General features: G+C 40.0%; 1 protein-coding gene across 1 annotated transcript; it reads right to left on the reverse strand.

The window, feature by feature from the left end:
* Positions 1–807: 807 nt before the first annotated feature.
* HGFAC (HGF activator) lies at positions 808–42,500 on the reverse strand. The gene is made up of 14 exons (XM_009963793.2): positions 42,432–42,500; positions 40,826–40,880; positions 38,914–39,010; positions 33,109–33,182; positions 28,089–28,202; positions 26,814–26,945; positions 25,319–25,429; positions 13,257–13,431; positions 10,845–10,930; positions 9,666–9,906; positions 6,943–7,082; positions 4,679–4,819; positions 3,473–3,621; positions 808–978 (listed from the first exon to the last, which is right to left on the reverse strand). Exons 1-14 carry the CDS (start codon positions 42,495–42,497, stop codon positions 808–810), a joined length of 1,752 nt encoding a protein of 583 aa, XP_009962095.2. The 5' UTR covers positions 42,498–42,500.
* Between the last annotated feature and the right edge of the window lie 16,201 nt (positions 42,501–58,701).

Here is a 58,701-nt window from a genome sequence, read left to right on the forward strand (position 1 = left end):
ATCATCAAGGTGGAGTATTTCCACTGCTATCCTCAGGGTGAGGAGCAACACATGATCTGCAAAAGGTCCTAACTGCATCCCCCTGAAACCAGGTCCTCTGACTTCCAACATTTTTCAGCAAGAAACATTGTGCTCAGGAAGTGTTGCATTAGCCTTGCTGGAAAACTGTGCACCAGATTCAGCAGCGCTCCGAAGCATGTTCCTGGTTTTATGTCAGTAGAGCATAAAAATATGCTTACATGTTTGGTTGAATCAAAACCTAAACCCTCTGGTTTTTCCCCAGAACTGGTTTATTGCAGTTAGATGAGAAGCAGCTTCACCTGCATTGCTTTATTGGTGCCTCTCAACCTGAACTTCAAGACATCACTTCTGAGAGGGAGGGAATCTCATTTTCGGTGTTCCTCCTGTTAATTTTTTTATCTCATCTGAGAATACAAGGACAATGTTGTTATAGGTTGGTTTGGGGAATGACAGCTCCACCAGAAACTGCACAAACATATTCAAATCACTTTTTATGTAATCCACCAAGCAGACAAACAGTTGTAGATTTTGGTTCACTGTCTTGATGTGTTTGTTTTATTAAGCCAAATAAAGACAGTCTCATAGACTGAACAATCCACAGCCCTAAAATTCTAGATCAGAGATGCTGATGTCAGATGGAGTAGGCCTACTTTTGGTAGTCTGATTTGGAATTGCTAAGAATTACCATGACATTTTTTATACAAGCTTATAATAAAATATTTATGCCACTTAAATGAAACCAAAAGACTCCTGCACCCTGCTTCAAATGTTAGCATATTTAACTGTTCAACTAGGTTTTCGGGGGGCTATTTTCTCATTAATCCAGTTTATATAGTTCATCACTCGTGTATATACTCCAGGTTTGTTGACTCTGCCACAGCCATCTCCCCAGCTGATAACTCCATAGAGGTAAGAAATCTCATTTTTCTCACAGGCCAGAGGTCCACCAGAATCTCCCTGTGTTAAAAGCAAGCAAAGATTATGTAATTTGATAGAAAGCAGTCAGAAAAAGGTCAGTTTGGGAAAGTCCTAAATTAAAAATATTTGCAAGTGAAATTAAAAAAAAAATAAATAAATGGAAGCAGTGGTCTACTGAAGTTTCACTATAAAAAGTGGTTTTGGTCATACTCACCTCTAAAATAATGGGGGGGGGGAGTTAATTCCACATTGAACAGAAGTATCAAAATATCAGATTTTTTAAAAAAATTTGAAATTTCCTTAGATAATAATAATGAAGAGCACAGTTGATTTGGGTCACTTTCAATGGGTGTAAGCAAGTCTTTGAGGCATAAGGTATGTTGTAATATGGGCACTGCATGGATGGATTACATAAGGCAGAGAATATTTCAAGAGTTTCTTAACACAGTTTATTGCAACTGTCAGAGATCATGAAAGTTTTCAAAGAAAGGTGTTGCATACATACACGCTTTTCCATGTGACTGTGGGATGCTATAATTTTATGTGGCATATGGGGTTTTTTGCATCTGTTGAATTTGATGTTACTGTGCATTTACCTTGTCATTAAAACCATAAACCGAAAATAAGACCAAAATAATGTTTGATGACACATTGCAGCAAGGATGAATTTGGAAACCTTCCACTTATTCAAAAGCTTGCAAGCATTCAGGAAAGAGAATTGTATTATTATTACTCTTAGATTGACTTTCTACAGAAAAGAAAATGTTAGAAATTTGAAATGTGACTTAGTAAACAGTACTGGTCAAAGGAGCTACCACTCTAGTTATTTAAGACTAAGGAGAAATATATTTTTTCCTATTTAAAAAGAAAATCTCTTGAGAGCAAAGTAGGTAGGAAAATTGTGTTGCCTTTATACTAAGAGATTTCTGTGATAAATGAGGGGTATCAAATGAAGTCTTGCATCTGAGATCATTTTACTTCTTAGAACCTTGCTTATTTCTCCACAACTCATCTCACTGATTGCAGTTTTGATATCAGTGCATTGATTTAAAAAAAATGAGTTTCCAATAAAATCTTTAAAAAATAATCCAACAGAACACATTATCTGCTTGGCATTTCTTGGTCCTGAAATATTTTTACGCATAACAGATGGTTTATAGTTTAATTTCCTAAGCATACATTAAGAAAACTCTGAGGTCAGCTACATTTGTTGTGACATTAAGAGGTCTACATTTTTTCTCCTTAGACCACATGACAAGTCTGCCAACAGGAAAAAAATAAATTATTGATTCAGTAATAATGATTTCATGTCATGAGCACTGTTCTTCAGCAACATTTGTGACTCTAAATCACTGTTTCTCAGACTTTGCAACTCTCTCCAGACCACTTGTTTTTCTGCAGCTCCTCTCTCCTTCCCTCTGCTTTCTTCTTTCCCCTTCTCATTCCTGATCAATGCTGTTTTTCTAGGTCATGGAGCGAGAACCAGGTATAATGCTGCATCTTGTGTTTGTACTTCCTGGGTAAGGCAAGGAAAACCGAGCAAGAAAGGTAGTTTCTAGTTGTCCGGCTAGTACAAACACTCACAGCCAATAACTACAATCAGTTCTCAGACCTGGCCTGGAAACCTTGAGCCACTGTTGGCTTCTGCCATCTCACTCTTGACACTTTTCTTTAAACACTTTTATGATCTATGTAAGAGCTCCAACACACAGTATACATGATATTCTTTGCTTTACTTAATTTCACTGCCAACTATTAACTATGTGCTGCCTGCTCCCATATTTATGCTAATAGAACATAACCCTCCTCCTTCAAAATGAACCAAAGACAAAATCTGAAGATTTATGTAAGGAATAATCTGATTCTTCATTTAAAAAAGAGTGTCATATATCACTACAGCAATTCTGCATCCTTATTCAGAGCCAAGGTGTGGCATAATTCAAAAAGAGATGCGAAGTAGTAAGAGCATGAGATCATTCCATGAAGGACTGAAGTCATCCAACACAGTTTCCAACTGAGTGATGTTCTACACCACTAAATCCCATCCGCTATAGTAACCTCAGCTCCTTCCTCCTCCATACCTCACCGCTGCTCCCCACCTCCCACCCAGGTATCTATTTTTGCATTCAGGCAAGAGACAGCAGCTCGGGGATTTGGCTCCGCACAGGTACATGCTGGCCCGCCTGCCAGCGCATCACCGCCAGCTGGCCAGCAAACCCTTGCCATCACACTGCAAGCTCAGCCAGGAACCAATGTGACTCAGCCTCCGCTGCACAGCCACTGCCTTTCATGAAGGTAGGAGCAATATAACATCCAGGAGGTTTTTTGCCCTTTTGTAGAACTTAATTGACATTGATCAGGTTAAAAAATGCAGGTGGAAGCAAACAGTACAGTCACATAAGTTTCTTTTCTTTGGGAACGTTTCTTTTCTTTAGGAACATTGCAATGTCAAAAGTAAGCACTGTAACACTGCAACATTTCTGAAAATAATGTACATTTATATTCTCTGCCTAGAGATGACTCACAACGTTACCTGACAAGCATCAGATTTGCTATCGAAGTAGCCAGCACAGAACATATTTTCAGTGATTTCCGTTCCATAAATTTCAGGGCTTCTGCACTTCTCTTCAGGAATAATTGGAATCAGTGTTTCTTGCAGGACATTTGAATAACCAGATATATCTAAAAAAAAAAAATTCCCAGAGAGGAAAAGAAAGTAATTTTTATAGAATATGAAGACTGTAACATGGAAACACAATGCACAATATGACATATAAACACACTTAACACCTCTCAGTCATGTTCGTGTTGGATGTCTTTAAAAGGTAATAATATTTCTAGTGATCACATCACATTCTGCTCCTCCATCCAGACTCCATGCCCTTTGAAATAGCAGTATGCCATGTCTAGACATTAATCCACTTCAGGTTCTCTCATTTCCTGGAGACTCAGGAACAGTTCCCCATCACTCCTGTCCTCTCCTTTTTCCAGATTTGATATTAAATCATCAATTTATCAAAGGCTTCATTACCTCTTTTTGCCTTTAGACCACACATTTAGATCAGGACAACATTTACTTATACTAAATCTCTTACCAAAATGAGGCAGCCAGCTCCCCCATCCCTCTCATCTACTTACATAGGTCTCTGCTGTCTCCACATCAAAGCAGCACCACCAAGCCTCATAATCCTTAATTTTCTCACCTGAAAGGATGGAATGGATTTTTCTACCTTTCTCAAGCTGGATGTAAGCACTTCTTAGCCCAAAGTCTATCTGGCCCTCTCCTGTAGATGTTTCCAAAGCTTCTTGCTGGTGAAGGTAAAGATCTCCTCCATCACAGACTAGTAAATTGATTGTCTTTGGTTTGTAGTCTTTGATATATACCTTGAGAAACCAGGAGTAGGATTCACTCAACTAAGGTGTCAAGTTGTCAGCACCCATAACGAAGCTATTTGCTCCCTTCCCAGACCACAAAGACCTAGCTAGCTCATAGCTCATTTCATTCTAAACTAGACGCAAACATTTGGTCAAGGGAATCACACTCCAAATTCCAAGGACTATAAAGGAAGTTCAGGATGTCTATTTCGGGTGTAAATGTTGTAAATATCTAAAAGAATCCCACCAGAAGTCCCTTGGAAAATATTTTACCAAACTACCACTTGTATAACATATACTTGAGCATTATGTTTTAATTACCATCAGGTTTTTTTCTACAGACACGAACTCTCATTTTACTCACTCTCATGCCTGTGTCCCCATCCAGAAATATGACATTTGAACTGATCAGGGAAAACAGTGTTACTGTCCGGCAGGCAGATGGGCTGAACAAACTGGGACTTGACAGCACAACGCTGGCCATTCTTCTTCAGCTTAATCAAAGCTGCAGAACAGAAAATATAGGAGGAATAAAGTGACTGTTCCCTTTATTTAATGGGATTGGCAGTAATGGGTCTCAGATAAAACTTTAATTATCCCCTAAGCCTCTCTTAATTAAGATATTTCAATCAAAGACAGACAGACTCATCTCAACAGCACCTGATTTCACAGCAAATTGAAGGCTGAAACATTCAGCTACTCCCCTTGTGGGAATATTTATTCTATATGCTGCATTCACTGAGCAGATTTTGCTTCACTGCCTTTGTAGAGAAGGGGAAAGATAGAAAATACATATGTCTCCTCCCACCTTAAAGTTAAATAACATATCCACAACTTTCAGCTGAAATAAGTGGGATGTGCAAGTGTTCACTGCTTCTGAAAGTCTGGCCACTTGCCGAATTCCAATTTGATTTAAAAAATTAATTACTGCAAGAGCTGATGTATTTCATGCTCCGTTATCACTGAATTCAGCAAAATTCAAGATCTTGAAAGCTAAGGAATAAAGAAATCAGGGTATTTCAAAACCAAACTTCCGAAAGCTACAAAGAATTACACAACCTACAAAACATTTACCATCCCCTCATGGGGCTGGAAATAGTGTAAATACAGACACACGTAGCATCATTAGGTTGATACTGAAAGAAGATGTCAAAAGTAGCAGAAATGTTGGTTGCCCCGTAGCAAATCCCCTGTGACCGGCTGTAGAGCAGCAGAGGGGGCTTTGTGCTTGGTGTAACAAGGGCAGGCAGTCTGGGCACACTGCCCAAAGAGGACAGAGCTGAGGTAACGTGGACACACCTACTAACGCTTCACTTCACGCCTTCTGGAAGCTCCAGGTTTTCTGAGCACAGCTGTGTGGAAAGCAAGAGATCCCACTGAGGAGTCTTATTTCTCTACTGACTACATTTTTTTTTTTACGTTTGTGGAACGTATAAAGAGTATCTCACAGGCTGAGAAGCCCACACAAACCATGCTGCAACACAGCAGCTTGCTCTTCCTCACCTTCCTCCTCTTCCCCACCGACTCTGACTGTTTCTGAATCCCCCAAACTTCCCAGCAAACACTCATGTGGTAGTTCGTTTATTTTAGAAAAGTGTTTTCAGCAGGAAATAATTCTTCTGCTGCATCAGTAGAAATCACTGCTAGGGCAGAACCTGCCCCCACATCTTTCCCCCTCCAGTTTCTGTCTGTTTGTTTGGTTTTGCAATTTGGCTCGTCTTAGGCACTTCATGTACAGCAGACCGTAGATGTGGACACAGCACATCCGTGAGGCATGTTAAATTTCAGTGTAATTCAAAAAGTTAGATCTCACAATGCTGATGGTGGTTTACACCAGGATGTATCAGAGCGGAGTAATAGCCTAAATCCAGTTAGCCTCCTGGTACTCTCGGACAGAGTTCTCACCAACACAGAATCGGAATGCTTTTTGCTACACAGTGGAAAATATTCACCATCTGGGAGCAAAAAAGCCAGTACATGACCTAAAATATCCCCAATGCCAGGGTGTTAGATGGTCTCATAGACAAAGTGCTCACACAGCTTGATACCCCAGGGTGATGTGCCACCTTCCACAAGAGCAGTTCAGAAAATAAGAAGTGAGTTGCCATTCCACTGTCATTTTAACTAATATTATAAGGGCAGCCAGAAGGGCATTTAACTTTTGACTGATAAAACAGCTGATTTTTAAATCTATCTCAGTGTAAAAAATGATTCTTAGTAACACAGATTTTCAGAGCAGATGGGGCTATTATATTCATCTAGTCAGATCCTCTATACAATACAGACAATAGAATTTTACCAAGTAATTCCTGCATCAAGCCCACAGTTTCTGGTTCAGTTGAAAAAATACCTAATTCCACAAAGACTTGAAGTGATGATGAATCTGCCATACATCTAGGTAAATTGCTCCAAAGGCTAATTATCATAATTATTTAAAATTTGCAATTTATTTCTCATCTGAATTTGTCTAGCTTTCAGATGCTGTTATAACTCTGGTAGAACTAAGAACCTCTGTGCTTGAAAGCCTCTCTTAATATCTGTGATTTTTCCACTATGAAGGCAGAACAACTAAACTTGAAACTAAGTTGGGTAAACAGAAAATAGAACTATAAGAACAAAAATACTCACCAATGTCATGTTCAGTAGGGTTGAATACAGAATACTGAGGATGCAAGATGTATTTCTCTATTTCAAATGTTTGTGTTACATCAGTCGTTTTATTAAATATATGCTGACCCAGAACTACTGTTATAGTGGATTTTAGTGGACTGTAATACAAAAGAGAAAACAAACAATTCTGTGATTAGCAGGACAAATGAAGCCTAATTTCTAATGGCTGTGTATCCCATGAACTGTTACAACCTCAACACCCCATCATGTCCATTATTTACCCTTTCATAATTCCTTGTCCTGTTTCCCAGGCTTCCTACTACTAGGAAAAAGATGACTAATGTTATAGTGAGCCTCTTTGGGTCCTGATTAGCCTAATTAAAGGCTGCAGCTCCTTGACAGAAGGAAAAGGCAAGCACAGGCACTGCTGCCCTGCTGCTGTTTGGCTAACAAGCGTGTTCAGGGGCTCTAAGCACTTCTTGTTTTAGAAACTTAACTGAGTCAACTTTGACCAGACTTTGACAATGAGTACAAAAATTACTGAGGAAGAAATGAGGGACTGGAAGATGAGTCAGTGGTGGATATCTCATTTCTCTGGGAAACTAGGTTCACAAAAATATTACAGGCATGGGTCAAGATTTTAAAAGTGATGCCAAACTGACAACTCAGAAACATCTGGATGGCTTCCACCTAAGAGCTACCACCACTTCTGCTCTGAGATTAGGTTGATCTGTGTTAATTCTGTTGTCTAGAATCAAAAGCAGCTTTGTGGAAGAAGGTCCCAACAGCACACTGATCTAATGGGAAAAACCACACTCAGAGGAGAACAGTTTTTGTAATTCACACTATCGTTTTCAGCCATTGTATGCTTACTTTGAAAAGACCACAGTCCTCTCATATCCAGTGTGTTAGGACAGACAACTAATAAAACCCAGCATAACAGCTGGGAAGAAAGAAACATTTGGGAATAATCAGGAAGTGTTTGGGCAGTAAATTCTCTAGCTTTGAAAGCAACAGAATTAAAATTTCACCCTTGCTTTAAAACCAATTCAACCTGCATGTGCCTAAGTCTACAATGAATATAGTTAGCAAGTGTCTTCAACATTGGAACACTCATATGTTTTGTTATGCAATGCAGGAGTAGAAAATATCTGCTGTCATGTGTCATGAACAGATGAAGAGTAGTTAACATCATTGCAGTTTCCCTAGTTGTGTTTCTGTGCATCACTAGTGTCCATCAGATAGAAAAGCATTGTGGAGTCTCCCCCATTACTGAGCATGAAGCAGTGATCAACAGTAATGTACTTAGAGGAAAGAGATTCCAAGTAATTGTAGTGCAAAGACTTGGCAGCTACCCTTCAACAATAACTATGCTTATAACTAGCAAAGGAAAGGGCAAAGTTTATTTTTTTCTGACTAGAAAACAAGAAGAAAATAAAATATTCTCTGATCAATATGTAAGGCCAGGATTTTCTCAGTGTTCTTGAAGTGGTAAACCAACCCCCCTTGAAAATCAGATTTTGGGCCTGTAAACCAGAGGGGAAGTTTGTTTTCCAGAATAGTTTTTAGAATAGATTTTAAAGACACTGAATGGCTCTGCTATGACTTACAGGTGGTTCATTCAGGAAAAGAAATAAAATATGAGGGAATATGGTAAAGGGAAAAAAAAAAAAAGTTAGCTGCACAGGTATCTATTGTCGCCTAGCGGAAAACAGTTGAAATTGTGGTTAACAGAGGTACTAAACATATGGAAGAGTGCAAATTACAATGCAGCAATTATGGAAAATCTGTATGTACCAAACCACCAGCTGGAAGTGGGTGGAAATGTCCTGAATAGCTGCCAAAGTTAGTAGCTATTTCACAACATTTGAAAAACAAATGCGTTGTGGCTTGAGCTCCAAGTGCTTCAGTACAGCATTCACAATGGTATTATTAGCTCTACGAGCTATCAGTGTATGCATTCTGGCATGAGGTTTTCTGTTTCTCTTGGCTTCTTTACTATGTAAAAGAACAATGGGTACGAAATGATGTAATATTTTTCCCATCAATGTGATCAAACTGAAATCAGGGAAAGTGTTCAGCATTTGTAGAAAATGAAATATTTAGAATAAAGTAAGAGCATCCTATAGTCAATATTTTCACCAGTGTTCCAGCTGGAGGGCAAAAAAAACTTAAAGAAACCCAAGCCACCTCTCAAGGAAATCAGCCTCAAATATTTAACAGTTCAGTTCTTCCCTTTGGCTTTTTGTAAAGCTCAGCTCACCCTACTTGTGTCAACCAGCAGTAATCTATTGTCTCTGATATATCATTGCTTGTATCTCTCAGCCTTTTTTGAACAAAACACAGAAGTGAGCATAGCCATCTCTGTTATATCTCAAAGCAGGCATAAATGTTCAAAAAGGTAACTGAGAGGAAGATAAATACTTATATTCCCCTGCAGATGACTGCACAAGCCAGCTCCATTCTATGTCCTGCTCCACCCTACCTTATTCCTTCAGGTCACTTAGCTTCTTTGAGACTCCTTAAGGAGCAAGATAAGGGCTTATGAGATAAATAAGACTCCAAGCTATTTGTTAGCCTATGAACAGCATTCAAACTGCCACAAGCTCCTTTTGAAACATTGGTCTTTTACAATCTCACATTCTTTCTTACTTGTTTCAGTTCGGGTTTGTTGTGAGTCACAAGCAGATGGTAACTATGAGGAGGAGAGGATCTACTGTCATACTAACAGGTGAGTTTACCTGTTAGCAAAGCAGTGTGCTGCTGACACAACCCAGCAAGTCTGAATAAGGCTTCCACCGCAGAAACTCTCTCCAATATATATAGCTGCTGTCCAGGGATGAGATCCAGGCAGAGATGAAGATCCCCCAACAATCCTAGGTCTCACAAAGCTTCTTTTTTTGTGTCTTCTCCCACATGGTCTTCTGGTAACTGCAAAACTATCTACATTGTCTGGAACTGGTGGCCTCCTTTCCCTGCTTGCTGAGATATAAAGGGGTATGGCATCAGACTATAAATCCTTGTCATTTCTAAGGACTGTAACTTTTATAGCAGTCTTTAAAAGAAAGGTTTGTTAAATTATCATTAAACATTCACATACAACTGAATCTCATTCAGTTCCTCGGTAGGCTTGCAAGACTGAAAGCTATGCCTATTCCGAACACTGGCTACACATGTACAAGTGTAAATTAAATGCACCTGTGAACATTCTGACACTGTTTCATTTACCACTACAAATATAACCTTCACTACTGGAGGAGGCACAACAGAATGCAGGACACATCACATCTTCATTTTTGGATTCTGGACTGAGCTTTGCCATTGCAATAGCAAAGACTAGGATGGTTGTGTTAATATCATCTATCATATGCAATAGAACCATAAACGTGAAATGAAAGGACCACTTTATAAACTGACTTTTCAGATTACAACTCCATTCCAAAGGTGAGCTTTGACATTAACAACAGTTAAATATTAATTTAGGGGAAGAGCAGAATCTTCAGATTTTGGAATTAAATACTGTGTCTCATACATTGTCAGGATCCAGTCCTCTCTCTGCTCACAGAGGTCCATTCACTTCTCTGGGCCCGTAATTCCCTGAGTGATGACAATTTGAACAAAAGCATCAATTATTTCTGATGTCTTGCATGTTCTAGCAGAAAATCTGGTGATATTGGTATGATTATGACTGAAAGCATTAGTGTGACTCCACTGTTATTTCATGACAAAAATCACAGATTGTATCACAACTCCAAAAAATGCATAAGAAGCCTGTTGTTGTCATTTGATTTACTGCAAACAGTAACAGCACTCATGGGAAGAGTAGAACATTCAAAATTATACAGTGAAAACTTGTTCTAGTATCAATAAATCTTTCTTCATTCATTCATAACATGGTTTTTAAGAAAGCCTTTACCTACCACAAGATGGAATGTCACAATACTCCCAAGACAGACTGTTGTCCTTCATGATGTAACACCATGGCTTATCATCATCATCTGGATTTCTAATTAATTCAGGGGGAGAATGAATTGCAAACATTAACTACATTGTTGCTCCAAGCTTCCCAGAGGTTTTCTGCTTCTTCCTCTTGCACCATGCAGAGGACTGACTGACAGGACTCTCACATTTCAAGCCATCTGACAAAGTGCTGAAGCACCTGCTAACCCCTAAATGGGTGAGCAGCCTTTCAGTGCAATTCTTCATGCTTAAAGCTAACCAAGTGTAAGGTTTTCTAGGACCTGGAATACAGACACATGACTAAACGCCTGTAAAATTTGCCTAGAAGTATTTGGATGCATATTCACATGGTTTAAATACAGCCCACACTGAAGTGCTTTAACAGACAGCAGTTCAGCTATAGTGAGGACTAAATCCCATGGGAGAGATTCCTTTTTTAGATTATTTTTTTAAGCAAGGAAATTCCAACACAGGTAGATTCATAGAAAATCCGTAACATGAATAGCTAGCAAAAACGAATTTGAGAAGCTCAGATTCACATTACCCTGGAGAGTCTGAGGAAATGAAAGACTGCTTGAAGAAAATATTGTATTCCTCAAAATGAGGGGGAAGGAATATCAGAAACAGTTTAGCCCTTTGTTACCTTGGTGTCAAACAGGTTTTTGTTTGATTCCATTAGAGTTTCTCCATGGTACAGCCCAATTGTCTTTATCAATGCCTTATAAGTAACCAGAAATTTGCCCAGTTTACTCCTCCAAGAATATAGAGAAACTCTGAAGACCTGGAAAGATCTTTAGTAGGCCAAGAAAAATAGACAAGGTAACTCAGGGCTCCAAATAAACAGTCTTTCTAATTTCAGCTGGATTTATCAGAAGCACTATCTATTATTATATGGTTCCTCAATATTTTTTTTTTTAATCTGACTGCTCTTCAGAAAAAGATTTAAGCACTTTCAAGTTCTCAGAACTGAAGAAGCAACGCAGGTTGAGTCATCTTCCGCCAACAATGTTTCTAAATTAGACTGTTTGAAGAATAAGATATCTGCAGGATTATATAGTGTAGCAGAGATATTCCCAAAAATTGTAACAAGCTGACAAAAAAGTGAAAAGCTTTTTTCTGAGCTCTACAGAACATGAACACATCAGCTCCTACACCATTTTGTTCTTTGCATTTCAAATCTGCAAGTGAGTATTGTGCTTAGATGATGCAAATCGAAGGGATCAGATTCTATAAAAGCATAAAATATGTGCCTGATAAATTCCCATATTGTGTTGGGACACCATAAATCTCATAGTTAAGTGCTTGAATCAGGACCAAGACTTGGAAAGCAAGCCAATCTGGGTTATGGGAGGGTGTAGGAACTGCTTGTTATTAGTTTGTGTTAGATAAAGAAGAAGAGCTGCTTTCAAGATGCATGCATGTTTTTTATCATCAAACAAATTAGGAAGTGTGGTACATTCTGATTTTCCTGAAATACTAGTCTAACTTCCATATAAAAAAAAAAAAAAAAAAAAAAAAAAAAAAAAAAAAGAAAAGAAAAAAGCACCAAAACCTATGCATCAACCAGTAATTCATAGAGAATCATCTAAAGTTTGTGATTTCTAGCATTTGCTCATCTCCAGGATTCTCTCTAAATGGAAACATTTGCTTTATTTGTAGATATCCATTGATCTCATTGAGACCTCAGAGACAGGGGAACATAAAGTGACTGAGGAAAAAGCACAAACCGATATGCCACAAGCTATTTTCATTACAGCTGAACAGAAAACTTCAGCAGAAATGTAGTTTATCAATATGTGGTTCAGTCAAAATTGAAACACTGTGAAATTTTATTTGGCAATAATTTTGTTTTGGAAGAAATCCAGGAAAGAAATTTGACATCCCATTTCAATATTATTGAAATATAGTGCTTTGATTTTTCATTTTCAAATAACTTGTTGCTTCTGAAAATATTTTTCTTTTTGTTGCATATTTAACAATTTAAGAATTAGAAATACAAAGTTAACCATTTCAATTTAGCTACTGCAATTTTTTCTCCTTTTGGATAGTCACTTATGAACAATTTCAAATGTTTTGCACTATGCTCTCATTTGAAAAAGAAAAATACCAGTTAAAAAAAACAAACAAAAAAAAGACCCAGAATTTCCAACATTATTTTGTGTCTGAGCTTCTCTTGGAAGACCTAGCTATTGATTTGCCCTATTTACCAGATCTTGTCTTTTGGACACTCACATCCCTTATGTCAGGCTGTTAAGTCAGTCCAGCTTTTCTGACAGGGATAACACTTACTTTAAGAGTCCTGGCCCTTCGCCCTTCCATAATACTTCCACCTCTTGATTTACAAATATGGGGCAAACAAGAACTTTTCTCACCTGCAGTAAGAGAATGGCCCCAACCCAAGCTGTACTGCTTTCTCAACACTGTCAACATGAAGCTCTTGGTAAAGCCAGTCTGAATTCCAAGGCAAGCAGCTGTGTCCAGAAATGGTTGTCTTTGCCGTACCTCTGTACTCTGTGCCATTGCCAACATAGCACCGATGGCTAGGAACTGGCAAATCATAAGACATAAGACAAGAATCAATGCTAATTACATGTCAAATACTTCACAGCTGAAGTCCCAAATGAGACCCAGTGGGCCCAATTCTGTCTAGTGCCTTTCACTTTTCACAGGAATTGAATGCCTCAAATGAGGATTTTTTTTTTTTTTTAACAAAAAAAGAACCCAAGCAGTTAAAACTTCTGTTTAAAATTAGTGGTGAGTTAGCCTCATTTTACACATGCACAGATAACTATTCAACAGACAGTATGGAAGAAAATCAGACCTGAAATTTGTACTGTGTATGGAATATTTTAGTCAGCAATCTGCAGCAAAGTCAGCAATATGGCTGGGATTCCTACTGTCTAATTTTAGACACAACTGAGATCATCTCTGGAGACTCCCTTTTTAGTCAATTAAGAGAAACAGACATTTCCCTTTTTAGTCAATTAAGAGAAACAGACATTTCTAGAGCCAAACTGATCCAGCCTGCTTGAGGTGAATTTTTCAAGATGAGATGAATCTTGCCATACACTTTTGACTACATTGACTGAATCTCCATTGACAATAAAGAGAGCTTAAGTCAACCAGGTCAGATAGAGATATTTGTGTTGTAAAATAGTGAAGACAATCCTGCCCTGCCAGCAAGCGTTTAAAAGGTCTGATTTTGGAAAAGACTTATTTTTATGGCCTCATACATACCCATATATATATACACGCTGTACGCATATATATTATATATATGTAGCTACAAATTGCAAATATATCCATTTTGTAAAAATGTAACTACCATGTTGAACTTTCTTATTCAAAATCCATTCTTTGTCACCTGCACATGAGTTATTTCTTCAGATAGGTCTGACACATGCATAGTCTATGACCTGTATATTCAGCTGCCAAGATCTATCAACAGCACACACCAGCATTATGGCTGAAAAACATATGGAGATGCATTTGTATACAAATAACTACACTGAGCAGAAAGTCTACACCTCAAAACACAGCTCAGAGTATCCCAAAGGAAACACAAAACCATCTAATGTACAAAGAGGATTAATTGTGACCGAGCCTCAGAGGGTTTCTTATCCCAGCCATGTCAGTGTGACTTATCTTTGACATCTGCAAGACTGGTGGAATTGTCTTCTAAACTTATAAACATATTTAAATATAAAACATCATGGTATTGCCTGACTGTTGAAAAACACTGTGAGATGATCTATCTCACCACACAGTGTGGACAGTTATTGCCAAAGATCTGTTTATTTTGACAGAATAAGGTGATACATGAACTGGGGCATATAACGAGCACTGAAATAGTGAATCACAGCACTGAACTACTGATGTCGATTATCCTTCCAAGTCATCAGTGTAGCAACAGACCTCAAAACCACAAGCAAGCATATGGCATAAATTTTGGAGCTGGAGGTCAAGATGTTTGGTGAAAGAATTTCAGTGTGAGTTAGCATAAAAATACTTAACAAAATTAGATTTCTATCTTGACCTGGTAGACACTTCTGAGATGATAAGACATTTTCTCCCACCCATACCCTAAATTAAATTTACTTTATTTCAATAACTATGAGTATAACATTAAATCGAATTCACTCATATTTTAACAACCATAATCTAGGAGCTCAAAGAAAACAATTTGTCTATCATTTATATTGCTAGCAATAGTAACAATTTCTTGGCAACCCTGCCATTTATTTTCTGGGCAAGTTGCAAGTTATGCTGCTTTGTTTGCCTCAAACAGTGTCATGAAAATACCACATTCATGCTGTATGCTAAATTCTTTCATTTATTCAGGGAAGTGCCAGGTGCTATTTTTATTTGCACTGTATTTATTACATTCAGAAAAGATTTAGAGTTGATTGCTTTTATGAGGATGAAACAAGAGATTCTGTTTCAGTGCAGAACCAGGGCCATATTCTGCAATATCAGTGGTTTGGACATCTTGCAGATGGTGTTTACAAGTTGTGCTCATCCTTGACAGGCTTAAAATCTGATGTATTTTGGTTTCATCAGGTCTTCAGTCATTGCTAAAGCTGCCAGAAGTTTATAACTAAAAGAATCTGGCCCCTTTCTAAATCATCTCTCATGTTCTCCTCCTGTAACTAAAAAGTTTAGATTACATATTGCACTTGTTGAGAGGAACAGTAATATCTCTCAGACAGTTTTTTGCTTCTTTCTGGTTCTACAAAGAGTATTTGGGGCACAGGAATAAACTGACAATCTTGTATCTTCTGGAGAAGCATCTAGGTTAACACAGTTGTTTTCCATCGATCTATTCTCCACTCCAGCAAGCTTTATTTGGCTGGCTTGCAGCAGCAGCAGGGTACCCACATCACCACTCATTAAAGGGCAATTCATTATGGATCTAAGTCCATTAAGAAGTATATGCAAAGCCTAATATATTTTATCACCTATAATTCAGGACAAACAGTTTTCAAAAAAAATCTCTGCAATTATTGCAGTTGTATAAATCTTTTGCTTCTAATACTGTTATTTGAACTGTTACAACACTGAGAAAATCTTTTTCCCTCTTTGTCAGAACCGGTGTGTAGGTGGTCTGCTTTCAGCAGTCCTTAATGGATTGCTCTGACTGGGAATTGTTCGTTCTCAATTCTTTATAGCTTCTGCAACTTCTCATAACTCTGAAACATGTTTATTTTCTTATGTGGAAGAAAGTAATGGAAGACATAATATGTTTCTTGTTCATTCACTTCCCTGCAGTACTGCCAATCACTATGTTAAGAGTGGAAATGCTCTAAACTTTCACATGATGCAAATGCAGATTCAAGTTACTCTGCAGACCTATGCCACTATCAGCAGTTTGCATCTTTTCAGAAAAATAAAATCATTAAAATTTAAAAATAGAAATAATTTCCTGTTATGTTTTATTTTTAAAACCCTAGAGGTTTAAATAGCTCAGATAAAACATTCTAGTTGTGTTAGGATGGCATATTTTATCAGCTTGTCACACCAATTCTTTGCCTTTTAATTTTTCAGTAAAAAATAATTTCAGGTCTTAAAATTAAAAGCAACCTGAAATAGCAGTTGTCCAATCAGTTCTAATTGCTAACTTCCCGAAAACATTTCACAAGACTTTTTGTCACCAGATCTTGTTTCTGGTTCTGTAGTTACATACCTGAACGTTTTCTTTTGAAAGTCTTTCTGTAGAACACAATGTATCTTTTAGATTTTCTTTTCCCCAAAAACATCTCATCAGCAATTTTCCTGATATTTTTGTGCTTTGACAGATATGCATGAGTTTTTTCATTACGTTAATAAAAACACATGATGATCCTAATCCTGGGGCAGGATAGATTTAAGTAACCCTTTCATTCAGTAATGCTTTGTTTTATCCCTAACCAAACTGTAATGTTTTTATCAATTCTAGATTATTAATGTTAGATTAATTTCTTTTTGTGTATTGCTCTATATCAACAGGAGGGGAGATGGGGGAAGAGGAGAAAGACATAAGTCCCCTCTCTGCTGACAATTGCCTTTACAAGAGGTCCTCTCCAGTGTCTTAATTAACAATTATCCTGGTGAAAGTGTTCTTTAGAAAATCATAAACTGAAGCAAAACCTTGGTGGAATTAGGAGAACATCCTTCATCCAGAGCTTCCCTGGAGCACATGTCCGCTCCTGTTGCAACGCCTCAGGAATCTCCACAGCCAAAGGCTTGAGTGCTTCGTTCTCTGCACTGCTCAGAGAGCCCTTCAGCACTCACTAGATACCAGCTGGTTTGCAATACAGGGCATTCATGTTTCTCTGAAGTCTCTCTAACATGTCTATTAATGTATATTTCCACCTGATCCTGTTTCATCTATTAACAATGAAGACAAATAGCAATGAACAATTAAATTTTATGCCTCTGCATAACCTTATTTCTTACACTGCCTCAGCACTGCAGGATATGTTGCTCTCCAAGGCATCCTTTACAAGGGTGTAAGTCAAGTTTCCTTCCCACATCAGCTCAGACTGATCGAATGCCTGCAGAAGGGTGCATCTTCTCTCTAATTCACCTAGAGGTTCCCTGACCTCCTCTCCTAGGAAGCTGTGAGAACCCCGCAGAGATGAAAGGTGTGAAAGTCTTTGATTTCAGGGAGCTGCGCTTCCCCCGCTGCAAGTGCAGCTAACCACTAGTCTAAACTGGTAATAAATGTGTGACAGAAAGGAGGCTCCAGTATTTGTACATATTGCTCTTACAGGCATCACACTTCATTGGATAAATCACTGAAAAACCCCCCAGTATTCTGAAAGCTGTAAGGCAGATATTCCTGTGCAAAATGAAATAAACAGCACACAGAGAGCTTTGAAGGACATCCACATTAACAGCCTTGCTACCAAATGAATATTTGGTTTATCTTCCAGTGGCTCCCTGTGGCTTATGATTTAATACAACAGTAGATAATGCATGTCACTAATTTATAACAAATAGTTGGTTGTGCTTCTTTCTGGTTTGTTGAATATCAATAAAACCTCTGGACTGACAGCACCTAACACTGAAGTAAATCTCCGCTGAAACTGCAGCCTTATTATGAAACACTCAAACAATCTGTCTGAGCCAAAAACTAGGCAGAAATGTGGAATACTTGACATCCTTTTGTAATGAATTAAATCTAATAGAAACTTACCATGTAAAATAAGGATGGATTTAGGACTCGGAAAACAAAGTGATTTATATAGCACAAAAGGTCTCTTTAAGTTGCATCTTAACATAAGGATGACACACTTGATTCACTGAAGCTAGACTTATTAATATATTTTATATTTCTTCTTCAAAGTATCTTTGTACCTTCACATTTGCAAGTACTTAGATCAACTGAGCTAAAATTAAAGATAATTATGTTTGTTATAAAAACTAATGTACAGTTCTAATTTAATTCTTTAATATCGAGGTTTAAATCCAGACATTTATAAACTCTACCAGTATCTTCTTATAGCTTAGAAAAGTAATATCCTACATAACAGGAAAGACTGGCTCTTTTTCCATTTCATTTTGCTATTGATAATCTTAAATTCTAGCACAACAGTTACAGAGTCATAAATGCAATCAAATAGGTAGGTATATAGAGTTAAAAGGAGCAATGTATTTAGGAACTTGATTGACAATAGGTAGAGGAAAGACATTCCAGCAGCAACAAGTAAATCTCAGTGCTATATTACTTTGACAGAGAAACTACCTGCTGCATGGACTACCTTATGGGTAGTGTGCTAATTCATGGTCAAAGCTTTCTTTTTTTTTTTTTTTTTTTTTTTTTTTTAATATGCCTGTAGGTCCTTATGTGTGAAGAGTATGACCCAAGGTAAGTCTCTGGACAGAAAAAGAAACAGACTGCCTAGCAATTAATGATGGTCAGCAGAGAAGCAGTTGCTCTGTAGAGCCAGTAACGAGAGGGGGGCCTTCCTGAAGCACATGAAGCACCCGAAGCACCCTGAGTGGGCTGGTGGGGGAGACAAACAATGCAATGGAGATTTCTGCAGTAATCCAACGGGTGAGCTGAAAGCCTGTAAGCTGCTGTGCCATAGATCTACCACATCTTCCCTTCAACCACCTCCCTAATTGACAATTAGAAGGCAAAACAGATTGCATGGATTAAGAGATGTCAGTCCCTTCACATTTCAAGAGATGTGCTCTCTATAAAACATAATTAACTGATACCACTGTCATGTATCAAATAAATCAAAAACAGGATTAAAAACACCTTTACAGCCTTGAATTAACAAGCACCCAACAGTTAACAGTGCTGCCAAGTCAGGTATCCTATCATAAGAGTAAGGTCTAAGCAGCTACTTCATATTAGCAGATGCTAATACTAATCATATTAGTTTATACTAGGATTACAGCAAAGACTTGTCATATAAAAAGGCACCACTGTAGGAACACAGAAGGCACCACAGAGACCTTAGTGCCAACCAACATCTGGAAAAAGCATTTCTTTGTAAAAATAAAGAAGTCCTCTGTTGATCTTGAACCTACTCCTGTCTCTGACTGGAGAAATTTTTGCCTATTCCTTGGTATTTACCTTAACATTCAATCCTTATAGAGTTAATCCTTGCTATAGGCTATACTGCTGACAGTATAGCTTGTTGGTTTTCTCCTCTCTAGCCCACATTTACCAACATGTCAAGTGTAAATGACTAATCCATAACCTCCATGCAAATGGTGCTCCCTTCTTCATTCACATTTTTCTCTATATCAGTCAAAATCTTTATTATGATTCCTAACTCTATAAAGAAACCTGGGAGATCAGAGTAGCTTCTCTAATATTGCTCACATCTATCACCTCCATGAATGACACCTTATAACTATTATTTTGCAAAGCTGCAGTCAGCGCTACTTTCTTGTCCACCACCTCCTATATTGGCACTGTCTTAGTGCAATGAATCAGAGGTGGGTTCTTAGTTGATAATGCCATTTTCACTCATTTCTTCATCTTCACTTTCCTCCTGCCATTTTTCATTGCAGGTGATAATCTACTAGACCTAGTTTTCTCCATGTAACTCCAGCATTATTTGAATTATCCTGAAATAATGAAAAATCTGATAAAAATCCAACCTGCCTTTACAATTTCGGCAACAGTGCCCTAGGTTTTTCTTCATTAAACTTGCCTTATTAAGACTTGCCCTGCCCTTGTGCAACCTCCCAGGGGATCCATAAAACTTTACCCCTGCAAACCATGTAGTCACCTCTCCAAGCCACATCAAACATTTGATGCTTTATTATTTGCTATTCCATCCATTCTTCCATAGAGGAATATTATTCTTTTCCATCCTAGTTTTATTACTAATTCCAGTGCTTCATACATGCAAACAACAAGCAACATCCCAGCCCCACTTACAAATCCTCTTCAACTCTAAATAGCAGAGCTACTTATCCAAGCTCAATGGGGGACTGACTAGTTGAATGTTCACTTATCTTTGTCAGCCAACTGACCTTGTTATTATAGTTCACCTTATTTCTTTTTATCTTTTCTGGGATCCTAGAAAATAAAAAACTAAACACTAATCCAAAAGCATTCTATTAGATTATAGAATAACATTGGTAAACATAAACCAGAAATTTATGACTCATCTTCTCAATGTCTTCTTCAGAAGAAAATGATTTAAAACTTTCCCTCCAGCCTCCAGAGCTGACTTGCCTTTTTTTAGTAGAAAACTGCAAGCACCCTATTTCAGTAAAACAACCGCTAAAAAGGTGGGTTTGCTGTCTTTTTAACTTCTTTTATTACCTTAAACTCCCCCGCTTTAGCCCCCAAAGATGAGGCCAACAGGTTGTTTTCCTGTATGTAATTATATATTCAGCTGTTCTGTCATCTTCCTTTTCTAAAAATCTTCAACCTACTTCTGACATACAACAACACATCTTCTTATATAACCATAAACCCTCCACAATTAGCATTCCAACTCATACTTTCTTTAAAGTTATGGTACTCATCTAATTCCATTATCTATAGCCTAAATAGTAAAAAAAAAAAAAAAAAAACAAAAAAAAAAAAAAAACAAAACCAACCACACTAGAAAACATAAAGGGTTTTCAAAATACCTTCAACAACTTCATACTTCATCATGACCAAAATACTAGCAAAAACATTATTGCTGCCGAAACCTTAATCCAAAGAAAATTCAAAACATAATCCTCTGTGCAGTCCTCCCAACTCTTAAACCTAACATTTACTAACCCACAACCACAGTGACACAAATCCAAACAGGCTTTCCAAGTGCCACTTCCTACCTCTTTGTTAGTTTAATCATGAAAAGCACCAAAACCTGCCACAACTCATCCATCCCACTGATTTACTTTATTACACTGCTACCTTATTCTCATAAATAGTTCCACAAGAACACACACTGAGCTGTTGCTGAGTCCTGATACAACAAATGAGCCAGAAACAAACCCCAGGTAGCCATCAAGAACAATGTACCACCCAATGATTAAGGTGATTCTAAACCCTAAAAAAAACAGTTAAATGCTGACAGACCATTGAAATACATAGTTTTAAACCCCACCTCAGTTATCCACATATGACTACCAGCTATTCCTCTGATCAAAAGTAACACAACAAAACCACCTATATAGACTAAATGTTTCAGGAAAAGGCAACTAATTAAACAGAATAGAGATACGCCCTTAACATACCCTCCCATAAATTAAGAATAAACCTAAATACAGAAATTACACCCCCAAATTAACTATCAGCCCACACCCCAAAACAATATCAAAGCAAGAACTCCATGATAGGAAGGAAGTGCTTGTACCCAGGAAATGGGGCAAAATATGTATTAGTTTCTACTTGCACCTCAACTAAGGATTATAGTGTGATCTCTTCAAAGAAACAGAAAATATCGGAGTAATTTTACAATTAAAATGTTTATAACCATTTGTCATGTTATCACCTCCAATGAAGTTAACCATTTCTGAAATGAAACTTTTAGAAAAAAAACTTTACAATTCCCTCTCTGCTCTATAACAACTTGGTCCAGAGATAAAATATCATACTCACAGCCTTCTTGGGTTTCACTTCTTCATCACATTTATCACTGCCAAAATGGCTGGCTCTCAGTCTTTTTGTAACTTTCTCTGTACAATAAGACAACTATTGCTACTCATGGTTGCACAATTAATTCTGAATTTTCACCTAAAGCCTGGATTCAGATCTCTCTCAGCAAAACCTCTGTCTCCAGAATGAATGCATTTACTCTCTTAATACAAAATCCTTATTTCTAAAAATAAGCGCATATTTAAAGGCAATTATTATGAATTAAACTTAATTAAAAATGCATCCTTGAATAATTTTAAACAGCATCTGATTTAGGGTGGATTTGTTGGTGATGTGTCTAATTTCCTTTGGAGTTAAGCATCATTGAAATCTTAATGCATAAACTGTTTTAGACATTATTTTAAAATGGCACTTCTTTCTTTAGTACTGAAGGTTTCTTCTTTAAGGGCTAGAAAATAATGTATTACAAAGAATAAAAATCTATATTAGAAACTGTCTTTTGTATATCCATCTCCTCTGTTATAGACATCTCCTATGTTACATTTATCCCTTCCCATATTTTTTTTAAGTCAGCCCATAATTTGCTAGTAACTGCCTGGCCATTATGATAATGGCTTGGCAATATATATATTCATATATATAATGATTGTTTGTGAGAGAATTTTAAGAACAGTAACAAGACGATTTTTGAGTCCTGACAGAGAACTTGTAATCAAAAAAAAAAAAAAAAAGAAACAACTAATGGACAGCTAAATAGGTATCTGTAAATCACAATAGTTTTTATTATTCTCTGTTACTCACTGTTCAAAAGGGGGAAATGAAATTATCAGGCAGTAGATTTTAAACTAACAATAAAAAATACTGTTTCTCATCACATCTATTTAAATTCTGGAAATTCTTGACATGGCATGCTGTGAAAGGGAGAAGCATAAATGAGTTCTAAATAGCTTAGACAAATTCCTGGAAAACAGGTAAAGGTCTACCAAATATGATGGTCCAGCCATCTGCTAAGAAAATCCACAACTAGGAGAAGTATTTCTCAGTATTTTCCTGCTACTTACATTACTCCTCAGTCATCCTCTACTTTGCCAGTGCTCGAGTCACAGTAGTACTTAGATTTGTGACCTGACCTAAGATGATACTTAGTTTATTAAGATTTGTGAGTGTGACGTCAAGATAAATTATCTGGTTTTCCATTAGAAACATATGAAGACTGGTTGTTCCTTGTAGAAGTCAAGGGCAGAGGACATCAGAGACACCTAACATTTTGGGGCACTTACCATTTATGAAATTGATTGTTTTCTTTAAAAAAAAAAAAAAAAAGAAATTTTTTTGCATCACAACATGGGTTTAAGGTTACCTCTATAAATGAGCAATTTAGAATAAAGTATATTTTGGAAACACTGTAACTTTCTCTGAATCAAGCATTATAACCATAAACTATTCAGACTAAAGTGTAGCCTTACAATTCAGTCCTGCTAGACAAGGGAAACTATACAAGACAGTAAAAAAGAAAACAAAATTAAAAAATCCAGCTGTGCTCACAGCATCAGATTGAAGGGTTGAAGAAAAAATTAATCCAACATATGTTTAAAAATCATCTCTGAAAGAACAAGCTGCCCATGCTTTCACCAGAATGCCGTTGCCCTCGTGTGATGATACTACCAGGTCTATAGACCCCAGCACTAATTTTTTTGCATTGATTTAGAATGACAAAATCCTGGCAAGGAGTTTTTTTCATTTTTAAACTTGTTTACAAGGCCCTGACACATAAACACAATCCTTCAGTTCCTGTTTTGTGTGGGGGTGTTAGGCAGCTGAACGCAGATGGATTGTAAGCATCTAAAGCCATTTGTTTAGCAAACCAAATGTTTGCTTTATTATTTTCAAGTAATCAAAGAGCACCTGCTTATTTCTTGTTCTAAGCAAGTCAGACAGAAACCAGTATTACAGATATAACACTGTCATCCTGATATTTATAATCCAGGCCGTGCTGGGTGGATGTTTATGCACAGTGTTGCCGCTTTGGGCAGGGGAAGCTGGTAACGAAATAGGAATTTGAAAAGCAGTTTCATGTGAAGATGAGCAGCACGCAGCCCTCCCCAGGACTCCGGGTCACACGTGCACCGTGCACACACAGGCCCTCACCCAGATCCGTCTAGCAGCACTCACAAAGCCTGGGACAACCCCCCCCCAGGGCAACTAACGGACAAAAAACAGAGCTACAATATTGCTCCTTATGAAGACCTTAAGAGTCACAAGCCCATTTTGCATGAATCATTGGATGCCTGGGGAGTGAAGGTTCAGGACCAGTTCATATGCCATTCAATTTGCCAATTCACTCCTGCTAGTTGCTATTCCAGCCATACTCTCCCAAATGGATTGCGCTTTTTTCCTGCTTAAATAGATGGCTACACCATTTGTCAACCATGAGAATAACAAAAAAGAATACCAGATAACAATTCCAGTGGTCATTACTACAGTGGGGTTTTTTACCTCACCACCTATTTGAACCAACTAAGTGCCCACCACAGCTACTGGGAGTCTCATCTTCAATTTTGATGAGCCCTGGGATTTATGTACTCAGAAAGACATAGTGAGTTGATGGGATCACAGGCTGATATGACTGAAGGCCTAGTATAATTTATGCCTAAAACCTGCTGCATTTGAAAAGTAGCCACTGATATAAATAAATTGAGGATTTAGCATGCAGATAAGCTTTACAAGCAGCTTTCACTCTTGCAGTGAGAAATGTTAAGTCTTCTGGAGGCAAACTATATCAATAACTATGTAGCATCTAATAGGAAGCAACATAAAACTAACATGTAGGCACCAAAAAGCAGACTTCTCTGCCCTGACCCACTGGTAAAGTAAGGATTTTTAGGTAAGATATACTGGGCTAAATGTGCTATTAAAGTACAAGGTAACCCAAAGGGTGTACATTTTATCTTCGTCTACTTCTCACAACAAGCTAGTGCTACCAAATACAATCAGCTGCCAAATCTTGTCAGAGCATAAATCCCTACTTTATGAGGGGATGCATGGATCTGTGGGGAAGAATTTGCACTAGAGTACAACTGTGAGACTGATCCTGCAAAATGGAAGCATGTGGTCTTTTTATGGGCATGAGTAATTGGATTAAAATTTCTGTGCTTAATTTTCCATAGAGTTAAGGACTTGAACAAATATTTTTAGAATTAAGGTCTCGGTGGAGAAGAGTGTGTTTTGCTTTACACTGAAGGAATACATTAAACACTTGCTCTGTGCAACTCTTCAGTTATTACAAGGAATGCCTGCAAAGGCAGAATTCAACAGAGAGGCAAAAACACCAGCTTCACACCCAGAAGAAAACTCCAAATTCCCTGCCCACTGGTAGGTTTTTATACTTACCAATATTGCAGTACTTTCCTGCATAATTTCCTTTGCAATCACATACTATTTTCCCATTGAAGGTAACCATTTTACATTCTCCACCATTCATGCAAGGATTATGAACACAACCTATAAGCAGGAACAAAAGATCAAACCAAAGGTACAAACTATTCAATAGAATCAGTCCATTTTAACTCACTTTAGTATACCTTCTCTGTGCATATGCCTTTTGGGGAAGTTTTTCCTTTTTTAGTCATCTCAGACCTATACTTGATATAAATTAAAGAAAAGGCAATTCTGCTGATTTCTGCCCACTGAGGTCTGTCTCACTGTTTTCGCTTTTATTGGATGATGTCAATCTAGCTATTGAAAAATATTATCAATGAACAATAGGTGAAATGGGGGTGGTGATTATTATTACTAGTGATGATGGTGATGGAATTAGCACTTCTTTCTGTACAGAGGGTTCTTCCAGTTCCAAGTTTGACACCGAGCTGCATTAAAATTTATAATAACGTATCTAACAGGGAGTTCAGTTAAATATTTAGGATCTGTGTCTGGAAAGTATTAAGTCTATCATATTTCCAAACTCTTCCATGGGTCCCCAGTGGCCTAGAAAACCACCTACTCTCTATACTTTAATTTCCAGTTCTGTAAGGTGGGAATAAAAGCCCCTACCTATTTCAAAGGGCTTTCATGAGGCTTATTCAGTACTATAAGTTACTTGGAAGTCTGGGCAGGGTAAAAGTCAAACAGGCTGAGTAACAGCATAGCCATTTCAAAGGACATATATAGGTGAGGCATATGGTTTGCTTCCCACTATCTCTCCTGCCGAAAGGGAGGTGTCGTGCTGGCTTCATCAGGTAAGTGACAACCCAAAGCTCATGCCCTGCAGCTAGTTGGCCAGCTGTGATGAGCACCTGGCAGCCCCAAAACAACAAGGAGGCTTCATGACATAAGCATCATCCCAGTCAGGAATGGGTATGTTGGGCCAAAAATCATGGGGACTCTGGGGTCAGTGCATATTAGGATCCTGGAGGTGAGTTGAGTTTACATGCTGGCAACTCATGAGCGAGAGAGGCTTGGGAAGAGAACCCAGAGGTGAAACAGCAATATGAAACAATTGTAGATGTGCAGAGGAAGAGTAGATGAGAGTGTTACAGGTTTGGAGGGGAAATTTTACCTCTTCTACTATATAATCTGTTGTATATTTTTACAGGCTGCAGTTCAGGATTGCATCCCTCTGAAAAAAAAACACTGAGACATGTCCCTAAACTTCAACTTAATACATATAATTACTTCCTCAAATATGGATGAATACATTGCAGTGTTTTCCTGGGTCATCATTCCTGCTCACACATGAAAAGGAAAGCTAAAATGTTCTTTTGGGAAGGGTACATGAGCTGCAAGAGCAGCATTACTCCGTATAATACCAATCTGGCTTTTATATCTTCACTGTCCTTTATTCCCACTCCATGCAAGCCAATAGCTGTAACACAAAATACTGCCTTACTTTTGTGTTCGACACTCCTGCACTCGATCTGGCTGTTCACACACTCGCACTGTTCCACAGCTCCTTGCTGGACTCTTGACCAGCTCATGCCCATATCAAAGAACTCATAGAGACTGTTGTCAAAACATTTCTCTGAAACACAGTTCAAAAAACAACACAAGCTTTCTAAGGTTATTTCTTGCAAGGAATGACACCACAACCTCATTCTTTTTCCTGTTGAGCAGATACATGTTTGTTGACAGTGCTTCTCAAGCAAGCCACCCTCCATAGTGTGGAGGCACTAAGCCACTATAGCAGCAGCTCCAAGGACTTCGAGGCAGAGGTGACTTTCTCCTAAAGCCCTGTGAGAATGACAGCATCACCATTACTTAAGCCCTTCCAAAAGTCAAACACAAAAAATCAAATCAGTGATATATACTTGTGTCTGTCCCATGTTCCTGCATGATCCACAGATGATGGGCTGTGCTAGAGACAGTGGAGCACCAGGACTGAAAAAGGCTTCTTTGCTTATTGTCGGGAGAGAAGTCTAGAGCTGCAGGGAATGTGGTTTAGTGATGGTCTTGGTAGTTTTAGGTTAATGATTGGACTCAGAGATCTTAAGGGTCCTTTCCAACATAGAAGATTCTATGATTCTGTGAAAAGCCTTCACTAAACAACAGCAAACACAACTGGAAAACCTTGGTGTAAAAGCCTAATTCCTTGCCTGATGTGCAGTAAATTTGAAATCACACTACCATAAAAACTGGAAAAATAACCCAAGCAAGGCCTTTTGGCCTGACTCTCCTCCTTTGAAAATGACTACACTGAAGTGCAGTAGCTGCCCAGGTGCAAAGCTGACATCACAGGAAAAGTTGTAATAGACCCATATGTACATATCCATAAGGGATAAGGCGTCACCTGAAATTCATTTGCTTTTTCATGTCTCTCTGCCCTACCTACTAGATGACATTATTAGTAATTTCCAAACATGCAAGGGATATTTAAATCATAAAACCAGCAAAGGGAGGGGAAGAGGCTCTTTGTGCTTCCCATAGCTTAATACCTCACTGTCTGAGAGCATGCTTGGATTTATATCTGTATAATCAAGCTATTTTCAGCTGTCCTCTCAGTAATGGTTTGTCTGTCATAACCATTTGGAAATCCGCCTACAGAAACATTCATGCTGCAGTGGTCTCTCCCATCACAGCAGCACTACCTTTTCATTAAGGAAACGTTAATGAGCTCTTCTTACTGCTCGTATTTCATGTTGCAACACTCATGGAAGAAGATACTTACTCATCTGACAGTCCTCACCCATGAATTCCTCAGGACAGGTACAGTGGTACATCCTACGGCCATGAGTGAGAAAACAGGTCCCTCCGTTTTGGCAAGGGTTGTTTGCACAGTGATCTAGACAGGCCACATAAGAAGTTGTTGTTAATAGGTGCCAGATAAGCCGTGCTTTGTTGTGTTAGGTGTCGGCTTGGTTAGATGAACCATTTTGGTTCAATGCACGGTGGTTTTAATACCATCTATTAACCTGAAACAAAGTTTATGAAACCAACTTACACTGGTTTTGTTTCTAGCTGTATAGCAGCTATATTTATCCAGCTTTTAAAAACCATATGGTAAATCACTGAGCTGAAGCTTCTCCCTCAAACTAATTTGTCCAAATGTGGCAGGTATGAAGTTGCCAGGGCTGCCAGTGTGGTGAGGAATAAGGTGGACAAATGCCCACAAGATGGAGCTGTGCCTTTACACTGGGAAGGGAAGGCTGCAGCTCTGCCTCTGCCCAGATTACTGCCCTACATGCCTGGCATTTCAACATCAGTGACTGGGATTATGCATCTCTCTTTCAAATTACACAAAGGACAACCCTCGACAGAAGAATTTGCTATGGATTTTTGGATTATATCTAAAACTAATGGACAGCTGGAACAAAAGGAAAAAAATTTAAGCAAAACAAGAGCACATCCAAGTAAATCAGGCCAAGCATGATTAAACTGTACCAGCCTAGTATACCTCTGTTTTCTAAGGAATTTTCTAAATCATGGTAAAATATGGTGGGAGAGGAGAAAATGTGCCAGGACAACCCTCTAACTCCTGCAATAGAAGCTTTAGTTGGCACTGTGCAATGCAGAAGTTGTAAGAGTTGCTGACCAGGCAACGTTCTGATTTTAGGCAGTGCCAAGGGATATATCTCCCCTGAAGTTAACCAACATCATGCTTTACACTTGCCGAAGAGCTGGCCTGACAGCTTGTCTGAATTCAAATCTTCTTTTTTAGTGCTAATCAAACTCTATGAGGGCAACTAGGGTTACTCAAACCAGGTGCTCCTTCAGCTAGAGAGCGTGGTTCTAAACATGGGATACAACGTGTAGAAACACAGGCACACACATACAGGGCTGAAGCAAAGAACAAAAGTTACATCCTGAAGTTTGCTACAGCAGTGTGAATGTGACGTTCCCCTTCACAGATCAAAATATTTACTTCAGAATAGAGTGTCGTAATTGATATCAGATAGCAGGTCTGGGTGTATTCACTGCTAGTTTCACTCCAGGATAACATAAAGGGAAAGCAAGTAAAGTCAGTGGCACTCCTGCTGTTTGATGATTATGAAACTTTTAGCAGTGTAATGTTTCCTCAAAGGAAAATCCCGTATTTCCAATTCCTGTCACATCCAAACCATGACCTGATCTTTAAGCAATCTTCTGGTACAGCAGTGTTCAAGTCATTTTTTGTATCCTCATTAAATCTGCAAAAAGCACTTCCAGTCCTCCATTTGTTTCCCAGTTGGAGTCTCTCACTACAACCCACCCACCACTCCAGTTTGACCTCCCTGGGTGTTCTATGTCCTTCCCCACATTTCCTGGAGTCCAAGAACAACTTCTACTCATAAGCACACGGACACGTCACAGTTCCCTGCAGGGAATCCTGCCCACCATTAATTATCCATTAACTGGGGAGTGCCAAGTCCCTGCCTGCTCAGGCAACGTCTAAAGCCACCCATCCATAACTCCTCACCCTCATGGGTGAAAAACTCCCTGCTTGCTAGCAACCACTTTGACTTCATTTTCACCTCTCTGAGGCTCTGCTGAACAAGCAGTAGCCTTGTCTCTCCTTTCTACACATATCTTCCCACAAAAACTTTCTGTTTCTGCCACCCACCTTTCCCAGAACCAGAACTGCTCTTCCCCAGAGCCCCTCCTGGGATGTTGCCTCTTCCTTCTATCTGCGTAGCCCACACCATTCTACTTCTTCTTTCTATATAAATCCAAATGCCTCAGAAAAACCCACTGTCTGGTACTTTTCTACCAAGTCTGGGCTTCCCTGGGGTTTTGGCTGTTCGGCCAAGATTACCAGAATTTCAAAGCAGTAGTCCCAGCTGACTGCCCAAGATCTGGAATTCTCATGCATAGGGGCATTGCACTTTTATACATATATATGTGTACATATATACAAACTACACATTCACGGCCCAGCTGACCCATGTGTATGAAGGGGTCAGATCAGGCAGATACTACACACAGTCTCCACAGAGATCTCCTGGGCAGGAGTAGAGGATCCTCTGGAAACTTGAAGGCAGCAATAAAACTCCCACTGATTTCAGGGTGGGTTTGAACAATTGTCTTCAGTGTTGTTATAGTGAGCTCTGGCTCTGTGCATTACATTACCAACATTTCCCTCCAGCAGAGCCTTCATACTTGAGCTTCGCTTCATCCTGAAGCTAGACACTTTTTGGTTAAACTTTCTCTTCAAGTTGGAAGATGTATGGGTCAATGCCTCCAACACTTGCTTAACACTAACTTGTAAGCAGCTCCAGTGATTTCAAGTTGACTCACCATGTTCACATGGTATTCTTGGCCTGGAGAGAGTTTATGCTTCAGCCTTTGCTTTCAAGCAGCTCCTTCCCCATCCTAGTTCACACACTCCTCACCAATCTTTCATGGCCAAAAGATACTCTCTTCACCAAAATTTTCTTTTTCTTGTTTTTCAAGTGTTTATAAAGTGGTTGAGATTCCAAAAACAATTTAATATTTTAGTGGACTTTTTTCACAACAAAATCATATACTTTCCACATTTCAAAGATCAGCATTTTTCACTTTGACTGCTTCTTTATTCCCAGCTATCTTCCCCAGCAAGAGAATTTCCCTGCCATTTGTTTGAAATTCCCTTCAGCCTTCAGCTCCTTCCTTCCAACCTCACCATAAAGCTTTTTTTCTTTAAGCTATGGCTGGCGATCTGTTAAATATTTTCCAAGTCCACATACAGTGTTTGCTGATTAAAAAAAAAAAATAAGTAGACTTATATTTATAAATAAATTAGCAGCTAAAGAACTTTTATTTAATTTTACAAAATTCTTAGTGCTTCTAGAAATAGTCTTTTCTTTGCAATGGCCAGCAGTGGTATCTTCTAGTTACACCATCCTTTTTACTCTTTCCTTTCCTCTCTCACACATATAACCTTTTTTTTTTCTCCTGGAGTATTTTTTTTTTTACTTCTGGACCTCACCAGCACTAGTGTATATTGACAGCATTACCCCTCAGTGAAGGGCAAGCAGACAGTGTGGCTTTCTTGTTGCAAACCACCATACTCAACGCTGTGGTGGGTAACAGGCAAAAATGAGCTTCAAAAAAGGGACAAAAGGCTTGTGGGCAGCCAGCTTACTGCAGAGATGGCTGCCTATGGGGCTGGCAGAGCCATGGTGATGGGCAGATTGGGGGACAGAGGTAGTACAAAGCACCCCAGAAATGCAACACAAGGCTTGGAGAACTCCTGCTTCAGCTACGGAAAAAGCCTCCTTGAGTCAGCCAGCCACCACCTTGATAGTCAGTGTTTCACTGGAGGATTAAAGCAGTCTCAAGTGTCAGCTTCCAACATTTTAAGCTCTGAGAGGGCACTCATGAATAAGCAAGTGCAGCCCTCACAACCTGACTCTCATAAGACTCTGTAAGTCTACGTTTGTGTCTGACATACTTACATTACAAAGGCACATGCATTGCTGCTTGTTTTGGGGTTAGGTCATTTGTCTCTGATCTACTGTTAATCAGTATTAAAGCCAGGTTGGAAAATAATTTAAAGTTGTTAAGTTTAAAATGAAGATGCTGTGCACTGCTTAATTTTAGACTGTCAGCGTCATTCAGCTAATGTTGGCTTCTCAAGATCTCTGGTAGATTGTAATCAGCTTGGGGATGAGCCTCCTGACATGGCAGACAACTCCCTGCAAGGGGAAGGTGGAAAATGTCCTTCTTCTGAAAGTGGGAAGCAAACATCTAAGGGCATCTGGTCATATCCCACAGACTAAACTGGACAGGACACATTTGAAAGTAGTGAAAAGGAGAAAAGAGGAACATGATCAGCATTTAGACATAGATCTAAAAAAAACCTCAGGTGCATCAAGTCTGATCAGTATAATGCCTGATTTTTCAATGCTGGCCTATTGCTGTATAAATTGAGAATTAAATATGTACATTCCTTATAAAATGAGATTCCTCAGCATCCAGTTCATGAAACATGGAGCTGGAGAGACAGAGACAAGCAAGGGCCAGCCATCGAGATACCACTGAGGACAGGGATGCATGTTTCCCACTGAACTGCTTGGGATGTGGTGCTTTCACCCACTGTATCGATCAAGGTGACTTATATAGAAAGGAGAGTTTGCTGCAGACCTTGGCTTCCCATTTTAGACAGACTTCCGCAATGAGGTAATTGTAGCACTTCAGTGTGGTGACTACATGAAGCCATAGCACTGCTCAGCGAAGTAACCCTTTCGTTGTCCCTCAGCATGCCTGCAGTGAATACGTCTGTTCACATCTTCTCTGACACAGCCCAAAGAATTCTGGTTTTGAAGGTCTGCTCTTTACTCTGAGGCCTCAAGCAAGGACAGCTGGAAGTGATGGCTGTGTGTTGTACAGGGTGTAAAATGTTTCTGTACCTTCTAAAAAATTAACTGGTCAAACAGGCAGAAAGTGTAGCTGATTAAATGAAGGGAAAACTAAAAGGCACATCCAACTGTGAAGGAAGAGAAGATAAACGCCTCTGTGCTCCGCTCCAGCAGGAGTTCAGATTTCTTTGTTGGCATTACCACCATAATTACTCTCCATAACTTCAAGTTAGTCAACAGATAGTGAATTAAAGACTCTGTGATATTCACAATCCAATGTTATGGCTATGCAGGGTCACAGAGAGATCCTGGAAACAGTTAATGTGAAGGCAGGCTTGCTCTGTGTACACCAAATAAAAATAGCACTGAAGGCACCATCCGTCCTTACTGTAGGTGGCAAAGTAGGAGCAACTCAGCAATGGCTCACCTTACCTGAGTGGTCTTTGGGCGACGAGGCACAGTGTCCCCATCTCCCGTCCCGGTCATAGTTATGTGTTGTTGAACACCTGAAAAGAATTAGAGGTGCAGTTCAGTGCAGCTTTAAACAATCTGGATGTTTGCAGTGAAACTATATGGCCTTCAAACTTTGTCAACCTGGATATTCATACTTTTTTTTTTTTTTTAATTAGCATGTGTTTCATTCAAACTCTCTTAAGACCAGAGGAAAAACATGTTTTCTTTTGTTAAAGATGCTCTGCCCCACTTCTTTCAAATGAAATACAGATTAAGAATGAGATGGGGAAGCAGGATCTGAGGTCTCCAATGAGGCCTCCAGGAAAAAAAAGTCCTTCTTTCTGTTTCTATGATTAGAAAATGAAAGACAGAAATAAAAACCAAAACCAAAGCCAGTAAATTATGTCTCCTTTATTCATTACAAAACAAGTAAAACAGGACCTAACCGATTTTTGATGCCTGTCAGTTACTTTAACAATCTGTGCAGGCAGGAGATTGTCCACAGAGGGACTTTTCCCTGGCTTTCGCAACAAACATAGTTTGCACTCAGTTCCTTTAAAGTATCCATATTTTTTAACTTGCCAGACGAAATGAGGAAATGACTGACACAGTGGTGATTTCCATACACACAGATAAAACCTTTCCTTTTTGCAGAGCAACGGGCTGAATCCTGCACATCACGTTGCCCATGGGAATCCTACCAAGACAAACTCTGACAACTGTTTATCTGCAAATTTTCCTTGTCCTCATCAGTCTGTTATCTCCAAGGCTCATAGCACTCCAAGGAGCATTAAGCTTCTATTCTCTATTTGCAGAAGTAGACTTATAGGCTTCCCCCAAGGCCACACAGGGAGTGTGTGACTGAACTGGGGCTGAACCTTGGAGGTCCACGTCCTGTCTCAGTGTGCCATCCATCAAAACATCCTCCATAACCAGTTCTAATGCAGCATGATCAATATCAGCTGTCACTACACAGGAAAATCAGTGGCTACACAGCACTGGAAGAAATGGGAGTTTGCTTTATTTAATGTGCCTGATAATCTATTTTTATTATGTGTGTTTTTATCATACCTTGAACAGTTGTGGTATCAAATATTTTTCTGACCCAGGAAGTCACAAGCTAGATTGAAATTTTATTGTAGACCACGTCTACCATTTTAACTGCCCTACTTTGCTTCTTAATTAGATGCTATGTGGTATTTAAAATGCTTTAATTCCTATGGAGCATCTGAATAGGCCACGCATATTAAACTTGGTGACCTCAATTATATAAAGTGCACAAAAAGAAAGGTGCTTGGTAGTCTAGTGCAGATTAACTTGACACATTCTTACAGAGGCTGTTTTCTCACAGGCATTAAGGTCCATGCAACTCTGCTGGGAGTTAATGGAAATTTCTCTGTGCTCCTTCGGTGGGAAGTGGATTGTGTTTTTTTAAAACATGGTCTATTACACATGAGGATTCAGGTGAGGAGTAAGTTAAAAGTGGTTCTTGGCGGTGCACTGTTTGTGTCATTGTTGGCAAAACCCTCTCTGACTGAACGCTTTGTCTGTGCCAGCCACGACAGGGAAGGAGAATTCAAACTTTTCTGACTGACTGAACTATTGACTTAGCAGAGTGACGTTACACTCAGCAGCATGAGAGAGACAAATGGAAAAGGCTCCATATACATCTAAAGAATTCAAGCAAATTCTGATCATTAAGGGGAAAAAAACAATTTATATGCAAATTAATACTCTCTGGAGTCTGTCCAGCAGCAGCCAAATTCTAAACAAATGGAGTATTCAATTTTTCCCCTCTTAAATGTTTTTTTGTCATCAGTCACCCTGACAGAGGCTTCTTCCACCAGCTCTCCACAGCCCACTGGTCCTCCCACCCAATGGTTTTCACAGCCAGTCCCCTCCTTCCCTATCACCTCACAGTGACTAGGAAGAGGTTGGTCCTCCCCTGTGATGCCAGGCTGCCTCCTCAGTGCCAGCCTTCTTGCACATTCACATAATCCTTTTATATTTTCTGCCACATATCTGTCACTGTCTGGGAGAAGCTCAGCACATTCTCAAAGCTACTTCACTAGTCTCCCTCCTTTTCTTTTTAAAATCTCTTCTTTGGTGAAAGGCTTACGAGAAATGTGATGACATTTCAGTCTCACAGGATGCTACCTCCAGCAGCCAGACCAGCCAAATGGGCTTATAATTTCTTTGTGCTGCTTGTAAATGGGACCACTCTTTAAATTTATGAGATAACAAATGTCTTTACATCAACCTGTCACACAAAATTGTTAATAAAAAAGTGAAAACTTAAAGACACAGATACTAAATTAATTAAACCAGAAAAGTCCATTACTAGGGTTTGATTTAAACAACATTTTAAACCCATGCATGATAAATAACATGGGAATAGACAAACAACATGGTATGCCATAGATGAGGCTTAACTAGTAGGCAGGATAAATGGAAAGTGGGCTATTTTACCCATCAGGAGCATTGGGAGCCTTAACAGTAGGACATTTCGGAGAGCAAGGAAAGCCCCAGGCCAGAGGCAGACTGTTATAAGGAAAGAGCTCCACCATGGCACCTGGTGCTGTCACTGTGTTCAAGGCCTGGAGGTTCCCTCAGACCTTTTAAGGTGCTGTCCTGACCATGAGAGATAGCCAGACTTCACCCAACAACAACAGAGCAAGAAAAATCCACCAGCACCAGAAAAATCCAGAGCCTGATGCTTGGTATCTCCTACTTTAACCCACATGTCCTTCTCCTCTCCAGGACTGGCATAAACTCTCCAGTTTGTAATCCAGCTGGCCAAAAAGCCTTCCTTTGCACTGTGTTCAGTCTCTGGTCAAAGCAGCAAATCTTAACCCTAGAATGGTTTGGTTTGGAAGGGACCTTAACGATCATCTGGTTCCAACCCCCCTGCCATGGGCAGGAACACCTCCCAACAGACCAGGTTGCTCAAAGATTCATCCAACCTGGCCTTGAACCCTTTCAGGGAGGGGGCAGCCACAGCTGCTCTGGCCAAAATCATCTTCCTGTTTTCAGAGAAGATGGTAAGATCACACCCTTCGTATACAGACCTAAGCCCACCCTTTCAAACTGGCACAATGGGGACCCTCACATCCAGCACAGGACAAGCCTTCTTCAGGTTATGAGTCAACACCTTCCAATTCACAGCCAAAATCTGCTCCCACCATTGCCCTTGAGCAGGATCTTGGGAGAACCCATCCTAACATGGGACACGGGCAGGGCACTGGCAGCATCTCTGCAGCTACAGTTGGGCTGCAATTCAGACCACCTTCCCCATTTGCTCTCATGGGTGTTAATTGCACCCCCATTTTGTCTGTCCCTACACTGTTTTGTCTTTCTGTAGGCACCAATGAACTTTAGCAACAGTTTCAGCTAATTTATTCTCTTCAGCACAAAAGGCAAATTTACATGGCATCTTTAGTACCTGGTAAGAGGCATTAAATAGGAATTATTATGTGAAAACAAATTATAACAAAAGGGAAATGCAATACAGGATGCTGATAAAAGAAGTTTGTTATTTGAATACTGCAATTAGTCTTATTTCCTGTATTTTTGATAAGTATTTATAAAGATACAACCTTTTGCTGCTCTCAGAGAAAGTAGGGAGAGGTTTCTGTGGTCAGGACTCTGATTTATGCTGAAACATTTAATGTGACAAATGGACAAGGTCATGTCTGGTTGCCTTCCAGATTTAGCCCTTTGAATCAACACAGCAGTTTACATAAATGAGATCTCCAGCTTTGTATTAAGATAGACACTGTTCTTAAATGCTTTCTGAAGGAGGACTGTCTTTTTATTGAACTTAATATGATGTGCTAGCATACAATACCTGTGTCATATGTAGTATGAGAAAACATAGAATAAAATTAAAGCCAACTGGAGCAGGCTCTGTCTATAGTCCTGCTTTAAAGTAGGACTTGAGCACTAAGGATGTGGACTCATTAAGTATATAATCCAGACCTGGTCTGGTATCCTTGCATTTGCCCCTAAAGAGACAGGCTGCATCCAGCCTCCCATCATCTCCATCCTTACTAGCTGCTCACAAGCAGGCAGGAGCAGGAAGGACACCAGCTTTGCCCTTTCCTGCTGCCTGCCAGGTCCCCTGGGATCAGTTGTTCAGCATCAGTCCAGCACGGGCTCGTGACAAGTCACATGAAAATGCACAGAGCATGTTTCCCAACTGCTATTCAGGGTTCTTTTCCCGGCATCTCTGTGCCTGAAGTCACACATTAGGTTGCTTTTAGCTTGTGAAAGAAGAGTAAACATTGGCCAGAAGGTCAGCCATGGGGTGAAATGGCCTGTCAAAACCAAACAGCTCCAGCTGTCCTCCTCCTCATCTCCCCACTTGTAAATGGCTTTTTAAAAATCGGAAGCATAAGAGCAAGTTGTCCAAGGTCAGTTCTAAAGTGTGCTCTAACCTTGGATCCCGTCCATTCACGGGGTTTTGCATTTTTTTCCATTTCTGTGGCCTAACTGGCTAAAAACAAATACACAGAGTGTCATATATTAACAAGATCCAACTTAAGCATTGCATGAAATTAAGTGGGTCCAAAGGTCAAACTCTTTCTAGCTACAGTTCACCAAAGACAGGGTTCAAACTAGAAAATTATTCCAGTTCCCTTCCTTTAGATAAAATATTCATGAGTTCTTGTTTACTTGAGGCTTTTTTTAATCTGGATCGTATCTATGGATGTTGGGGAAATTCAGAAGTGGTCTCCTAGACTGAAGTTCTTGTCTATCTGTGTAAGAATGTATGTGTTGTGTTGTTTACACTACAGCAGCACTTACACTTAAAACAGATGTGCCATCAGAAAGATGACACAGATCAGGAAAAAAATCAGACAGTCCAGTACAAAAAAATGGGAGTTCTGCTCTGCACAGGGAAGTAAAATAAACTATAAAATATTATCTCCACTCTGAAAACATGCAGGTATGTGCCTTTCACAAAGCTCACGTGCATATATTTTCACATTACTGTTACCCACATGTTCCCTGCTTTGTTGCCTTTAATTTCTGTTAATATAGGACTGGTAGATAGGCTCTTCTGCAAAGTTAGTCTTACTTATTCAGTGCTTGCTGCAGTAGGGTTCCTACCTGACTGGCCTTACCCCAAAATATATAATTAATACTTTTAACAACTTCTGAATAAGTAAAAGAATAAACTTTGCCCAAAATAAGAAGACCTGGCCTTAAATACACTAGCAGAATAAATCATTACCCAACAAGCAGGAGTAATACCTTGCCTCTTAGTACTGAATTGTCCAAAAGGGGCCTGGAGCTAATCTGGTTCAAAATTAGAAATATGGAGGAGAAAAAACAACTTCCCTCAAAAATCAGATCGTCTCTGCTGCATTACAAGTATGGTCCACACAAATCAAACAATTCCTTAACTGACTGTCATCTCTTACAGGTGTCTGTATCCCTCCTTTCTCCCTCAGCAGAAGGTTTCTATCAGGTTGTTGCATCAGTCCTGCCCTTTCTGTACAAGCTCTTGCCACTCTCATAAGTTGCAATTCCAATATGAAGGCCAAGGAGGAAACATTTCTGCAGTTCCGGGGCTTTCTGTGGCGCTGGAGACCCCAAGCCTGGGGTCCCTCCCCTCTGAGCACGAGTCTTGCCTTGAGAGCCGTGACTATAAGCAGAACTTCATGGCTCTCCTTGGGCATGACATCAAGCTCAAGTATATTCTGAAAACAAGATTAAAGTACTAAAAGGATGACATTTTCATTTGAATGCTGTCTTCATTTATGAGCAATGTTAACTTACCATTCCTTTTGGGAAAATAGATTTGATACACATGAGTGATAAAACCTTCCACGGTACCGGAAAGGAAATTTACATAAATTTCCATCCTCCGTAAACACTGAAACACAAAAATAAAAAACTTGTCATGCATCTGAACACCAACTCACAGGTATATATATTACATGTTATTAAATGAAATTATGAAGATAGGTATGTTCAAGTTTTTCAGCTGTATTTTGGACTCTCTGTCTCTGCAACTTCTAGTGCATAAGAAGAAGATTAAAATCCTATGTAACAATTGAATCAACAAAGATTAATGGGCTCTGCGGTAGAATAAAGATCTTGGATCATTTCAGCTCAAAATATATTGCAATTTCTGGTACAGCAAATGCCAATTATATTAATTAATTGCAATTATCATTTCTAATTATGCAGTATTGTAGTAGCATATTAAATTGATTTCTGAAGTAGTATCCTTTCAGGCTTCATATCACAATGTAACATCCGTTTAAAACAACTAAGGCACCAGACAGTACAAACTGAAATAGAAAGTCAGGAGAAAGATTGTTTTAAAAGTTGGGGGAAGACAGATAATTTAGATCATACCACCTTCCCTTTGGGATAAGTAGATTCCTTACAAGTGGAGAGAAATTAGTGGATCCAGTATCTAAAAAGGTCAAGTTTTATGTACACTCTGTCAGTGATGGCAGTCTAAGGAAGGGTAGTGGGAGTCTAAGGAAGGCTAGTGGGAGTCTAGCAGAAGAAATCCCTCAAGACAAGTCTTGAGAATGAGGGAGACTGAAGATAAAAAAAGACAATGAAAAACTGTCAGAACTGAGATTTGGGAGCGTGAATGGGAAGCCAACCACTGCTGTAGGAGAGAAATGGGACATACAACCAAGCTGCCAGCACAGCACATTTCCATTTCTCAGTGGCATGTACAACTGCTCCTTGTCCTGAGCTTACCCATTCCATGACAGCTGGGGTTCCTGCACACCCTTCCGATATCTGTTAACCCTCACTAGCCCAGACTCATCATCTCAAAGAGCTGCTGAGGCCAGTTGCATTGTGGAAAAAAATAACCTGTCCCTGTGGTCCAAACCCTTGATAACTGGCTGGCATTATGGTCATTCTATCTGTCCTAACTGTCTTCTTGGTTGTCAATGGGAACTAGCTACTGCCAGCCCCCTGCTACCTCTTTTTCAAGCCTGGTTTTCATTGTCTGAACTAATTAAGAAAATGTTCAGATATTTATCTTCTCTGTCTGATACCTCCTGTTATAAGCAGTTAGGGGAGTTGTGAAAATACATCCATTCAGAAGACATATTGCATCCCAAAGCCCATTAAAAACTGTTCTAAGCTATAAAGGCACCACTAATGGCCTGATTCGTGTAACCTTTAACAGCAAAAACACAGGACCATGAAAGCTTTAAAAATGGAAGTCTATAATGTCCATCCACAGCCAGGATGTCTGTTTGTCTAGTTGCCATCAACACAAATGCAACCCAGAAAACTGCATAGGTCCAAAACCCTTCTCCCACAGAGAGATCAAGGGCTGCAGCAGAAATTGAATTTATACATACCAAGAGCTTATATACTTCAAAGTTGCAGGGCAGATGCAGCTCTGATTAAAATAAAGGGAGTTGCACATCTGCAGCCACACCATGTTATGAGTGAATGTAAACCACATCAGCTGAGACAAACTAAAATCCCATCAGCACCTTCCCATTAATCCACACCTGAAGGAAAATCACCTGAGATTCCTGAGCTAATCCCAAATTCCCCTCTACACAGAAATTAATACTGACATAACCATTCCATAATCCTTATTCATGTTGAAACAAAGACAGGCTTACTACTGACTTGCACAGCGTGTATACAGACAAGAAGATCAGTCTTACTGTCATGAAACCTATTGGATTTTACTTTGTACCTTGTGGGCGAGTGAACTCATGTTTTGAGCCTCTTCCTGCCCCAGATTTGTAGTGCTACAAAGAGAAAAAAAAGAATGTGGATTGGAGACACAAATTCAGTCTGGGAACCATCCTATAATGAAAACCACACTTTCCAGGGTGCCCTGAAATTGTGTTTCTCCCAGTGCTTCTGCGAAGGTCTCATTATTTTTGTGTGATTTTTGCTGGGGCACTGTCTGGTGAAAGAGAGTAGATAAACACTGGCTCATGAAAGGTCTCTGTTAAACCAGGAAAACCCAGCACAGCACAAAAAAGGCCAAAGCTCTACTCCATTATATCTTTCTATTGCCAAGGGACACATCTCCCGTTTCTCTCTGCAGGAAGCATATATGCACTCTGGGGCCAGTTCACAGCTACAAATAATATCCCAGCATTTGACTTTTCCTGCCATTTAGCTGTATCCCCTAGGCATTAGTTAAAAAAGCAACCTCTACATTATTTGGGTTTGCTGATCAGCAGGCGAAGAGCACTAGGCTGAGCTGATTTTAAGCCACAGGAAATAATAAAAATTGGTAATACACATAAAGTGCTGCTGCCACCAAAGGTGCTGACAGATGAACTATAGCAAAATAAAAATGCCACAGAAAGAGTCAAAGAAGCAGCACACCACGAACACAGAACTGGATAATGAACATAACAAGTAAGGCATAAGACAAAGCTGTTGCTAAGATATATAGGGAGGACTTGAACAGTTCTGAGGAAGAAGCTGGGTTTGCACTTTTCACTGCCTCTGCCAGCACTGAGCAGTCTCCGACAGCTTCAGAAGGGGCTGATCTTTTCCTAGGCACAGTGAATATTCCTCTCTGCTCCCACCTGCAATATCTAAGGCAATATTTCTGCACTTCGCTGGATTATAGCATCATTCAGTTAGGATTATAGCATCATTCAAGTATATTTGAGCTAGTTTTAACCTATCTAGTGAGATAAGGCTAATCATAAAGCCACACAGCTGAGGGTCCAAGCTATTAGCTGTGCTGCTACTCCATGGTAGATGCCAGGCCATAGTGGGGTTTAAGCAAACTAGCAAAGTCAAGCCATCACAGTCATGCTCAGCAGTGCTGCAGGGACCTTGTAGACACATCCAAAAAAAGACGCAAAGCACACTATGAAACCAGTGAAGGGCATGGCATAAAAACAGGGAAAGGTCTGAAAAAGAGATGGTTACCTACGTTGGCATGTTCAGTTGCCAGGTAGCAGTAAAGTCTGGTGGGGTAGCACTCTCCTTCCATACTACTGCAGATAGTGTCAACACATTTCTGAGATGCATTTTCAAAGTATTTCCATTTTTGTGGTCCTTCCTCCCTTCCCATTCTTCCTCCCTAGCAGAGCATGGATGTAAGCAATTTCTTTAAATGGAGATAGGTATGGGACCATCTATCCTACAGGCCCCCTGCTTAATCAGCACTGCTGTGAGCCTTTATCTAGCAAATCCTTTTTGTTTTTCATTTGAAATGTTCTTCCTTTCAGTCTGGTCAGCAGCTTCACTCATCTAACCCCAAGGCAACATCATTCTGCCAGCCAGCACGTAGGTGATCCACCACTCCAAAACAGAAGAATCAGACTTACCATCTTTGCACAGTCACTGCTCAGAGTCAGAGCCAAGACAACAGTGAAAGGAGCACAGACTTTCATCTTTGCTCTCCTCTCACGAAGGTTTTGCCTGGCAGTGGGAAACTTCCAGGGCTTGGCTGAAGCGGGAGGGTGAATCAGCAATGAGCTTTTGCAAGAGACTGCGATTTACTTGACTTTAGGGTATTTTAGATTTCTAAGCAAGCAGAGCTGTTGTCGTTGTTAATCATTAATGCCCTTGTGGGTAGATGGGAATGCCATGTAGCGAGATATTCAACCTAAACCACAGGGAGTGAAGAGTTTACAAAGAGCCTGACCCTCACAGATAATCACTGGAGTACTCAGCAAGCGTTTAGTACCACCTCCAGAGAACATGATCCAATACTGTTTGTAATCAGAGGCAATTTACCATCCAGACATTTCCCATCTCTTTCCTTTCAGGAGTTAATTAAAAGCATAGTATAGCAATAACAACGGCCTCTAAGCAAGCCCACTCAGGAGATGACATTGCATTGCAAAATGTGGACCAGATCAATGCTGATATCAGAAACAAGAATTACTCATTAACAGATGGTTACCTGCACAGCTGTGACTTACAACAGCAGCCTTTCAGCAACAGACTGGGAAAATTAAAAAGAAAGAAAATAGACATTACTCTGACAAAACATTTTGTGTACCAAAAAGGTCCCTTCTGCCCCCACCTGAGCAAAGCCATTTCCGTCTTATAAGTGCCTGGCTGAGATGGCTGCACTGCAGAAGCATTTCTAATGGGGATGCTGAGGGTATTGCTAAAACTGAGATTCCACCAGTGGAGTATGTTTCAGCCCCACCTTGCCCCACAACCAAAATCCACAGGTTTGGCTGGTACAACTGTATCTATGCTTGAGGCTTTTGCCAGCCGTGTCCTGTCAGTCAGGGACCGCACCTCTTCACGCCCAAAATCTCCAGAACCACAACAGCAGAAAGAATACCATAGTCCTTGCCTAAGTTGTGCTCTACCCTTTGAAGTTTCACCAGCACAGCTATAGTATGGATGTGATTTTTGGTTTTCTTCTTTTTTAACCCAACAAGACCATGGCAATAGGGCTCAGCAGTGCAGTGGAGCTACCCGAGCACAGTTTTGCCATGATGGTTGATAACTTTGAAGGGGATTTCCACTAGCTGTGCTAGCACACTGCTGTTTCTGTCATCATGGTAATAGCTCTTGTTAGAACAATCATGCATATATGGGTTTCAATTATGAATATATAGGTTTATGGACAAAACTTTCCTACTGCCAGCAAGGCTTTGAACATCAGGAACCAGGCAAATTTGGTATTTTCTTCCGAAAATCCATCAAAGAACAAACAGAAAAAAATTCTTTGCCTCTATGCATTGTTTGTTGCCTGAAGATTTGAAGTAAATAAAGCTTCAGAATAGATTTGTGGAATAGATCTGTCTTATTTTCACTCATTTCAAACATGAAAATAGGATGTACAGACAGTCTGATCTGCCTGGGGACACCTGGCAAAGCTGGAACATATATTTCTACTTCCTATCCTCATTCTCGACTTAGGTCATCAGGCTTCATACTAGTAATTCCTATACAATGGCTTGTAGACATCTGCTTACCATCCAAACTACTGAAATTGTGAAAAGGAAGCTAAAAAAAAAAAAGCTATGAGCTGCTATTCCCTCCAGAGTTCCCAAAAGCTCTGCCAAAAGAGCAGAGCAGGGGAGTCAGGACTGCACAGCAAGGAGAGGAGGAAGATTCTTCTTTAAAGCTGTGAAAATACCCTCTTCAACCTGTTTCCAGAATAAAAACCATCTACTTACACAACTAGAAACATTATACATCTGTGGTGACCAAGGCATGTTATAGGAAAGCATTTTACCATACCTAAAAGTATGAAAGAAGAAAAGCAAGAATGCATTCTGTGTCTGCTCCTGGTTGCTGTAGCTCGTAGGCATTGAACTACAAACAAGACCTGTGGAGTGTCTTTCTGGGAAGGCCCAAATCTAAGCTTTTAGCTCAAACCAATTCCTCAACATAAGAAAAAGGACGAAGCACCAACACTAGAAGCCACTTCAACTGATAATTTGTGTGCTAACACCAAGTAAAAAGAAAAGACATCAAAGCCAGGAGTTGCAACAGCTTCCAGAAAAGCACCACCACATGATGGGATTTACACCTGAGTAAGGTCTGAGTAGCAACCGAAGACTGATTTCAAGGTTCAAATAGATATGAATCATTTAAAAAACCTAACTACTACAAGTATGTTGCCTGCACTGGTTCAGCAGAGAGGTGTCTGAACAGGTCTTACGGTCATACAGAAAAGGCAGAATTTGAGGTGTGTTTTTATGTAAATTATGTTAAAGGATCAGTGATTCTTTCAGCTAGTTATAACCAGGAAGAAAGTCTGCCTGCCTTCATCAGGCTTTTCATAGAATCAGTAAAAATGAAGCATGCCGCATATTTTTTTTGAGAAACATTGTATCTCATGGACAAGAAACTATTCAGAAAACTGAAGATTCAGTTTTAATACTGAATTCTTATAAACTTCCCAGGGTTTTGGGCACTTGGGAGTTCATAAGGGTAAAGAATGAGGTCTTGGCTGCAGATATTTGTGTCATCATGCGAAGCTTTTGGCCATGAGCAGCACAAGAAGTGTGCATGGAGGGACAGCTGGGGAACAAGCCTGGGGAAAGAGAGCTGAGATGCATGAATCCCCTATGCTGGTCCAGTTTTATGCCATTCCAGATAGAGCCATCCAGCAGCACAGTCCTGGCTGAGCTGGGAATGACCCCAAAGGCAGAGAGGCACCAAGCAGGGATACCATCCCTTACCCTAACATGTGCCCATGCCTGGGTCCACAGCCTCTCCATCGAGACTCCACGTGCACGGAGCTTCCAATGTGAAGATGATAAAAATGGGGAATAAATAAGCAGCACAGAGTTTAGGGAGTTTCAGCAAGCGTAACCTTCTTTATTTACTCACCTACACCGGTGCCACAATCCCTGGAACTCGGGCGGTTTATGGGAATCACACCTGACCTCAGGAGCAACCTAACCAGAGGCGAAGGTGTGCACAGCCAGCCACCCCCTCAGCACCAAAGACCAAAAAGCCACTCTCTCGTCCAGATATCACCACGTTACATGTTGTTAAGACCTCTGGGGATGCCTATCATGAGAAAGGTCTTCTGATGTATTGAGGAGATTCTGCTCGGTTTGTGTCACTGCAGCTGAGAACACACCAGCCTGCAAAACCCGGGGCACCATGCCAAAACCATTGCTCCATGGGTCCAGCTGACAAGCCCCCAGAGCTGCTCTCCTTAACCTTCTCAAATCAATCCATCCGTGACTCATTATTTCCAGTGTACTGAAGGAAACTTCCCATAAAGGGAGAAAGCAGTTAGGTGTGCATGGAGCAAATACCATAACAACAATGAGAAAAACTATGAAGATAAGGAAACAATCCATATGGTATTCAAGACAAAATCCCTAGCATTAGATTTTATACTACATTTAGTGTTCATTTCAAACAAGGCTCTGTAAAACACTATATAAATATAAATACAAATAATATAAATGTAAATATAAATATAAATATAAATATATACATATAAATATAAATAAAAATATAAATATAAATATAAATATAAATATAAATATAAATATACATATAAATATAAATATAAATATAAATATAAATGAATATAAATGTAAATATAAAAGAATTTGTGTGTGCATACATAAAAAAGGAAGTCTGGAAATAGGAGCTAGAGGAAAGACCTGGCTTTGGAGTGACAGAACATTCACCAGCTCTAGGGCCTGGAGCCTGTATTGTAGCTCATCACACCAGTGAAACTGCAGCTAAAGTCTGGTTCTTGTTTTCTAAGAAAATTCCATTTTCCATTTAAAGAAAGGCACATTCTGATTCTTAACTTTGCTACACATAATATTGAACGTTTCCTGTGGAGCGGATATAATCCAAATGCATTTAGAGCCAGATTCTGCTACTGCTGAAGTCAATGAAAGGTTTCAAAATAAAACTAGGAACTCTTTCTCACGTTTGCAGTCTGTAATCCTTTTGTATCGAAGGCTGAAATCCCTGAGTTTCAGCCTTTTTCCCTTAATATTGACATCATCATGGGAAAATGAAAAGGCAAATACACAATAAATGAGCAGAAAGAGAAAGAAATCCTTGTTGCGGGGAGGTATAGCACATACCAATAATGCTGCCTCATACATCTGCCTTTTCCTCACTTCCCACATTACAATGTTTTTTAAATCTTTAAATTTAACAATAATTAATAAAATCCCAGACTGAGTCCAGACTCTGAACTAATTAGTAATAATGAAACGATATTAACAACCATCCTAAATCATTAAATACCAACAAAAAGTAAATTGAGTCAGCCACCAATATGAAATAATAAAATTGTTTTGGTTTGGGTTTTTTTTTCATCAATTAATTCACTAGACATAAGTAGAAAAGACAAGTTTAAACACACATATCAGTTTGCTTCCATTCCTATGTACCAGCTACCAAGCAGACTGAGGGAGGGTTGTCCCATGACTGCAAGTTCATGTGTTCTCCATTTTTGTGTTATTTCCTGATAGTTTTAAACGTGTCTGAGAAATCTACTGTTCAGCTACTACAAAACCGAAGAAAACCTATAATCTTTTTAATGACTGATTCCCCCATGGATTTTTGCAAACATCTATGTTTTTTCATAGTATTGAGGTAATAAGGTTTTATTTTTTCAAAGCCAGGCTCTTCTTCCTTTGTGGAGGTAACGTGTTGCCTCCTGGAATGAGCTGGTTTCCAGACTTTAGTTGACATTATTGTTAAGAAGCCCAAACCCAGCTTCCCAGGTAAGGAGATAGTTGCCAGCTACAGCATCACTGGCACAAGGAACTAGTGCTAGATCTAATGTCTCTGCAAGTGTGCTGTTTCTGCGATGTTTATATATAGCCTGATGAGTGCACGTGAATTGGAAATAATCAGAACTATTTCTACCATGGAAAATACAACTTTTGATTTATCTTTCAGGAAGCAGTAGGATGCAAGTGATCATGTGTGGCAATTCTGCTCCCGGTGTACTAGTAAGGGACTCAGTGACAACATGAGAGCAACATACAAAGTCTCCCAACCCTCTTTTCTTTTTCTTTGGGGAGCTGCAAACCATGCTGCAGATCTTATTGTCACTGTCAGATGGGATTCCCTTCATCTCTGCTGCTTGAGATCATTCCCATCAGTTTTGGGAGCCGTTACCAGAATACAACTGTACCCGTTACTTATTGAATAAATTAATCACCAGAACTGAGGCTAGTACTCTTGGGTTCCATGTCTAGTGACTTTTTAAAGATTTTAAAATAAGGCAATGCAGCAATACTGGGCATGCAGAAAGATCCCTTCCCTCTAACACCTCTAACACTGCTCAGGGATGTCTGACATGGTGGGGCATGGGTCAGACCTGTCTTGGGAAATGGGGAAGCCTCAATTGGGTTATTCACATCCAAAATCAACGTCTTCATCACTGTGCAAGAAGTGAGTCTCCACTTCCTCTTCTCCGTTCTGGAGTGGTGCCTAGAGAAAAGCCATTATGTTCCCCTTGCTAAAGCCACATGCAAAGGAAGAAAACTGAAATCATTTCGCTCGTTTGCTTATTTCAGCAAGAGAAAAGAACAGCTTTGGCTCAAATCAAACTGAGAAGTTGATTATTCATGTGGGCCTTAGAGAGTGTAGTACCCAGCTTTCCACATAGCCACATTGCAACAATAAACACCTCTGTGTGTCAGCCCCTCCTCTCCCTGGGAGCTTCAGAAATCCCAGGGGAAAAATTTGACATGGTTTTAGCTCTCAGAGAGGATTGGAGACACAGTCATCCTTTCCTGCACCAGACTTTGTTGCTAATATTCACAGTCCCCAAGCTGTGTGTAACCTCTGCCACACCATAACAGAGCAAACAAGTCCTTTTACAAACCATCCTCCCCTCTCCTAGAGGCAGCGAGGCTGGTAAAAGCGCAGCTGCTAAAGGCCGGTTGCTGAGCAGCTGCCATCCAGCAAACATGGATTTGGTGCTGCTGTGCTTAGCAGATAATCCTGGGACAGAAAGATACGCCTTCACCCAAATGTTTACTCCTCCTCACTCCTCTCACCTCCCACTCTCCCCCAGCACCTCCAGCAGCTCTCTTGGCTTCCCTCACTCACGAGCTCACAGCTCTGGGGTTTTCTGCACCAATTTCCTTCTTCTCTCCAGGGACTGAAACTGTTCTCAGATCTATCATGTTATTTTTTTCATCTCATTCCCTCATCACCCTCATTCCCCTCCCCAACACATTGGCTGTGGATGTCCCATCCTAGCCCACGACCTTGCCAGCAGCCTCCACAGCCTCACCAGCACACACAGCAGCAGAGTGAATGTCTTCCTTCCATGCACAAAATGGTCTCACAGGTCTTCCTCTCGCCTCTGCCTTCTGCAGGGCTTGGGGCCCTCCTTCAGCAGCTCTGCAGACCTTCATGCTACCATCACAGCTCCCCATGGAGATGGATCTGCTCCTGGATTCCTGGATTTTCTCCCCATGGTTCCTCCAGTTGGCCTGGGCATATTTTCGTTAAACATTGCTCTACACCAAACCCCACATCCTGATGTTTATCTGCCACTCCTACCCTCTTATCTCACTGCTGCCCCTCAGACATGGCCTCTTTGGTCTTGCCCTCCACTACCATTTTCTCTTCCCACACCACCGGGTCCACACTCAGAGCTATACCTACCTTCAGCTAAAAGTGTCAGACCTTGTGAGTCCCTCCCTGGTCAGAGGGCTGTTGTACTTGTCTCCCTCCCCTAGCCCAGAGCTTCATAGCCTGACCTCATCACCTGCGTCCTGCAGCAGCGGGCACAGCACCCTCGACAGCGCAGAACCCAGAAGGCTCAGCCTTTCAAACAGGCTCTGCAGCAGCAGCAAACACCCAGGCGTCCCCTCCTCTGGTTTCAGCACTCCTAGGAAGACTCTTCCCAAATTTTTTTTTTGTACTTTCCCTGCGGCTGTAGCCCCATTCATCCATTCCCACACCAGTCTTTCCTGTTAACATATACTTTCCCAAAGAGGCATATAACATACCAATTGGGCTGCAACTCTGCAAGCACAACCTCCTGTATACTTTTTCCCACTAGCACGGGTGGCTTTGCCTTGGCAGCATGTGGTATCAGACAATACCCTGCCTGCAATTTTTCTCTTTTCAGTTGATCACCTTTGTGAACACTGATTTTGTAATGGCTTCACGCTTTCTTCTCTGCGAAACCACATTTTTAGCCAGATTCAGCCACTGCAAATGCAGATATATATTTAGAAAGCCTTTACCTGCAGCTGTGCTTACAAATGTTTCTTCCATGCATCCAGAAAACTTCAGTTCTTATCTGAAAAATCAAATCATATAAAAGTAGCAATAGAAGAGCTGGGCTTGAGCTGCAGAAACAAAACCAACTGTGATTTTATACCCCTGATCACACAAATCTGTGAGTGATTTAAAGCTCTTCTACAAGCCACAATATGCAGAACCTTCATTTATACACCCCGGACATGGATCTAGTTGCAAAAACTAACCAAGATTTTAGAAGTCCATTTATCCTAAGATGCTACTTAGTTCTGTTCATATACACAGATGTCATGACATATCTAAAATACTATGCTTGCAACCAGTCTAGGATGTGTTTGCATGAAGAGACTGTTCCTCCTACTGTATGATTAAGTGGAAAGTAGGTAACTGTATTTTTCAAGGACTTTGATATAAACCTTTGCTGATAACCCTGGCTGAAACAGTAGGCCCATATACAGAGGCGTATGTTTTTTTTTTAGCCATGTACTCACTGAAAACTGACAAGAAGAGGTGTAGAGGCACCCACCTTCCACCGATGCCAACCCATTTAGGTAACTTCAGCACAGGCTGATTTGCAATTGTTAGGCATGTACATTTTTAGCTGTGCTCAAATTCCTGCTATTCCACCCACTTTCTTCATTAGCATATTAGACGCCCCCATGGCATACTTTAAAATGGTCTATAAGTCAGGCATGTGTGAGGGAAGGTGGCTCCACTTCTGCAGCTGAAGGCAGCTGAAGTCTTCCGTTTCAAAGTGGGAAAGATCATTAACAAGGAAGACACAGCCCCACGGGAAGGATGCCAGCCCCACAGCCTGCCTCAACTTTGGGGTTATTTCCTATGGTAGGGTGGAGAGTAGAGCTCATAAATAGTGCTCTAATTATTCTGATTGCAGCCCTAATAATATCCTGTATGGAAACCCATGTATATATGTGTACATATACATTTTCCATGTTTTTATTTTCATAGATATCTATATGTATGGAAACAACATGTCTTATTAAACACTCACTTTCTGCTTTGCAGGTCACTCATATGCCAAGGGTTGAAGCACCAGGTGACACCCACTGATCAGGCTTTTGGCTATGGTGACCAGGGGAAGCCACACAATGAGGTGTCCTCTGCTAAACCTGCACCCTGTGCGGGGACGGCTCCTGCCACCCGGTGTCACTGCGGCAGCTGCCAGGGCCAGCAGGGCTGCGCGGACGCTGGGTTTTGCAATATCATCATAAGGATACTCCCCTTTGATTTATCAATGTGTATTGTTAAGCTGTTAATCTAGCGTAGTGTTTGCCCAGACTTTTGCTGGGGTATTTGCATCACAAATCTGGTGGCAAACCTCTAAGAGACACTTTGGTCTCCCTGCTGCCAAGCTCTTGTTCCTACACAGAAGCAGGACCCTTGGACTTCAGTTGCATGCCTTGAGGTGTGTTTTGGACAGCTGGGAACGTAACAGGTAGGCAGAAAGACCAGCTTGCTTCCTGGAGGGAGGGACACAGATGCCCCTTACCAGGGCTCCCTTCTCTGCATACAGAAGCCCCACTACTGGTGGCCTCCTCTCCTCCATTACCTCCCTCTGCTCTCATCCTGCTGCAAACTGCTGCACAGTTTTTTCACCAAATCAGTAGGGATGATGTCCGTAACAAAACCTAACGGCGCCTTTTCCTGCACTCCCAAAAGTAAGGCAGGCAGAGTTGTCCCAGGAAGAACCTGGTGTCCTTCCCAGCGAGCAGCTCTCTTCTCTCTGCACAAATCCTGACTTCAGAAGTGACTCGTGTACTGCTCACTACCTCACTGCTGGCCTCAAGAATAGGCTTAGGCTAGAGATTTCACAGTGTGGCCAATATCCCCAATGTATTTCCTTCTCTCTCCTTTTCCCCCTCATTTCCCTGTACCTCCAGTGCCACTCCTTGTAATTGCTGCAGAAATGTAATTGCTGCTCTGTGTAATTGCTGCAGAAGCAATCTGAGCTGTCATTGACTTACATTGTTCACACATCAGGAGAACCTGGCAGATCAAAGTCACCCCACCTAGCTTCAGGGACCTCCTCGATACGTATTTACCTCTGAAGTAGGTATCAAGCCTCCCAGTATAAGTAATGGAGACCTAGAAAATCTAGAAGAGTGAAATTTAAGGTACAAATCACCTGTCCAAAAGTATATTTCAACTCAAGGATGAAACAAATCATTCTTTATATCCATGGACAGTATTAAATAAATAATTATTTATATCTACAGACAGCATTAACCATATCCGTAACAAATATATAAAGTAACACTCGTGTTTGGGATACAAAGGCAGTTTTGGAGTAAACACCTAAAGTTAGGCAAGTAGATCCCAACTGGGCTCTCCTAAAAGACAAACTATGACTTTCAGATCAGCTCTATTAAATCTATTTTGAATTAAACTGCACTTTCTTTTGCTCACATGATGCCCAATCCTGTTGACTACACAGTTGTCTAGCAAGGAAAACTACATCTCATGGCACCGCAGAGTCGGTCCGTATCTTGGTCTAAACTGATGTCATTACAATGAATGGCAGCAAAATTTCATATCTCTGTATCTGTCCCTTTCTCACAAGAGCATGAAATAAACAGGCAAGGTGCAAAGGGAGAACCAGCATTCTCTAGGGGACTGAGGCAGTTCAGGACTGATGGGGGGTGCTTAGCCATCCAGCACCTTCCAACAGGAAGATGAACATCTGCCTGTTTGTGCCTTCACCCTCTCGCCAGGGAGGTGGCATGCATTGTTCTGGATTTTCCAATACACACATGCACACTTTTTACTCAACACTCAAATGAGCAAGGACAAGCTCAGAGATATGTGCCCACCACCACTGATTATCCCTTGCTTGCAAACAAGTTTCAGCTAACTGCTTTGCATACAGAGGGATGATCTCAGCCAGGCATGGCTTCATCCTGCCTGTAACATTGAGTCTGGAAATTTTGAAAGCATAGAAGAGGTAGAAGTTACATATTGTTGGTATTTGAGTTCACATTGTTGGTATACTGGAAAAGTTACTGAAAAGGATGCTTGTGCAAGTCTATAAATGAGGGAGAAGAGTAATTAAAGGGTAGTTTCCCCTCATCACATGGTTACATCTTTCTAGGAAAGACACAGATCATTAAGAAAGAGCCCTGTTACCTCTCAAAGGAATGGGGAGAGGCATTAGTTTAATTTTTGGTGCCCTGATCTAAGATTATGCCACTCCAAGGGGACTAGCTTTAATTAGATTAACTTCTAGCTGGCCTTTCATTTATTTATCAGCCTGCTCCAGAATTGAGGCTTGAAGCTGTACAATAACTAAGTTATAGCCTATTTTTAGATTGTGAGCAGATCTCCACAGAAAGAGAATGTAAATGAGGTACACATTAGTGCCCCCTGGCAAAGCAGATACAAGTTCTTCAAGAATATTGTTCCAAAACCTGGACTTCAGGGCCTTCTCCAGTGAAGTAGGTGAGCAGTCTTTGTGGTATTGGCCTTGATGCTTGCTGCAGGCCATAGGTGCTTGGAAATGCTGCAGTGGCCTCGCAGATCTGTGTACCTGCAGGGGTGGGATTCAGCATCATCACTGGAAACTGGCACAAATTGATCATGGGTAGCAATACAGAGTTGGCACAGACTTGGAAGAGTTGCATTCCATCCCATTCCCATCAGTCGTTATTTTCTACTATTGGTACTCAAACTTCCGTATGCCTCCTTGCTTGGGCACAGAGCGTTCAAAGCACAAAGAAGAGGATGGCGAATGAGAGGGGAATCATTTAAGGACCATTGTGTCACTGCTTCAGGTTAGTGTACACAGACACCAAACCGCTGGGCCCCCCAGTTTTTCCCACTCTTTTTCTCTGGTAGATAGCGCATTTGAATGTTTTAGCAGTGCTTGCTGCAAGGGCAGAGCAGTTCTGATGCATTTGTCCACTCAGAAACTGCAGAGCTAGACAACCCACCGAGACTATGCAGAAGAGAAGCCAGAGGAGGATTACACTGTACCTGGAAAACATTCAGCTACTGCCTTACCTCAGGTTTGCAATCCCTTTGTGTTGGTAGAATAGAGCAAAAGGAATTAATTAAAGGCTAAAAACTTAACCCACCATTATTAAATTCCAGAGGATGAGTTATTTTTAAGGTATATAAATATTTGGCAGAAATTCTTAAAAATCCTCTTTTAAAGGAATTTCCATGTAAGCTAGGTTTAAGAAGACATCTTTGCAAAATCTAATAAAATGCAGGCTAGTTTCACATTGACTCATACTTTGATTGAAGCTGAGATGTCCAAAAGGCAGCAGGTGCCAGAATAACTGAAAAAACCTTTTTCACATCTTTTCCCTACATTTAAATTAGATATCAGTGAAACATTATCAGCTCCAATGGTATAAATTATTTACTTACTACATACACAATTAACATTTTAAATTAGTTTGACACACTTAAGATTCTATAAACATTATTGTGCAGTACAAGATTTCTCAATACTTTCAGGAGACAAGGCATGAGAAATAAATCCAATGTGCATTATCATATTAGAAAGCCATTATATAGACATTTAAAGACAAAACCACAAATAAAACAAGAATACAAATCAAATTCTGTACAACAAAAATTTAGGCTGTACAATAGAATGATCACTTGGGATGAAAAAATATAAACAGTTGTCTTATCTTCCACACAAACAGTTCAGAAAGCATGTTGGTTCATGTGTAACATATTGGATTTGCTAACATTCTGAGTAATGCAGGCAAGATTTGCAGACACCTGATCATCCAGCTCTTCTCAGCAGATAAAGGTCTTCTGAAAAAAAAAAACAAGAGTAACCTGGCTAAAAGTGACAGTTTGTCTACAGCAACGAGATATTTCAGTAAAATCAATGAAAGCTTTTCCTGTGTTTTAATTGGCATTGGATTGGGGCTCACAAGCTCCCCGTTGTTCAGTACCCTGCCATACTAAGCCGGAGATGTTGTTCCAAGAGCACAGGCAGACAGAAGTACTTGGATGGGCCACTTGTTTTTGCTGCAGGGAAAACACCCACACTATCCATAGAGCAACACTGTCGTCACATGGGTTGGCTACAATGCCACAAAGCTTGGGAATCTGCCTGTTGATGCAGAAAATACAGCCCTTTCTAAACCCAACACAATGAGCTGCGGTTGAGAGTTAGGAGGAGTGCCTTGGACCTGCAACGGTTTTGGCTTCTCACACCTCTTGATAAGGACCTGCTGTTGGGCCGTGGCCTTTGTCTAACTGAGCCTTTGGAAACTTTTCAAAATCTTTGAGAAATTGTGAAAAGATGCCTCTGGGTGTTTGCATCACAGACGCTACGGCACACTACCGCACGCTCGCCCAGTCTCCCAGATACTGAGTACCCTAGGAGAGATCATTTTAAATGACAGCATTCACTGTCAATACTGTGTTGGAGATACCTGGGACAAGAAGTAGCACCATTACGGAAAAACAACTACTGGCAAGGATTTCAGTTTTGTGGCAAAAAACAGACTACTTTCAAAAAATCAAAATAAGCTCATAAATTCTGATTATCTCTGCTACAACGAGATAAGGAGGCTACCAGCTGAGCCACGTCTTTTAACAGTTTTCTGTTAAGAACAGTAAATTCCAGCATCAGAAGAGCAGGAGGAATAAAACAATGCACACTATAGCAAGGGCAAGAAAAGAGGCCAAAACTTTAGAGAAGTAGTGCACAAAGGGCCCAGCATCCTTGAAAGACATTGAATAGCCCCAGAAGACTTTCAGAGGCTTGAGAAAGGACACATTACGGCCAGGTATTGGCTCCTTCCCACAGAGCAGTAAATCTCTTGCAAAGTCTCTTTGCAAAGCCTGTTTATGTGCCTTCAAAAAACATTGGTTATTTGTCATGCAGTCCCCCAGAGCTAAACTGCAGTGGTTTATGTGTGTTATATCACAAATTTGTTGACAAGGAACACTGCCATAGTAATCCTAAGGGGGAAGTCCCTTTGCAAGTTTGACTATATGTGTATTTTCTATTCTTCACAGAGCCTTTTTTTAAAAAAAATAAATAAAATAAATTTAAAAAAAAAAAAAAAACAAACCAAAAAAAAACCAAACCAACAAACAAACAAACAAAAAAAAAAAACAACAAAACTGTGGCTGTTGTGGAGCCTATGAGGCTGAAACCACTGCCATTTGAAAATCAGACACCATGACAAGTGAAATATAAGACAACTGATACATTAAATTAGATTTAGAATATGCAGGATTTTCTAAGTGTTGGGGTTGGGTTTTTTATATCACTGGTTGTTACAGTTTCAGGTTTGAGTACTGATATAGGTCAGTGGATCTCTTTCTTCCATGTAACAGGATGAGGAGACCAAATTTCCCTTGTATTTATTATTGTGGGATTAAAGAGACACAAGAGTAGCTCTCTGTATGTGTGGAGCTTCAACAGAGGAAAACTGGGAAAAGTAAGAGAGAAATAAAACCACATAAAATATGATTAGGAACTAGCTGGCAAGACAAAAGATTAAGCTATCAAGCAGCACTTCAATCAGGCTGCTTTTTTAATTGCAAGTAGATGTCATTAGTTATGGAAATCACAGTATAATGAGGCAACTTAAAATCATATTATAATGTTGAAGTTACACATTAATTAAAACTGGACATCATCCTTAGTAAAATCTTGGAAAACATCAGCCAGAGACAGGCTAGCCACATTTATTTTTATTAACTCCCTGATCTGTGGCAACTGACTCCAGCAGGTTTAGCTTTTATATTCTGCAAGATATTGAATAGGAGAACTAATATTTTTAATTATTTCTAAGTTTAAGGAATTCATTTCCATAAGTCTTAGCTAAGAAGTCATTCTTTTAAAGAATATGCCAATATCTTCCATAATAGTGCAGCGTGGGGAGAGGCAGTTTTTCCTATGTCTCTTTGTTTACAGGATTTCCAGGCATCGTGCCAAGATTTTTCCCTGTTAAAGAAAACTCCAGTCTTTCACATCCTTCATTTTCCTGCACATAGTTCAACTCTCCCGTGCTATCAAATTTCCTTTGAATCCTTCATACAGTCAAATGCAGTTTGCTGCTCTTGGAATTTAAAAACAGTAGGTTTGTTTGCTTTTTTTTTTTTTTCTGAGCAGCTTGTGAAAAGAAAACGGGAGGTGAAGAGCCAGCTCTTTGATTTGAACCTGGTTTCTACTAGCTTCATCTGATGGCCCCTAATTCTTGTATGAGAAAATACTGTGATAGTAATCCCTATCCACCCTCTCCATGGCACTCAAGGTTTTTCACACTTTACTGTATCTCCCCTCAGCTGTCTCTTTTTCCAGCTGAAGAATTCAGTATCGCTCACTAAGAGTCACTTAAGCACACTTGCACAATGTAAGATAAGCAACCTTGTTTCATCTAAAATACTGATTAATAAAGACTGTAATGATTGCATTTGAATTTCAAGCTTTTACCTGTACAGGGTTAGGATTTTATTTTCCAAGACACACAAAGTATCACAGGTCAAAAAGCCCTCTATTGAGTCTGACTGGTGTAATGTTAGTCTTGATTAGAAAAAAGCTATTATTTTTCCAGAAGATAGGAAAAAATTGTGACCATTTACCTGTGCAAAGAAATATCCTCTCTACCAAAGAAAAAGACAAAAACAAATTAAAAAAAAAAAAAAAAACTGGAAAACCCCTTGAAAAATACATAGATACTTAAATATTTATTTTCACATCATTGGGCTATGACTGTTTTGTTATGTTGTGTCCCACACAGGTGATATATAGGACAATACAAAACGACAAATGTTATGAATCAATATAGAAGCCTTCCGCCTTTATTTTCGGCACAGGTAAAGTCAGACTGCTTGCAAAGTCAGCCTGCATGCAGTATACTATGGCTGTATTTTAACAGCACAGTCCATTACCCAGTTACATCAGTCTCCAAGCCTGTTCACTCACTCCTGGTTCTGCCCACTGTGTTTCCCCGTGTCTCAAGTATCGTTACAGCAATATGATTTTAGCATGATTCTCAAATTAGTTTTAATCATTAAAGTTTTTAAGAGAACAGCTATTTTCATAGCATATATCCTCATTTAGTCACACACTGAGTTGAGCCTAATGTTAGCAACAGTCTTCCTCAATATCAAGACCAAAATCACTTACCAGTAGAAAAGAATTAAAGTATTAAAGCTAATTGGTGTTTGTGACCATTTATATCACTGGAGTACTTGATTTATAATGCTTACACTTTAGGAATCTTACTTTACTGTATAAAATCCTATGTATCTCTTTCTCATCTTACAGATTTGAGTTTAAGAAACTGAGTGACCACCTCCAGTATTCTCAGCTATTCAAAAAATTCATGATTCTTGGCATGCTTTAGGAGCGAAGAAAGAGAAGTTAATGAATAATTACTGTGATGCTTTAGCCTTACTGCCTGTGTGGATCTGCAATGTAGGAGCTATGGAACATGGCTTTTTAAGTCTCACAACATATTTCAAAGCAGTGAAACGCCAGAAGGTCTAAATATAGAAGCTCAATATTGTTTCATGATGATGAGCAGAGGCCCAACGCTCTTGTTTCTTTATGCACCCTTTTGCATGTCCAGACTCATAACCTCTTCTGAAGGAATGGGAAAGGAAGAAAAGGAGAGGGTGGCAAAAGAAACATTTTAGTAGTTTTAATTATCTTTTCTTTCTCAAAACTCCACCCAAGGCTAGAAGATTAACTAAACCTAGAATTAATCACAAGAAGAATGAGGGGCACTTAACCACTTATCAAAAGTGTGATAACAAAATCTGCCTCCCCCAAACCTAACAGACACCAAGAGTAGTGATGAGGAGAGACCCGGACAGCACTGCCACCACTATGTAATTAGTATTTACATTTCTAGTATGGAAATGTCACCAGTGTTGGCTATGAGAGCAGCTATTATTCCC

The sequence above is a fragment of the Tyto alba genome, unplaced genomic scaffold (assembly GCF_018691265.1).
Source record: "Tyto alba isolate M040663 unplaced genomic scaffold, T.alba_DEE_v4.0 Super-Scaffold_6, whole genome shotgun sequence".
NCBI lineage: Eukaryota > Metazoa > Chordata > Aves > Strigiformes > Tytonidae > Tyto > Tyto alba.

Bases quoted from the DNA above. Each gene is read 5' to 3' on its own strand.
- HGFAC (XM_009963793.2), bottom strand. From the start codon at position 42,497: ATGAAAGTCTGTGCTCCTTTCACTGTTGTCTTGGCTCTGACTCTGAGC. The intron at 25,430-26,813 runs GTAAGGCAGTAT...TCCTGCTTATAG, and splicing joins CAGGAGTGTCGAACACAAAA to GTTGTGTTCATAATCCTTGC. The intron at 7,083-9,665 runs GTAAACTCACCT...TTTGTATTACAG, and splicing joins GCACACTGCTTTGCTAACAG to TCCACTAAAATCCACTATAA.